The 62,675-nt window shown below is 38.9% G+C and overlaps 2 protein-coding genes across 5 annotated transcripts; one reads left to right on the top strand and one right to left on the bottom strand.

Moving 5' to 3' along the window:
- Nucleotides 1-4,057: 4,057 nt before the first annotated feature.
- Nucleotides 4,058-33,522, top strand: Pka-C1 (Protein kinase, cAMP-dependent, catalytic subunit 1). Of its 2 annotated transcripts, XM_066743695.1 has the most exons (3): nucleotides 4,058-7,663; nucleotides 7,782-8,440; nucleotides 31,119-33,522. In XM_066743695.1, exon 1 carries the CDS (start codon nucleotides 5,115-5,117, stop codon nucleotides 6,174-6,176), a length of 1,062 nt encoding a protein of 353 aa, XP_066599792.1. In that variant the 5' UTR covers nucleotides 4,058-5,114; the 3' UTR covers nucleotides 6,177-7,663; nucleotides 7,782-8,440; nucleotides 31,119-33,522. The 2 variants fall into 2 exon arrangements, with proteins under 2 accessions (XP_066599792.1, XP_066599783.1); XM_066743686.1 differs by having other exon boundaries at nucleotides 4,058-8,440.
- Nucleotides 33,523-33,560: 38 nt separating this feature from the next.
- Nucleotides 33,561-38,457, bottom strand: LOC136783492 (uncharacterized). 3 transcript variants are annotated; one of them, XR_010824274.1, is made up of 3 exons: nucleotides 34,019-38,457; nucleotides 33,824-33,912; nucleotides 33,561-33,691 (listed from the first exon to the last, which is right to left on the bottom strand). XR_010824274.1 is itself a non-coding variant. In XM_066743710.1 (2 exons), exons 1-2 carry the CDS (start codon nucleotides 34,314-34,316, stop codon nucleotides 33,890-33,892), a joined length of 321 nt encoding a protein of 106 aa, XP_066599807.1. In that variant the 5' UTR covers nucleotides 34,317-38,457; the 3' UTR covers nucleotides 33,725-33,889. The 3 variants fall into 3 exon arrangements, 1 of the variants encoding a protein (XP_066599807.1); XR_010824273.1 differs by having other exon boundaries at nucleotides 33,677-33,783; nucleotides 33,834-33,912; XM_066743710.1 differs by lacking the exon at nucleotides 33,561-33,691 and having other exon boundaries at nucleotides 33,725-33,912.
- Between the last annotated feature and the right edge of the window lie 24,218 nt (nucleotides 38,458-62,675).

Genomic DNA, 62,675 nt, shown 5'->3' with positions numbered 1-62,675 from the left:
TATTTCTCCACCGACAAGAGAATTCTCCAATTGGATTCTCTCTCCAGGAGGTATACGTGAAAGAAATTTGCGTTTCCGGCCGCTAAACGCATTTCTTTTGAACATTGAACTTTTATTGGATTCTTTATCAAAGCTTCTACGAATTTAATCGAATATTGAGATAAAGCTTCCAACCGGAGGACAAACTGGAGTAAAATTTGTTTGGGAGTCGAGGTAAGAATGCAACATGGGAAGAAGCGTGGCCCGGAAAGTTCTAGAAGTTTCGCGTACGACACCATTTCCGGCGTATATTAAAAGGTGCGCGAAGCCGTGCGGTCGACTCAACCTATGCCATGCCAAACATTGGGTTGAGTCGAGTGGCTTCCACTGCTTCCAGTCGCTTTTACGTCCATGTTACAGGTTGCTCTGCCCTCGTCTGCCTTTTTTATCTTTCTCTTACTCTTACTACACTTCTACTCTTCTACCTCCTTCCGACTCGCTCTGTTTTCCTCATTCTTACTCCGTCTTGTTCAGGCTTTCTCTTTACTTTTTCTGTTTTGCTGCAAACGAATCGTACCAAACGAGAAACTAAAGCTTCCCAACCCTACCTATATACATCAAACTCCTTTATTTTTAATAAAAACCTTTAGAGTTTCTGTATCAAATCTAATTTATGTTTGCACTAGTGTATATATATAAAAAAAAGAAAACAAAATTTTTTCGTCATTCTTACTATTAGAGTAAGGAATCAATAAGCTTTTGATAAATATTTATAGTCGAAATATAGTCAAGAACGACACTTTCAATGAGGTTTAAGGTATTTACAAAAAAAAAAAAAAGTGAGAATGTATTGAATAGCGAAATCGTTCTATATACTATTCTTTTGTCCTGCTGTATAAACATAATATTTTCGGTGTTCTAGAAATGATGGTAGGTAGGAAGATAAGCTGACAATGAGCAGCTGGTGATCAAGGTGCAGGTGAGAAGGGACAGATGTCTCTTTCCAAGTATCTTTGCCTCGGCAAAATGTACAGGATAAGACAAGACGGAACAGGACAGGACTGGATTTGAAAGAACTTTCTACACGGAAGAAAATATCCACCTGACGTTAAAGCTCTTATAATGCGTCTCTAGGTGGAAAGTGTACGAATAAACGAACACGTAGCAAATTTCCACGAGAAATAGTTGGCCCAATTTACGCAAGAACACGTGACCTTCCTTGGATATTTTTAGTTGTCTTTGCATTTTGACGGAGTTTTCCGCTGCATTCGTTGTTGCTACAGTCAATGCAATCTTTAATAACAAAACTTCTGGTAGACTTTTCACGTACCCGTAATATTATTTACCGATCGCTTTGATCATCGACGAATTTGAGGTTTTTGTTTCCCTTTTACTAGATCGATTAATGGTCAAAGTATATACAGTCGCACTCTATTTCGATGGCTACAACCTATATTTTCATTTAAGCTTTGCGGTGTGTCAATCCCAAAGATAGCGATGTGTCTAAATATAAATGATTTTCCACGAAACTCTGAGGATACAATTCCAAATATTGGGCTGGACATTGAGTCCTCTCCGCTGTTCTCAGATTCTTCGTGGATAAATAAAACTATGAAGGGCAGCGATGTAATCTCTGTTCTGTGCACGGAATACTCTTTGAGGCGGAAAGATGTCTAACAGTAGAAAGAGGGAGAAGAATGAGGTTAGAGACGAAAATCCTCCCGACAAGTGAGAAATGCTATCTCGCGAACTGGCTTTTCCGCGATGTAAACTCCGTGTAAGAAAGTATAGTCAATTCCGTTTCCCTTCGATAAATTGGCACACGGTTCACACCTTCAGGAATCAATAGAGTGCGCGTGGTCGCGCGCATCCCTCGAATGGAATCCATCTCGGCCCGACGCTAAGGTATACATTCCCACGTAACCTCGTGGCACAAATGTCGGCTTTTATTACCTTAACCTAATGTCACGCGCAACGTGTTTAGATTATGTAGAGAGTATAATTTGTATGTCCAAAAGACTTGCCCTAATACCTTTTTGACTCGCCGATATAACCGGTTCATCTCGATCCCCCGCACACACATACACCTAAGCACCATAACATAACCTCTCTCTCTCTACCCCTCTCTCCTTCTCTGGCTTTCTCGACCGTAGAGCCGCTCTAAAGCCATGTTACCCGTACTTCTATCTACTGTTAGAAACTAATCGGCAAAGGATTATCACAGGTCAGTGCGTATTCAACCTTCCATACACCTACCCTGGTTCGATACCACGGTTCTCTTCGATTAATTATTATTATAAATAGCGATCCGGCTGCCAGCATCGCACGTTCGAATGTCGTCTCTTACAACGTGGATAATTATAGCTCCGAAGGCCCCCCACTTGCTGCATCATCCGTCCCTCTCCCGCCTCTCTTCTTATTTTCCCTCCCCTCTTTCTTTCCCTTTCCATTTCTCGTTTCACCTCGAATTTTCTCAGCACTTCCATTGTCCAATACAATGAATGGAATTTTATCGACGGAAAGTAAGCGACTCATCCTTTCAAGAAAACCTTTTAAAAATATTTTGTAAGCGAGCCAATGATCACAACACTACAAAATATTGCTGCCGAATCAGCTAATTGCAATGGGATTTTATTTTAACACGGTGGATGCACACGAGTATATCCCGTGCTAGTCGCTTTTTAGTTTGGCGCTTTCGTGCCAGTTCTCCTCTAATAATAAGAATAAGAGAAATAATGGAACGTTTTGAAATGGCAAAAAGTACTGTTAGCGAGCTCACAGTACCACGAAAAAAGAAACTTTGCATGAGTCAGCGCGTACAATGCGTAAGTCGTGATAACGGAAAACTATTTTTGATTAGTGGTGGAAGTAGGATATGTTATATTCACGACCGTGATAAAGTTTTCGATGCACCTGAAAGAATCGCAAAGAAGCCGTTGCCTTAGATCGCGTTTCATCCTGGAGAGTTGCTGAAATGAAACACGTAGAAATAGAGAATCGAGTTTAGGAGGGAAAACCGAGTATATTTCCGAGGTAGGGGCTTTCGTTTAGAACTTTCACGTTGTCGCAAGAGACGCCGGCTTGTTGCGGAAGGGGAGATGGTGATGAAGGAGGAGAAGGAAGAGAGTAGGCGGAAGAGGAAAGGTAGTCTGAAGAGGGAAGGGAGGAGGTGAGAGAAAGGAAGATGGAAATGGATGGAAAACAGACAAAGAGGTAGCATCGTGGTGGTTTCGGTCGAGATTAACATTTTGTAGGATAGTCAGGGTAGAAAGTTGAATAAAAGAAAAATGTATTGAGATACGCCTGACTTTGTACAACTCTGAGATAATGGTTAAGATGGATGAAATGACAGAGTAAAAAAAAGACACGGTAGAGCGTTGAGTAAAATCAGTAAAATCGTCGTTACCATTCGAGGAGTTTGGTTGAGCGATAGAACATCGAAAGGGAAAAGATGAATGGGTTGGACTGTTGGAGAGGTTGAAAGAATATTCCAAATAGAAAGTTCAAGAGACGAGGAACGTGTATTTTTAAAGTACGAACGGATGTAAGACTATAAAAACTAAACGTGTGGTGAAGCAAAGGGTGAAATATCTACAATTTGCCTGAAGCCTTTACAAGGAGATAGAATTAAAAAATATATAGTATAGAAGTGACGGAGAATTTGAAGGGAAAGAATGGATGGTCGGTTTGTAGATCATGATTTAAGGGAGATTTACAAACTTATATGGATACAAATTAATGATAGAAAAAAAGGATTAAATAAGAAAAACTTGATATATTTCGAGTCTGAGAAAAGAGACAGAGCGGTTGGAAAAATGCGTTGATAATAATGAGGTATATGGTATATAGACCTGCTTCCGAAGGTGGGGAACTGGGGAGTGGAGTGGATCGTTCGTTTCGATCGAGTGAGGAATAGTTAGGTTAGGTCGAAGTAGAAGAAGGTTGATCGACGCTTCCGCTTGGGGGCAGCAGCTGCCGAGGCTAGGGGCCGCAGCTACATCGAGCTACATCTGTCGGCGATTTGTCGAAATGACACTTGACCCGTGTCGCACAGTAGTTCTCTCGCCTCCTCGCAGGGCACTTGATCATTTTCGCATTCGTGCGAAATCCCGAACGAACGAGCTCGTCGGGTCGCGTCGCCATCTTTGGGAACCGACCGCCCCCGCTGTCCCATTTTAAGGGCTCGTCAGCCAAAGATCTCCGACCAGCAGATCCCCGGCTATCCGAGAAAACCGTGCTGGGGACATTTTCCACTGGGCTTCTACGTAAAAAAAAAGTTTCTCTCGGTCTCTGACTGTTCCGTGTGTACGATAGGACTGGCGAAGTGCGCGTGTTGTCCAGCAGACGACGTTTCCTTCCGGGACTCCAATCAGCCTGGCTTCAGGAATCCGTGCTAGTCGGTGATATCGCGATTGCTAAATCAGCTTTCGACCAGCAACAAAGCCCGGCTACTGACTATCCAGGATATCGACGAGGGCTCAGCAAGCCTCGTCTCCTACAGTTGCTTCGCATTCCGAACATATTTTGACCGAGCCTAGCGCAACTGCCAATTGCTCTTTACACCTCGCTTTCGCTCAGAAGAGGGAGAGAGAGTAGTCAAGGCAAAGTAAGAGCGAGAGAGAGAGAAAGGGAGAGAGTGAGAGAGGGAGAGAGAAAGAGTACTGAACGAGCTGGTGCGATTGACAGGGAAGATGGCGCGAGTCGCGGACAAGGATCAGTGCTGACCCATTTTCCGAACGATTTCCCTGTCAGGTCCGTCCTCACCGATTCATTGAAGGACGCGAGAATCGTTGGGAGTCTCCGAGATTGGTAAAAAGGTCTGAGGGGGCGGCAGGTGAGAATCCTCGCCGGGCGAGGTGGTGCGCGCCGGGGGAGCTGCAGACGTGTACGCTCCCGTGTGTGTTTGTGTGTGTGTTACGTATATATCAGCGTGCGTGCGTGTTGGAGGTCGTGTGCGTGCCTTTCGAACGAACGTGGCTTTTCGTAAAAAGTCGCGGTGACGAAGAAGGACGCAAGGGACATAGATAAAGAGAGAGAAGGGAGAAACGCAAAGGGATTTATCAGACGCAAAAATTTTGAGGAAATTTGAGCTGCGGGGAGCCGTGGCAGGCTCGGGAACGAGCGCGGCTGCTAAGATGGGCAACAATGCCGCGACTGCGAACAAAAAGGTTGACGCCGCAGAGAGCGTCAAGGAGTTCCTGGACAAAGCGAAGAAGGAGTTTGAGGAGAAGTGGAAGAAGAATCCAACAAATACCGCCGCGCTAGATGATTTCGAGCGAATCAAAACTCTCGGCACGGGTTCGTTCGGCCGAGTCATGATAGTGCAGCACAAACCGACCAAGGAATATTACGCTATGAAGATCCTGGATAAGCAGAAGGTGGTGAAGTTGAAGCAGGTGGAGCACACGTTGAACGAGAAGAGGATACTGCAGGCCATCAGTTTCCCGTTCCTCGTATCGCTGCGGTTTCACTTCAAGGACAACTCGTACCTATACATGGTTTTAGAGTACGTACCTGGGGGCGAGATGTTCAGTCACCTACGGAAAGTAGGAAGATTCTCGGAGCCCCATTCCCGCTTCTATGCGGCCCAGATCGTCCTCGCTTTCGAGTACCTGCACTACCTCGACCTGATCTATAGGGACCTGAAGCCGGAGAATTTGCTGATCGACTCCCAGGGTTACCTGAAGGTGACGGATTTTGGTTTCGCCAAAAGGGTGCAGGGTAGAACGTGGACCCTGTGTGGCACGCCGGAGTACCTGGCGCCGGAGATAATCCTTAGCAAGGGTTATAACAAGGCGGTGGACTGGTGGGCGTTGGGGGTACTAGTGTACGAGATGGCGGCCGGTTACCCGCCATTTTTCGCGGACCAGCCGATTCAAATCTACGAGAAGATTGTTAGTGGCAAAACACGCTTTCCTTCCCATTTCGGATCGGACCTGAAGGATCTTCTGCGTAATCTCCTTCAGGTCGACCTTACCAAAAGGTACGGGAACCTGAAGGCCGGCGTTAACGACATCAAGGGTCACAAATGGTTCGCCAGCACCGACTGGATATCCGTCTTCCAGAAGAAAATCGAGGCACCTTTCATACCCAAATGTAAGGGTCCCGGTGATACCAGTAACTTCGACGACTACGAGGAGGAGACCCTGAGGATCTCGTTGACCGAAAAGTGCGCCAAGGAATTTGCCGAGTTTTGAAGTTGCCCTGCGCCTCCCGGCGGATCGCGCCGGAAGCTCCTGTTCCTGCGATTCGCCGTTCGTTTCGATCATCCGGGCAAATTATCGTTCCAGGTGGCGTTGTCCGTCGTCTCGATCGGGGCCGCCCTCGATCGACCAATAAGACTGGACATAATGACGTTGAGGGGATATCAGTGATGAGAGTGGTGCGATGAAACGGTTAGAGAGGCTTCGGGATCCAATCCCGATCGGATTTTTCCCCCCTTTGCTATTATACATAAATATACATATATAAATATATATATAAATAAATATATATCGTTAGCACACGGACGGACTGTGAATTCCCTGGCTGTACGGTATGGAATGAGTCGTCGAAAGTAATCAAAGGGATTTGCAACATCCGAGCTTTTAGTAGCTTTTAATCGAGAGAATCATTGATAACAAACGGGACAGTGAGATAGAGCAAGAGAGAGAGAGAGAGAGAGAGAGAAAGCGAAAGTAACGAATACAGGAAATTGCATAGAAATGGAGCAAGAACAAAAGAGAGAGATATTTATTATATATGACATAAAACTACCTTTTGGTTGCTTCATGCAGACATCATTATACACACTACACACACGTTCCACTTTTTACATGGAAGAATCCTGTTTTTTTAACCGGCTAACAAATTATTACTGCATAGGAGCGATGATATGCACATACATCGTCGTTTCGTATATGTGCGTGTTGTGGTGTGTGTCCCTGAAATGGGCTTGCCCAGTTCACAGTGGGAGGCGTGTGTATAGTTTTTTTCTGAACGAGTAACTGTTATCAGCAATGTCACCAACACTACCACTATCACCTTGTATATATAGTGTCACGTTACCTTTGCGATCATCCCCTATCTCCCCTCCCTTATCCATTTCCCAACGATGCAACCCCCGCCCCTCCTCCCCAACCCCTCATACACAAAGATTCATCCGGCGAATCGACTGGCTTCAAGAGAAAAAAAAGCTTTGTGCATCGTTGTCCATTTGTCTACGGGGAATTCTCGTTCATCGTCCAAGGAACTTGCCACAAATTGATCCATATTTACAACTAGTCCGTCACACGTAAACGATTAATTGCACCCCGAGCTGACGGAGCGTGTATGTATACCTCCCAACGTTTATGTACAAGGGATACTTGTTTTTTCATCGATCGACCCATGGGCAACGCTGGTGGCAGTGAGAGAGGGAGAGAAATATATATATATACATATATATATATAAACGTATATATATATTGACAGAAAAAAAGAGTACCTTCCTCTGTTGGCCAAAGCAAATTCCACATTATACTTATTAGTACAATTATCATGGAAATACTCGTTAACGCCGTGGATACGCTTATTGTTGAAGCGTTATTATAACCTAACCTAAAAGGCAGGAAGCGTGAAGAGAGAGTGAAAAAGAGAGATTGAAGTATCAAGAGATGAAAGAGATTTTCAGTGTTGTTATTATTATGGATTCTTTGGAACATTTGTAAGTAGAGGACCACTCGTGCTCGCATGTAGATACATAAAAATATATTAATATTCGTATGTCCTAAGTTGCTTTTGTGAAAGAGGAAAAAATCTAACGTTATCTTTTATATATATAGTGATCCATGTTAGAGCGGAACGTAAAAGCATACGGACAATCCTGATCCTGCTGATGGGAATCATTTCACGAACGCCATATTGAAGTTGTTGACAAGGGTGCATTGACAGAAACTGGGAAGAACGCAAGAAGAGAGGAAGACTCGAAGATATACGCTTGAGATCATTCGATTTGATCGGGAGGATCCAATGAGAAAGGGGATTGAGCAGTCAAGAATTTTGAATTCTTTTTCAACCGTTTTGCGCATGCGCGCTTCACTTTTCAAGTCAAGACAAATCCGAATTTTTCATCCAACACTCGTTATTGTCGACAGCGAGATTACAAGGAATTATTTCATTTCGTGATACGAGAACAGGGAAAATAATCGAATTGAATATGCGTGTGTGCATGTACAACACAGCGAAGCATATACACGCTTAGCCAGTGTGTCGGTGCGTGTCACGTTCATGGAAGAAATTTGTCGAGTGACTGGCTGGCGCAGTGCAGTGGGGGTGCTTGTTGTGATCACCATACGAGATGAAATTTCGACCGAGAAGATGAAGTTTCTCAAAGGATACATACGGAAACGTCCTGATGGATCTTCCAGACCGACCAGCTAATCAGGAATCATCGTTGAGCAAGCCAAAAACCTCTGGCGATGACTCCACTGGCGAACAAAACGTAATGATCGGAAAAATTGCGATTTATCAAGCCCAAATTGCGACAATCTTTTTTCTAATTCTCTCCAACTATAAAGGAAACTATATTTTCTATTTAAAAATTTTATTTAACACTTCATTGTTATTTCTTACTCCTTAACAGTTACTGGGGATTGAAAAAAGATTGACAAAAAGCATTAACCACACGCACTAACATAGTATATGAAATAGATTGAAATTCGCGTGCCCTGGCGATGTTCCTGAAAAATCACACACTCATTCGGTATTATCTATGTCCTGTACTAGTTTTCGAATTTTTAGTGTATTCTTCGCCATTTTTTTTTTATTAAATATCGGTATTGTGGGTAGGAGCCTAGTGTAAATTCAATAGAGATCTCCGTTAATTTGAAGAAGTTTGCATTAGGAGCTCAATAGATTATCTCGAACGGCAGTTCCTTCTGTGAGACATTAATCGATTCATCATTGCTTTTACATTTCTTATTTATTTTATGTTCTACCAAAGTTTTGTTTCGTGAAAGTTTTTAATCGTTGGAACTATATTTTTTAATAAACAATTATGCAAGTCGGCCAACTGCAAATGTGGATAATTATAAGCAATGTTAGAATGAAGTGTTATCGATAAACATTGTTAGTTTAATGTAAAGAATCAACGAGTCCATTGCTCGTGAGTAACTAGCACTGTACACTTCAGTATTGTTTATAATTACAGCGACCATTCGATGATTCCTCCGCGTTTTCCATGATTGCATTTCTTATCGTACCCATCAAGACGTTTATTGGAACATCTTGAAAAGCAATTCTGGGACTGCGTTTTCATTAAAGACTTTACTCCTCTTTTAAAACACGTTTGCCCAACGCTTACTGTAGGTACGACTGGTTTGTTTTTCGCTTCGCAAGAAAATAAACAACACGCGCGATCAGTGATACTTTGAGATGATCTCCCACTCGCTAACGCCAATCCAAGCACGGTAAAACCAACGTCACGAACGACCAACGTCTAATTTATTACTTTCTCACTTAAAATCCACGATAAATAATCGTAAAAGCGTTGCTCTCTCGTATACGGATGGTCCTCATTGGATTGGGATTCCCCGATGGTATAGATCTAAAAATAGGGATTTAAAATCTGGCGTTTTTTCCTTAAGTCGAATCTCAAGGGCATGCAACGCGTTTTCTTCCTGAACGAATTTCCAGTTTTGTGATTGCATTATCGAACGATCGTTATCACTCGCGGCATATTCTTATCTACCTCATTCATGTATGCTTGAGACGGATAAGCGAAGCTCGCTCGACGGTGCAAACTTCCCCAAGACGCGAATGAGAACGAAAAAAACCACAAAGTGTAATCTGCTGTTTCACGCATCATTCTATGAGACGGAGCTCTTGCTACAGCGTGCAATAAAAATGCAATTCACCCTAGTCGCACGCGGGAGATCCGTGAAAAGCAGAATTAACAGCGGGATGATTTTTCCAAGGGAAAAATTGCATGGAGAGCGGCGGCCATGTAGGAGCTAAGAAAAACCAATTTGTTGTTCTTTTGTTTGTAAATATTAAATGTAGATAATTTACTTTGTATTGTTATTAATTACAAAACTGCTTTCCGGTAATTCTATCCGTATCTCGTTTTTCATTTATGACCGTAGTTTTATATGTACATCCAGTAATGAAAAATCCTTTCCACCTTCTGCCGTATTTATGATTCAGTGCTAAGGTCTGAGCTCTATTTATATACATGAAATATTCTTTGGTCCAATGATCGATAGTTATACAATTGTGCGCATATACGTTTCTGCACAAATGGACGTTACCACACTTCCACGTATATACACGATGAATGTGTAATTACACTGAGAAGATGTATGTTTGTAGCGCGCAACTCACCCCGTCTTAATTGGGGTTTGCACGTGAACGTTAACTCACACCTGCAATCAGGTACATTACGCTCCGTGCATAATAATAAACACAATTACCCTGGACGTCCCTGAGTCTTTTCTACATGTTCCTCTACCGTCGAATTTGCCATTGTTCGCTGAGAAAAATCACAAATTACGATAGCGTCGTTCATGATGAATGACGACTCCGTATAAGGGAAAGTAGAAAATTCTCAGACGCTGACTGATCTCGCTACCAAAGAAGCTCGATGATTCTCAGAAACGCAAATTGGTCGAATTAGCGTGAGACTCGGTTCAGACATAAAAGCACTGCAAAGTTCTGTCGATAAAACAGCAGGCAGGGAGAAAAAAGACTGAAATAAATATTACAATTTATTTAACGATTATCAGTGTTTAATTGACGAAGAATCCATCAGACCCAGTGTTTTTCTTCATTGCAGCCTTCACACATCCGGTGTCTATTAGCATTTCCTTCATTCCACAGTGCTTTCGCACATCGTTTATTGAAGCAATTTAGCAGACGCATCATGGGGTTCGGCTGGTAATTTTTTTTAATCTTCCAATTAAGTAGGGGGTCTTGTGACTCGATCGAATTGAATACTTTTCTTGTCCGCTGGGTCGGCGAGTGCTCACTATTAACGTCTGGTTTATACTACTCTGTCACACTTTGTTAAACGTAGGTCCAGATTCCAGATTTAATCATTTTAGTCTACTCTCGATTGGATCATCGATCTGTCCCCATCTACCGGTCGCTACGCAAGGTTCAACACTTTCTAACCTACGAGCGGATTCTAACCTCCCTTACAGTGCTACTTTTATCGTTGTTCTCATTCACGGAGTGACGCTTTGTTCGAGGGGATCGAACAGATTGAATATTTTTGTCGTTCGTTGCACCTCCAGACACCTTCGCCAGTCGTCCATTAACGTCTGGTTTCGACTGGTTTGCACCGTGCGTTGCTGTTTCATAACACTGCCATCTCATTTCATCCAACGTAACTCGATGTACTTTTAATCGAATGCCAATCACGGCGCACCGATAACCTAAAGCAGATCTTTTGAATTCAAGTGTGGTGTCTGCATTGGAGTAAATATTCGGCTAATAAGCTGTTATTTCTTGGCTCCACCATGCTGTATCTCGTACAATCCATTACTTAAACGTCCAAGAGGCAAGAATAAAAAAACATTTTGCTGAATCAATATTTTTGCTTATTAGTCATTCCACAACTCGTCATTTCATTATTAAATTTCCACTCGCACGTTACTTCGCCTTGTAAATGATCTGGAAACTCGAGAAGGATGGAGAAAAAGTTTCCATCGCGTAATCTTATTATAAGTGTCGCACGATTTGCTTTTGACAAAAAAATTATTAACTATTGCATGGTAAGAATGTTTGAGGAACTTTGCGTGTTAATAGGTTCTTGGTAGGTTATGAAAAACTGTCAAGTGGTGGGTATTAAAGGAGATTTAGTTCTTAAATGAAATCTCGACGTGCTACAAAAAAATTATTAACAATTGCATGGCAAAAATGTTTAAAAAAATTTGAGTTTCAACGTGATTTCATTGGGTTATTGAAAATTGTTGAGTGGTGGGAATTAAAGTGAATTGGCCCTAACTGAAATCTCGACGTTTTAACTGAGTGGAGATGGTTTATGGAGGTTACGTCCTTACGTAAAATCCGAAGGTTTTGTCAAAATCGTGGAAGGTCTGTAAATCGAGCGTGGCCTCGTGAAAAGTTTACGTTGCGTGGCGAAGAAATAGCGAAGCATAAGTCATGGAGCATCGCGTGGTCTGGAAAAAGAAAATTTACGTTGCATGGTAGAAAAATGGGCCAAGCTGAAAATATCGCGCAGTCTAGAAAAGGAAACCAAGGGAATTCGTGGTTCGACCTTGACGTTTCACTATCAAAGTTGGCCTTCTTACCAGTGGGCGGAAAAAAATGTAAACAGCCGCGTATACAACTGCATTCCTAGCATTCTTCGAGCTATTCGTGCACTTTTCTGCACTTTTCCATCGAGCAACCACGCGAAAAACGTCCCTATAAGAATTTGGACCGAATGTATCCCCATCTAGCGTCCGCTTTGCCAGTTATTCCACAATTACATCACCACTTACGTAAACCGAAAATAAACTTAATAAAACGAAGAAATTTTTAGCTATGTAATTATAACCTCGTGATTTTAAAAAATCAGTGCGAATTGACTAGATACAGGGTGTTTTTCTAAAGGCGGCATATAGGAGATTCGTGTTAGTTCGCTCAGGATGATGGTATCTGCGAGCGCTGATTGGTCAATATCATGTAGTGCCAACATGAAATGGTACTACGTTACCACTAGATGAATACGAAAAATGAGACCTATTCGCCATTTTGGAGTGGAGAAGTGTTTACATGCTAGTTGTAGCAGAAAGAGGTGCAAAATGGAAAAATGTCAAATAGTGAGGTTACTAAAGTAAAAATGGAAAATAATGAATGGAAAGTTCGAATATTCTTATTTTCCACTCATTATTTTCCATTTTTACTTTAGTAACCTCACTATTTGACATTATTCCATTTTGCACCTCTTTCTGCTACAACTGGCATGTAAACACTTCTCCACTCCAAAATGGCGGATGGGTCTCATTTTTTTTATTCATCTATTGGTAACGGACCATTTCATGTTGACACTACATGGTATTGACCAATCAGCGCTCTCAGAAACCATCATCCTGAGCGCTATAGTCAACTAACACGAATCTCCTATATGCCACCGTTAGAAAAACACCTATAGGACGATGCAAAATTCAATAGCAAATTCAATAAAGTTTTCAATATATTCGATAAAGGAGTGTAAGAAAGTGTCATCTTTGCTAGGTTATATTGATGACAAAATGGAAGGATTACGGTTGAAGCTTGGAGATATGGGGAATTGAGACGAGTTTGAGGAGTGGCATTTGGAGAAATTGTAGGAAATGTATATCGGTCTGGCGGATACGTTCGATGAACTTATTGGATAGATGGATACACACTGGAAGGTTCTTGGGTATAAAACATAACGTAATGGATTGTGTTGAATATTTATTCGATGAAAAGTGTAAGAAATGGTATACTATATATATATACATATATATGTTGATATAGACCAATCGATGGGAAGACAGGAGGATTACAATTGAAGTTTGAATTTACAAATAAATAGGATGAATTTGAGTAACGAGATGAAAAAGAGCATTTCCACACATATACACAAAAACTACAGGAAATGTATATAATCTTCCTCAGGAGAATATTTTCGACGAATTTTTTAAAATACAACGTAAGTAAAAGATAGCCTTGAAAGTGTGCTGAATTAAAAATGTAAGAAATTTAGTTCATATCATTGTTGAAACAGGATTAAAAATTCAAGTTTAAAGTTACGAATAAATGGGATAAATTTGAGAAACGAGACGAAGGACAGCTTTTGCACAGACACACAGAAATTGCAGGAAAATAGGAAATATGCATGATGGTCTTTAGGAGTATTTTCAACGAACTTTCTCAGGTTCTTGGGTATGAAATTTAACGTAATTGATAGCCTTAAAAATGTAAGAAATTTGGTTTACATCGATGAGAGACCTGGAGGATTACAATGGAAGTTTAAAGTTACGAATAAATGGGATAAATTTGAGGAACGATGATGAAGAAGGGCGTTTGTAGAAATTGCAGGATCGTCATCGTTCCGCCAACCATTGAATGTCACACCAATCCGAATTACCTTTGTCCCTCCTTGTGACGAAGGCTCTTATTGAAAATCAATGAGCGGGTTGCTTTGAGCCTGTCAAATCCCCCGGAAGATCCATGCAAGAGTAAAGAGCAACCCGGAGAGCAATATCTATATCGTTGGCCAGGCAGAGGCTTACCCATTCTATCTATAGCTACACGCCTTGTGAAAAAGTTGATGCGATCGATACTCAGGAATTTCCTTTTATCCGATTTTCATCTCTCGTGGAAATTGTCGCTCCGATGCTCACCTACCGACTAAATTACTAAAGAAAGATTATTAATACTGTCGATTTCTAGCAATTTTAAATAACCCAACAAAATTTATATATTTTGCAAAAATTTCACAACGCGCGAGTCCTTGAATCAAATGAAAAGTTATTGCGATTACACTTACTAAAATTTATAAATCAGATCTCCTCTATATATATACAAGCGCGTATCTAACAAAAAAAAAATAACTATCTGTACCGAGGAATTTATAGCAATTAGAAACTCTTGTCTTTGCACGAAAGAAACTTTATCGACTGGGCAAAAGTGGAGAATGGAGAAACGAAATAACAATGATTAGAGGATTCGATTAATCAACGTTACTCGAAGCATCGTATTAAATCGACAAAAATAACGAACAAAAATTGCAACGAGACGTTCGTGGGACGTGAATAATTGTGGAGGATAATATAGAGGTACGATTTGAAAGTCCATTCATTAAAATGATTCTTGCAAAGATCGAAGAACTTTTGGAAACCTGACGGAACTATCAACGAGAGGCCAACATTTGGAAAATTCTCCCTATGCTGGAAAGACTCTCAAGGTGATTTGTTGATTTTATTAGAGATTTGGCGCAAATCGTGTCACGTGAGAGCGTTGCGTAACGTGGAATGGTCTAAGAATTCAGGGGATAATGCATGCTAATTAAAAGCGAGAAACCAGATCGGAAGTTATGCGCGAGGTATGACTATATGGCTATCGGGCTAACTGCATCCACTGAACGAATAATTATCTTAAGTGACTGGGCATCCGAGCTCTAACCGCGTTCGTAAAAGTTACGAGTATCCTATTAAGCATCCATTGGACGCTCTCCTCTTCAGAGAAAATTTACATCGTTCCAATTGACTCGAATCTCCGGTGAAACCCGATTCCAACGCGAAATACTTTCTTCTGTGATTTGCGTCCGCTGAAAAAACTCTTTTTTCTTTTTCTTATTAAAAAATCGTTCAATTTTTTCTCTCACGTTCCTGCACGATTATTAGAATCTCGTAAAAAAAGGACAAAAAAGCACGAGACTTCAAAATTTTATCCGACAGACGTTTAGCTATTTGGTTTTTTTTATTATACGAATAATTCTCGAACGAGCGATACGATTTTAACGTTCCTGTATCGCTCGAGCCAGTGATTGGTTCTTTTAAAAATAGACACGTGGAAAAAAAGCAGTTCGGTGCTAACCGCTCGTAAAAGTTGCGAATGTTTAATTAAGGATTAATTTGCAGGCTGATAATAAATGGTTGGAGGGATTCCTACGGAGAAACTGAGAAAATTGTTGCTCGAGAATCGAGCGAGGCAAATGATCTCCGCGCGGGTCTATGTTTGTTTGAGTACTTATATATATATATATATATACTATACACGTACGTAGTATATTTACCGTGATTCCGTTAATAATAAGTATTACGACCTCGTTAATTAACTTTCGAAAGGCGTAGGTGGCTCAAAGCTGTCACCAGAACGTTGGCCAATTATTATTTTCCAGTTAATAATCAAAAAGCTCGATAAAAACCTCTTTGTGACCCAATCAATATGCCCATTTTAACGAACCGTACAGCCAATGTACAATATCCCATTTAAATGTTAATGATTTTCAACGGTTTTGCTCCATTTACCTTCTTATTCGGTTTGCTGGATTTGGAAGATTAATGAAATTAAGGGATGAAATTGTACAATTTTCCATCGCTGGATTGTGAAAGGCTTTTTCATTTTGACGAGAAATTCGTGTACGCTGAATTGTTTGATTAAAAGGAACGAATATTTGAACTATTCAGAGGATTTTGGTTCGTAGGATGGTTTTAGGCTCGTGGCTGAAGCGATTTGTCATTCGAATGCTCGTGCATTATCGACGTTCTTCTGGGCGAGATGAGGAAGAAAGAGAGGTGATGGGGGAGGGAGGCAGGGGGGGGGGATGAACTTGTTGCACAAGGAAAGCAGACGAAATGTAGATTTCGCTCTTACGACTCTGGCTCATCTTCTCACTTTTGCCACGATTCCACCTCTTTAACCCTGTTAGAGGCTCCATTTTTTTAACATCAACCAGATTGGCCTGGCCTACATTCGAGTCGCTTCAGGAATTACCCTCCTAATTCGCTAAATGTATCGAATTCATTCCCCAAGTCCGTTGCTATTGTCGTTTTAATCAAGTTTTCGCATCAATTTCTCGTCCAGCGGAGATTTTCAATAAAATCGACCTTCGTAGTAATTCGACGCCTCGCTTTTTATAAACAAGCCTTCACTGCTGAATTCAAAGCAGGAGGGCTTTATTTTGTTTCACTCGAATTTAATATCCGTTGAATCGACCACTAATTGAATGTCAAAAACGACAGGATTGTTATTTTGTTTCATCAATCGGGTTGAACAGCTGATTGAGTTTTTTCCTTTTAATGGATTACGAATGTTAATTTAAAAAATAGGATTGTCCTTTTTCTCGCATTACGCCTTGGCACTATTGTGTTTAACTGAAACGAGGTGAACATCCAAGGACACCTGCTGTCATTAGGGACTACAAGCTGCTGAACGTGTACCACCCCTGGGAGGCCTCCAACTTTATTAATTTTCCCTTGTCCTCTAATCTCATCTCGGATTTTTTGTCCAACGTCTAAATCAACCCTTTGTTTATCTGCACCGTCAAGTTTTGTCAAGAGTATGTGTGTGTGGCGAACAAAGGGTCACCACTGCCTCCCAACAAAAACCCAAACAACTCAAACAATTCTCTCCTCTTTCCCCCTCCCCCCTATTTGCCCATTTAAAACTTTTTCATGCAGCCCTCTGCAAACCAAAGTTTTTCTCTTCTTACTTCTGTCCAATCCACTGCAATTCTGTACTCCAACGTTTCCTGATTATTCTGCTAAATAAATACCATTGATTATACAAATTATAATCAAAGTTTTTTAGAAACTCTAGTGACTCTAACAGTATATAAATCCTCCTTAGAGATTTCGCAAGTTTTCTCGAGTGTCTCCAGTTTGACATCTCTATCGTAAATTTCTCGAGAGAATCGATATTAGCCAATAGGAAATTTTTACGTGTCCCACCTACGACGTGTCGTCTCAATTTTTTAACTTTGAGATGGCAGATTTAACATGGCAGGTGTGACAGTGTTGATATTCGAATGGCAAAGCTTCCTTAAGCTGTTGATCGTTCTAGTAAAAAAAAATCAATTTTATTCCTGAAAATATATCAAACGAAGAATCATAAAATTATTATAAACCAAGGAAATGGATTGATTCGGTATGAATAATAACCAAGTAATGCACGTAATACAGATGACCACTGGGAAAGAAATTATAGTTGTTGGAAAGTTTGTGTTGGAAGATACAAATTGTGAATGGAAATAAGTGAGACTTTAGAGGCAGTCTGGTTGATTTATTGGAATCAATAAAATTTGTCTCAGGACGGATAATATTCCAGGGATGAAGCAGTTCGTTCTCTTAAAAGTTTCTTGGCGCGTACGCGATATTATCTGGATAAATCGGTGCGTGGGACGATTTTTCCTAGGTTCGTTTATTAAAAGTAGACGAGGAAAGGGAGAAGAGGGGGTTGGTGGAACGAGAGAACTCTCGATATAAATATTTGACGCGCAATCCCAGTTTCGATTGCCATCTGTCGAACACTCGCTGACGTATTGCCGCATAATTTTAGTGTCGTGACGTTTTTGCCTTAAAGAAGCCAGACAGATGCCCCGTTGACTTTGCTTCCGAGGCTTCTAACAATATTCAACCATCTAATCCAGCGATGCCCACCTAGAGCTTGGAAATATCTAAATTTGTACAAACCTCGCAATCGAGTAAAATAACGACTGTCCGATCGATTCTTGATTTGGTCCACTTGATTATTGGCCGATTTAATCGGAATCTCGCTACTTGGGAATTTAAATAAACCGAGGGGTGAATTGACAATTTTAATTGAAAACATTTTTGAACCACTGCAGTCAGGAATTATTCGGTAAATTATCTGGATATAATGATAATATTGTCTTTCGTGCAATGGCTTAATATCTCGATAAAGAGTGGCAGTGGTTCTCAATTGATCGTATAAACTGATCCAGTGCGTTAATTAAGACAGTGTTGACCCACCTAATGATCGGTGTTAATCGGGTTCACGAAGAATTCTGGGAAAGAAAATTCGCAACGTAATAATTGGCGCATGAAGTCATTAAAAAGGTGTTAAAAGTTACCACAGATCAAAAGCGTTTCTGCCTATCACGCCCCCATTGTCCGTGGTTCTCATGCTGATTTTCGCACGGTAGGAGGAAGATTGGCCACTGGAAAAGGCATTCGTGTTTGTGTTCGCTTTGAACCTGCTAGGCGTTCCTGGCCTTCGCCGAGTTCTCTCATAATTCATTAAACTCTCATTGATAGAAAAAAACGACGATAATCCTTACAATTTCTCTGTCGACGATTAACCAACAATACTTGGTTTTTTCGTGCGTAAAACTTGCAGCAGTGTAATGTAATCGTAATGCTACTGATTAATATTTCACTGAAACATGACGTAACAAGGTCAATAAATTTTCTATTCAATTAATGAATGAGAAATCATTTTTTAAATGCACGTATTAATTTTTACGTACAGTCAAGTTATTCATTTTTCTATTTATCATTAATTCAGACGCTTAATGAGCGAGGGTGTTACATTGTCAGCTTTGTGTTGAAAGAGGAGAGATATAACGTAGACTTGTAAAAGGAAAACTAATTGTTTGATGGAGAATGGCAAGGACTCTGATAGCACACGATGTCCACGAGACATTCTGAGCATGCCTACTGGACGTGTGGATTTCCTTGGGGCGTTCTGAGGATGTTCTTAGGATATTTGTGCTATTGGAGGAGTGTTTGGGAGCTTTGACTGTACATATTTGAAAGTAGCATTCGGTGTTGGCTCCTCAAATACTGAATTGTAATAAATTCGTACCGCTACTAACACAAATACTTTTCCAAAATTAAACGTTTAATAATGTACTTTGTTTAATCAGTAATTTTCCAAGAGCTCGTGTCATTTTCCATGACACGTGGTCGAATAATTTGTTGCATTTTTCGTTTATCGATAATTCGGAGGAATTTTTAGGGCAGGAGTTGTTACATCGTGATTCGTGTATTGAAAGATGAGAGATAAAACATGGACTTGTAAAAGAAAAACTAATTCTTCGACGGAGAATGGAAAGGAGAGATTTGTAAGCTTTGTCTGTATACATATTTCAAAGGAGCATTCAGTGACGACTCCCAGAATACTGAGTTGTAATAAATTCGTAACGTTACTAACACAAAAATACTTTCCTAAAAATGCAATAATTTTTCAAGAGCTCGTATTATTTTTCATGACACGTGGCCGAATGATTTGTTCCATTTTTCCTTTATCGATAATCCGAGGGAGTTTAGGGAGCACGGGTTGTTACATCGTGATTCGTGTATTGAAAGAGGAGAGATAGAACGTGGACTTGTAAAAGGAAAACTGATTGTTCGACGGAGAATAGCAATAAGGAGAGATTTGGAAGTTTTGGTCGTACTTATATTTCAGAGGAGAATTTAGTGGCGGTTCCTCTTGCGGAGGATTCGAGGAGGTTTTGTGGAAGTTGACTAGCTGCGCGTGTCTGGCCTGGAAGCGAGGTGCGCATGCGCAAAGAATTGACGTAAAAGCACCAGCTGGTACCCAGCAGCAGCTTCTTCAACCACGCGTTCCACCCACGCAAGAGCCCCCTCGGACCGTAAACCCTTGCTTACCTTTCAATTTCTTACCTCACCTTGCCGAAAACCCTTTCAAAACGGATACAGAATCACAGCGCTGAACGGAAGCATTTCTCTCAAATACCATCTCACGAGCTAAAAACTCCCTCGAATATTTATCTCTCGATAGATCCTAAGCTCATTCCACCCTTAGCCTTTTTATCGCGTAAACTTCATCACTGCGAATCTTCCACCAGGATAATCCCACAAATTTCTTTTTGAAGACTTTCATTAATTGATACAAAACGCTAATTCAATACATAATTACAGGATTAAAAATTCTTTTTGAGATTTTGTTTTTTTCTATAGATCCTAGATGATTAGAATATTGGATCTAGCATAAAATATTTTACAACGTAATCCATATGTACCTTCGATCACCAGTGACTCTTATGACAATCAAAGTGTTAATGGCTTACCAGCGTTTTTTGGTTGACCATGTATGATACAAGAAGACGGTTTACTGTACAGCAACCATATTACTGCTGATAAAAATACGAATGAATCGGAATACTATTGATACCCTAAATGAGATTGACTGCAATGAGTTGTTGAGCCAATATATAGCATCAGTCGATACATCTTTGTCAGCCACAAGCTTTTACAGTATGATAAAGCGATATTCTCGTTGGAGGTTTGAGGTTTCGGAAGGCCAGCCGGATTGCACGGTACCCCAGAGGATTCCACGGGTGGCCCTAGGGCTGAGAGTATAGCTCTATCTGAAATCTTCCGGATACTCCCCCCCCCCCCTCCCCCGACCTTTCCCACACCACCAGCCGTTTCATTGTTCGGGAAAAGCACAGCGAAGTAATAAATCCCTCAATCTTTCATGCTTTACTTGAATTCTAAGTAAAAATTTCTTCTTCCATAGAATCATCGAGTGCACCCATCGACTGTTGCAATTTTTCTTCGCTCTCCTGACAAAAAAATATTGTCAATTTTTAGTTTTAAAATTGCATGCAATAAAAGAGGTTACTGGAAAAATTTTATGAAGAGTCTACTTGTGCGTGGTTTTGGACAGATGTGGAAAGAAAATTGTGCGGGCACCCACGTGCCTGCCCGCTGCAGATTGTGACCTTGGGGGGTCATCCATTGGCCATGTAAAGTAACGAACTCCAGCAAGGCTATCGACGTTGTACGTGCATACATGGATTCGGATAATATCACTCGTGGGTTGTCTTTGGACGTTCTTAGGAAATTCTCACGTTCGAACTAAAATTGAAAATAAGTTTTGTTGAATTTTTCAATTATGGTTTGTATTATTTGTACAGTATACTATATGTAATGTAGTGTAATATATTTTAGTCAGCTGACGTCACGCGTCATATAGACGAACGCACCGAGAGCTTACGTAAGCGCGGTTTATTATATTAAACAATACCAAGGCCGGAAATTGTTTTGGCAAACAAATTAACGGACGCGTATACGCAGGTGTTTTCATTCATTCGATAAATTTAGCTCTCTCGCAACAGCGACACTCAACTATCGAACTGTTTTGACAGGTGATCCAATTTTTCTCACTGCTAACCAAGGAAAATGCTCTCTTTCCACGCCATTCATACAGAGTTACTTTCCAATTAATTAAATCCCGTCTTTCACCGATCGATTTATCTCTCCTTCCAAATCTGGATTAAACAAATTCCTCAGCTTCGAATCTCTCGACCCAGTTCCTTCATCCTTCTACCATCTCGCTTTGTCTTCCTCGAGTCCGTCTCTCTTGTTCGTTCCTCTTCAATGTGGACGGCAAAAATTCTTTGGTCACCCAACTATTAATTTAATAGGATTTTTGTGCTTTTTTATCTCAACTCGAATGCGTCCTTCGTCAAACGTCGAGACGGATAATTAAGGGACTCGTTGGGTAGTTTGGGTATTATCAACGTTTCTCAGGGCATTCCCTCAATTATCGATTTGAACGTTTCGATAACGACCGTTTCCATGCTTACTGGGTGCCTGTATGCATACTTACTGAATTGTATTTGGCGTACGCGAAATGCGGGTTATTCTGTACTAAGTTCTTGTAAGGATTGGTGTAATAGTCAAGGTGGGAAAGCTCTGTGTATATAACATATCGAGTGAAAATTGGAAAAACTGCCAATCGAAACTTTTGCTCCCAGATTTTTCACGTTTATGTTGCACATGTGGTTTGATTACTTTAAAGAAAGTTCTTATATCTACTAGAAAAATTTATCTGCTTGGTAAGAATTGCACTTTGTAGTAAATTCTATTCATTATCAAGCTTTAAATTTAACGAGAAATAACTTTAATTCCAATGATCCATCGTAATCGAAACTTACAGCATTTTAATATCACTCATTATTTGTCTTCTTTGAAACTGATCAGTGGAACATTCGTACATTATACACTATATTGTTAAAATAATGCAAAGTATACAGGTATAATGGATCTCTCTAAATACGATATTGCGAGATATCGACTCGACTTTAATTAACTTCGATAAATCACTGAAAGATCCTCGAACGAGAATTGTCAGTATTTCTTGCAACGAAGTGGAATTGATTTTCTGATTAGAAACGAATGAGAGGCTAACGTCGACCTATCCTGGGACTGTAACAGATTTCCACAGAGGTGGACTTAAAATCGTTCACAGTTATTTTTTTAAGTAACTTAAGACACTATTAGGTTTATAGGTTAGTCGTGGAGAAGTATCGATACGCGTGATTTTTTTGGAACGGAGCGTGAAAAGCGCGAAGAAAATAGGTTAGGAAACAAGAAAAAAAATTGAGGAGAAGCTGTGATGACAGAGTTCGTGCGGAGTCTCTCAAGGACTGATTTTCAAGAGTCCGCGATAGTCTCGTGCCTCGCATCCGCTCGTACGTGAAATTAATTCAAACAACTCGTTGGAGAACAATGCTGACGTAATTCTCACGTGCTTCGGTATCGAAGTTCATGATCGCTCTCGCTCTCGGCGCCAGTCGCCAATTTATCCCACTTTTCAGAAATTCGAGAGCAAACTTTCCACGTTAGTCAACGGTCGACTAGGGAACACATTGTGCATCGGTAAAATGGCGCATGCGCATAACCATCGTGGCTGTTTTCGCGTGGAACGAAGAGATTCGGAAGCTACTGGTTTGACCGAGAGTGAACGGAAATTATTTGGGCGTCGGATGTTTTGAACAGGCGTGCGTTTGGTGCTTTGATTGGTTGGATATATGAAAGAGAATGGAAATGAGAGACCTTGGTGGTTGGTTGGTGAAAATAACGTAAATAGGAAAGGTTTTCAGACAATTATGAAGTTGTCGATGCAAGAAAGAACGGTTTGTGTTGGAACGATTGATGATAGCTACTGACAAAGATGGGAACGACAGGCATAAAGATCGATGACTGTGCCGGTGCTGGAATGATGCACGTACCCAAACGGCTTGCGAGGACAATTGTCGAGTTTAAACTATTGACGTCTGTCCCGTTCTTGTGATCTCACACGAGCTTCGACAACGTTCACTCGCAATCCTTCTTAAGTTTAACTGATTAAACTCGCAAAAGATTACACTGAATCAATTTTTTATTCTCTCGTGTTTACATGAAGAAAACGTTCATCTCGATAGACTAGCTTTGATATTAAAAACGCAATTCAGAGTTGCACCGATTTGTCATTGTTGTTACTATCAAAACTACGCTTGTACTTGAACGATTTTCAAGGACAATCTTCGAGTATAAAGTGCGTAAACTAAAAGCGTTTTACTGACGTCCGTTCCATTCTTGTGATTAAAGTTGTTACGTTACGTATACAGCACTGATCCGCGATCGTTTCCAACGCGATGAGTGTAATATCAATGACTTTTTGAAAACAAGTAGCTGTAGTAAATATTACGATCGAACTGATCAATTATTATGATTAAATTAATTTACATCAAGAGAAGTTAAGGTGTGTGAAATAAATCTGCAAGAATTCTTATCGCTAAATTGAGATACACAGTGAAAGGATATGCTTTCGTGGAATTTCGTTGCGTTTGAGCTTGCTTCGTGTTGTGCTTTGATGTCGTCGTTGGACCAATAAAGGCAGGGCGATCCCGTGTTCGGTGCTTTCCGTTTCTAACAATAAGTATCCGTAGCGTTGGAAGGCTACTCTAGAGAGCCTCGTAAACATTATAGGTTTCAAAGGTGACTAGTTAGAAAGTGCAAACCTCGCTACTTTATCACTATTATAAACGATGTCACCCGCTGGACTAATAGCTTTATCTCTTTCTCCGTTTTATTCTTTTTCGACAAATTTCAACCACAAACGTTCTCCATTTATCGTTTATGCTCTTACCAGTAGTACAAAATAAGTAACTATAACTACTCTCATTTACTGAGGCTCTATCTTTAGTCCCAAACATCATTGCATTTTAAATACAATTCAAAAGCGACCAACTAGAAAGTATTAAATTCCGTTTTATTTTGCTGCTATTATAAACGATATCACCTACTACTGTACTAACCACTTTATTTTTTTCTCTCGGTTTTATTCTCCTTTTCCACAAATTTCAACTACAAACGCTCTGCATTTCTTGTTGATGTTTTTTACCAGTACTAAAAAAAAAATAAAATAAAGTATTATCCTCCCCTTAGACTCTATCTTTAGTCTCAGCCAGATAACATTACGTTGTAAACATTACAGGATTCAAAGGTGACCAGTTAAAAAGCATAAACCAGGCTACTTTGTCACTATTATAAACGATGTTCCCTACTGTACCAACAGCTTTATTTCTTTCTCACAGTTTTATTCTCTTTTTCGACAAGTTTCAACCATAAACATTCACCATTTCTGGTTGATGTTCTTACAAGCAACCTAAAACAAATATATATACATAACTACTATTCTCTCTTACATTCTATATTTAGTCTCAGTCAGATAACACTGTGTTTACTCTTGAGACCACCTACCGTAGATTTTCAAGCTTATCTTAATCGGTCTTGATCTTCAATCCGCAAATCTGGATTTGCCCGGTGTTAACCACTTACCGGATGTAGTTTTTAATCAGATTCTTTTTTGATGATGATAACAATAATAATACAGAATTGTTTATCGATATACCACAACTTCCTCTCTTTATTTCCTATCGAATTGAATAACCTTATCCGGCAGCTTTCCGGCAAACTAAATTTTTATCTTGTTTATCCTTTTTTACATGATCACATTGTTTTCACTTTTACTCTTACCTCAGATATCACAGTTATCCCTGTGTTTCGAGAGTAGTTTTTTCTCTTTACTCTATAAAATAAATTAAAGAGGCTACCTCTTGAAAATTAATTTTCTTAACGCATCCTCAAAATTATTCTTAAAAGTTTTTTATACTTTATACACGCCCGAAAATGTAAAAATATGTTCTTAGACTTCTTCAATCTTTTTCTCAAATTTTTATATAATATTTTTAAAATAATAAAGATAAGATATTTGTATAAAAAAAGTATATTTTAGCAGTTGCCAAAGAGTAATAAACCCTTAAAACACTATTGGAATCTATATGTGGAAGAGAGAGGACTGGCTTATCGTCTTTGAATTTGTGACGATCGTAAGGGTAAAGGGATTGTTTAATTATCTCTTTTCAGACTTGGAGAACTTGGAATTACCATATTTTACTTTTCATCGATACTATCTATAATAGTATTCGAATTATAACCGCAATATTGGCACTCCACTCTTCTCCAATGTCAGATCCCAATATATACGGCCGAAATATTGCTCCGAAGAGACAAATGAAGGAAAGAGAGAGAGAGAGAGCAATTGTAGAAAATTAATCTTTTCCTACGAATCATCAAGTTCATTATCGTATCACTTCATGTATAATTAAATATTTGCTATTTCTACTGCATTGAGTACTATCGCACTGCTGAATTTGTTGAATAACGTCCGGTTCCGTTATCACAATATAGCTTTTTCCATTTCTATTTCCACGAGTCCTGTAAAACTCTTTAACGTTGAAAAATCAAGATCACTGAACCAGATTCTCATGCAGACACTAAATTTTTCGTAAAATCATTGTTCAAGAGCAACAAAACTTTGCGGAACTGCTCGTACTGCAATTTGCAATGTACACTGTATTGCGTTGTGGAATATAACTAGACGGAATGATCAAAGTGCGATAATGCTACGGTTCCCGGAAAATACTCGCTGGAAAATAATAATTTCCCGCTTGGAAAAATTCTCGCTAATTATTAATGCTAATCGTACATTAATGTATGCAAAAACGCTGAAGAGCTTAAGTCCCTTTTCTCGTGTTTCCAATTCGTTTAAACGCGGGCACAAAATTGTTAACCCGGCAATGGGCGCGCGGGGTGTTCAGAACACCCCAAGAATAGAAATCTATTGGTAACGTAGCGAAAAATTTGTGCAGTCACTTAAAAATATTAGCGTTTAATTAATACAAATAATGTAAAGAAATGCAATTGCTATTGTATACCAAAGGGAACTTCGCATAGATGATATTTATTGAAAAATAAATCTGTATTTGTAAATGTTTTACGTCTAATAACGAAAAACAAATGGGGTGTCCGTGGCACCCCACGCGCCTATCTACGTAAAAAAAAAGCACGCGCCTATTGGCGGGTTAAAAACATTTGTACCGTTTCATCCGACATCCTGCAGTATTCTTGAAACTATAACCTAGAAACTCGTAAGCGTAAGTAGTTGTACGTAACGACACCTGGTGTTAAAATTTTGAGGTTAAGTCTTCTGCGATCCGTGTGATAATGCTAATCCGTTGTAAATAGCGTCGAAAATGAATAATTCGACAAGAAAAATTGTTTTATTCTTAGTGAAGAAAGAAAATAAAAAAAGGACGGTTATAAAAGGTTGAAACTCGTTAATATTACTTGTAGAAGAATGCAGCGTAAAGTGGTACGAGAAGTTTTATTGTTGTTTTGAGCAGAATAGTGGAGTTGTTTCGTGTGTTGCTCTGAATTCCGCATCGTTTCCCTCCATTCCATGCACAATTTTTCGATATGCAGTATCGTTTCTTTTAGTCTTCCGCGTAACTAAACCCAAATTGGTGAACCTCAACGATTTCCCCCCTTTCTCGAATATCAGAAAACACTTTACTGTTGATACTTTGCAAATTTTTAATGTAGCGTTTAGTTTTTAGCCTCAAATAATTTATCCTGTTGCTTTTTGTCGTTAATAAGTGGATTTTCCTATAACAGCGAGGAGAGTAAAAATGGTCTAGCTTAGCAATGGCGTAGGAGCCGGAAATCCGATGAAGAAAGCTACAGGGTGGAAAATTATGGAAGGGGAATTACAGCGACTACCACCCACTGCTCGGGGTCGCATTTCAAAGGACGTGGGGATGTGGAATAAGAGACTAGTTCATGTTTGTGAACGATGATAAGCGGATGGATTTATAACTATTAGGTGTAGCTCGTTATCAGCGAACCGAAAAAACAATGGCACGTTGCGTCGACGTCGATCCAAGAGCTCTGAGAGACTAAAATGTTTTCTAAATGGGTCGTATAATCTCTCATCCGAATACTTATTGCTCGTTCCTCCTTCCAGTATATCGACGTTTGTTCACTGCCGGATCGTTCATGAAACTCGCGTGCATGGGCCCATTGGCGTAGCCACCTGTAAAATTTATCGAGACATAACCTCAAAGTTTTAGCATGAAAAAATTACTCGACTTTTATTCTTTTTTCAACAATTAGTTTCAAATATTGTTACATTAATTGTTAATTGCAAATCCTAACAGTAGAAATATCCTGAAAAAATCCTTAAAACATTCTAAACGCGTATTCACATGTGCAGTGGACATGTTGAAGGTGTACCCTGAAAACTGATGTGTTCTATCAGGAAAAAATAATTTTATCAATTGAATTTATTTTCTTGCATATTTAATGTTTTCTCGTATATCTTCTCCAATTTTTCTATCAGAGTGTGCAACTAGCGGTTTTAAACTCTGGTTTCGTAATCGTTGTTTCGATGATAGTAGTGTGAAATTCTGTTTTTTACGAGTACAGATAAGGGAGCTTTACTGGTAACGCCCGTGTCTTACAAGCACACTCCTGTCTACGAATTTGTGTCGTGGCAGATGTACTCTCGAGTTCAAAACCCACTCGAGAAACTCAAACTTTACTCGACTGGGACACGCCAGGAAATATTGGTTGCTAGCTGACAACTTAAACTTCGAACATTCGTGCCTTTTAAATGCAAGGAAATTAGATTTAATGTCAAAACTCACTTTGAAACATAAGAAGTAAATCGAAAAACTGTTTAAAAATTTATTCCGTAAAGTATATTTCTTGCGTATACATGCTATTATCCAAAACTATTTTACGGAGTGCCTAGTTCTGAATGGATAAAGAAAATGTTTGAGAGTAATAATTTGCAAGTACATAAAAGGAGCATTTTCAGTAGCAATAAATAGCAAGTATGTTAAGTAGCACAAGGAAAGATCGAATGTTGCGAAAGAGGCCAAAGACAAGCCGAGGATCGAAAAGCTGGTTGGTTTTTGGTATTCGGTCAGCGAGTTGGAAAATATCAGAGAAATATATCTCCAAATTGGATGTTACGGGTACAAGGACAATTTGAGTGAAGTTTCAGATGTTTTTCCTGTGTTTGAGGAAAGTTTCTGCTTGCTGGTAGAAAGTTTGTTGTATTGGTGGTAAAGAAGAAATTCAAGAGAAGAGCGAAGAAAATAATAAAAGACGAGTATAAGAACGGAGCAAATGAAAGGGTAAAGGGAAAAATTTACAAAAGTAGTATTGATAAGAAAAAGAAAGTGAACAAAAATATTGAAGCACCAAGGAGAAAAAGGCGGAAGCAGAGGCGAGGAGGTGGACAAAAAAGTTTCTATCGGTTACCCTTGACAACGTTCTAATCAATGATTATGGTCACGTTGGTTATTTATATATGATACGTGTAAATGTTTGAAATACAGAGTGAAACACAATGATTCTGTCTATTACATTGGTGGTAAAGAAAACAATTTAAAGGATAAAGGTACAAAATAATAAAAGTTCTTATAAGAAAAAGAAAATGTAAGACAAGCGGAGTATATACAAAATATGGAGGTGCCAAAAGGGAAAAGATGAATGAAACCAGGAGGAGGGCGCAAGAAATTCTATCGGTTGCCCTTGACTACGTTGCAATTAACGATTGCAGTACTCTTCGGTTATTTACGTATGTTAAAGTATAGACATGTGCACTAATGTAAAACGTGATGATTCTGTCCATTAGCACTAGTGGAGTAAGTGCAATTTGCCGAGTACTCTGCCTCCGTAGAATATTAGTATGATCATGCTACGTGCATGAATGATGGAATTGCACTACCAGCCAGTAATTATTCCTAGGTTTAATTACCCACAACAATCGACTTCGCGTCTGTCGTTGCTCAGAAGAAATTTCTACAATATCCATCTCACTTGCACCAGTAAATTTCTTTGGCCCACGCTGAAAAAAATCCATACTACAATACTTCAATTTTTACAAAGATACAAAATAAACACTCTTAATCCCACTTACCTCGCACTGAACGAATCATTGATCGTGAGATCATCAAAGCTACTCATACGTGAAATTATACATCGAACAGCTTCATCCGACACGTCAAGGTTCAAATCTTGCAATAATCTTGCTGTAAACGATAAAACTCCTTTCTTTACCAGTAAAAGGCCAAACAATAAATTATGTTTCACACGTATGACCATATTTCTATTCGTACTCCTGAATTTTTATTTGTATATTCGATTTTCACTCACTGCCAATATTTACGTTTCATTCTTTCCCCAAACCTTGATACATTGTTTTTGAAGTTCAAAGCGTGATGCAGTATATAAAGAGCGAAGGAGAGGGGGTGGGGGGTAATAACGAAAGAATTAATAGCTCCGGGGATTTGGAATGAACGCTATGAATGAGGAAATGGAAAAATGTGTGTGAGTCAGAGCGCAAGCAATAATTGGGCGAGGATACCACGAACTGCTGGATGAATCGAGCGACGAAGGGGTGAGATAAGGGTAGGCGAGGAGAGGGGGGGGGGTCGATCAGGGGTTGGTTTATTGGGCCGACGCGGACTACTGCACGTGGCGCATCGCATCGAACAGCGACGGAACGCTGGCCAGCCGCGATTTTATTGATTTTCTTGGCACGTATACCGTCGTATACACGACGAAAGTCGAGCACGAGTGTCGTCAACCCGGCGAGAACGTACGGTTCACAGAAATAATCCCTAGCCATAATACCATACACAATGGGCAGCATTCTCACAGGGAAACGTTTAAAAGCGAACGTCCAACGAAAATAGTTTCTCACTGGTAAAATAAAAGACTTTTCAACTGGACGATAACATACAATAAAACTAATCTTCGATTCAACGAGAACTCACACACCGTGAAAATAAATTCTTGGCACATACAGAACTGGATAGGCTTGTATTTGCTTTAAGTTATTCCTCCCCCCCCCCCCCCTTTTACCCTTCTTTTTACGTCGCCAATCAACCTTGCATACGTAATTACCTTAAGGACTACGCGCGTACCATGAAAATTTCATGACCGATCCTGAGCCTTTGGCCCTTTCCAGAATAATCGAGTAACAGCGATATTACGGTTAAACAGAGAAACGTGAAACAATGATTTCTGAGAAGAGCCTTGAACTAGGGAAAGGAATTTGATGGACAAATTATTCGAATGGATAATATAAAACTGCAAAGTACGCGTTAAAATTTAGAAATCTGTCTTATTGAAAAATTCGGTTTCACTACGAGCTACGTTATTTCCAGGAAATAAAACTTGAAGCGCGTGTTACATCATGAAGCAATCCTCTTAATTAGCGATCATAATCACAACGATGCACACGCGAAGAATTATAACCCTAATAAAAATTACATCTCCACAATTGAAACTTTAACCACTACTGATCGGCTCTTATCTCTTGGATATAAACAATAAAAATACACTAGTCTCAGACTATATTAATTCACAATTTTCCAATCGTAAATTTTCTGATGTAAATAAATGCAGATTAGAGGATACACTGGAGTTTATTGAATGATAGAAAAACCGAGAGATAAGAACCAATGGCAAATTGGGCTTAATGGATGTTTATAAACAAATGTGTGGAATGACTTTCTTTGTTTTTAGCTTTGTCTTTTCGCTGGTGGGTTGCATCATGCGTCGTCGTAGTATAATAATCCAGCAGCACGTGGCGACGTTGTCAGATCGTGGAAATTTGGCAGGACTCTCGATAATGGTTACATCAGGAGGAAGATGAGCGAGGAAGAGGAGGAGTCTGCAGGGATTGAACGAGACGCTTTGATTTTTCCACGTGCCATATATTACGCTTATTGTTAGGAGGAGATTCTCGAGAAAGATCGTGGCAGGCAGGATTGTCCGCGCTTGTATGTGTGTTTGCGTACGCGTGTGTGTATGTGTGTGTGTATGAGAGAGAGTATTAGAGAGAGAGAATTGGCAACAGTGTGGAGGAAGGAAACGTGCGTCACGGACGACGCTGACTGCTGACACGAGTGCGCGCCCACGAGCTGGGACAGACACGAGGAAAGGATAATTGCAGAGTGAATTCTTTGCTCTAATGCGGTTCTTGTACCTGTACTTATATTCGTTTTTCTTACTCCACTCGACCCCTCTCCTCTCCCGTCCACTCAAACATAACCTCAACGCACCACAGCGTTTCGTTCGTAAACACTAAACACCCCCCCCCCCCTACACTGTTGACGAGAAGCATCCGTTCGTTTGACTCGAGAGTTCAAAAAAGCGTCCAACTGCTTTGTAAATATCTGCGAGCTTCCACCGGAAGATAACCTGTAAATGAATAATTTTGATCGGATAAGTTTTCAATGTTGGCCACGAGTCGAACTTATTACGTTAATGCAATCTCGTTGAATTATCGATCACACCGGTATAACAATTTTATTAAAGAATACGCGCGCAATCGCGTGAACACACACATAAACACACACATACAAATATTTGAATGTTGTTCATAAATGGGAATTATACTTAACTTATAGTTGTGTTTGTGTCATGAATAAAAGAAAGAAGAGAAAGATTGTTGTGAAAAGGCTTGGTTGAGCCACGATTGAAGAGACGAGAGGCAGGCATCGGCAAAAATTTCACAGAATCTTATATCTAGTATATGTTATGTAGGAGCAAAACAGAGGAAGAAAATTGGAAGGAACATAATGATAAAAATCCGATAACGAAGCGATAACGGATAAGAGTTCGAATCTATACGTGAAATGATTTTATTCGAGTTTAGCAATGAGGGAGAATGATTCTACATAAAAATGATGGAATTGAATCTCAAGCTTAATACAAAAAGAGTATATTACGCGGTAAGATTGAACTGATTTATAATATTACTGTAGTGTATATGAGAAATAACAGGGAGGAAATATAAGATGTGTAAATTTAGCTGAAAGAAAAAAGATCTAAAAACGGGGATGCGACACAATTTAACCGAGTTCTGTTGAGGTTAAAGAACCATTTAGTTAAAAGTGTATAATATATAAATAGGTTGTACCGCTCTAAATCCCAGAGTATAAATGCGAAAGAACCATCTATGTAATTATAAGTTCTATCAAGTTTTTGCACAAGACCCTTATGAACCTCCTTTCTATTTTCATTCAGAAAAGTCTGGTGAAAAAAATGTGTATGCTTATAATTACAAAGATAAATAAATTCTTACGTCTTGGGGAGATTTAAGTGATACACCCTGTATATATAGTATTATTTAAATAAAGATATAAATATATACATATATTTAGATAAAGATAATATATTAAATGATTTAGTTGAGTTGTACAGAAAACTTTAGTTAAATGACAATTTTAAAGACGGCTGATTATTATTAGCGGCAAATCCATGGCTCGTACGATAAGGATTTTTTTAACGATAAATAAACAGGGGAAAGGAGAGGAGGGGGAAAAAGGTCGGAAAATTGCGTTGCCCCGATTTGAGTATACATGCTAATAAAATGAAATTAGAAAATCACAACAGCAAGAAGTCGTGCACACACGAATCCATAAACACGTAAATACACACATGCAGAGATGTCCCTACCCAGAAATGTAACAAAAAGGTGGGAATGATGATGATAATGATAATGATGATGATGATGATGACGATTATAATTATAGTTATCTGTTAAAAAAAAAATATTGCGCCAAAGTTCGTACAAGCGACGTATTTATCTGTACGTGTAATAGGGACACGATAGGGATTTTTGTGAGTAAAAGAAATTTAACAAAGAAAAAAAAAGATGGAATATACATATAATTATCGCTATTTTGCATCAAGAGTATTGTAAAGTGAGATTTGTCTCGCCTTGTGATGATTATGTTACGTTTGTAAATCGTAGCCGATTATAACTGCTATGAATACATGTAGACCATTTCTCAATTGGACTTGTATTATTTGAACTAGAGAGAACACGATATGATTTACTATTAATGGATATGCCAATCTCATTTTTGTAAATATTAATTTAAATAAATCCTATTGCAAAGATTGTATAATTTAAATACTGCCCTTTTTTCATTGCCGCTTCATTTCTCTCACACTTTTCTCCATTTTCATTGTCCATTTTACTTGATTTATGTATGTATAATGGTATATATTATAACACATAATTGTTTACTCCATATGTATACATAGCTATACATAACAAAATTCATCCAGCTGACTTTTGCATGGAGCTGTCTTGCATTATTTGGAAAAGGATTAACAACTTATGCATATGGTATAACCATTGTTCATTTGGAGAATGCATTAGCATAACTGTAAGCAACTGCGATTTATTTAATTATTTATTTATACGTTCTACTTACTCGGCCTTACCTCTCTTTCTCTCTTTCTCAGTCATGAATATTGATATGCAAACACGGAACATCGTTCTAAGCTAGTCTCTCAGCAATTTCTGGAAAATAAATCAAAAGTAAGAGTACGAACAGGTAAGTATTCAGGATTAAAGAAAAGCAAGATTGAAAGGGTAATGGAAAATTAACGATTAAATCAGAATTTACCGTTGAGTTTCGGGCCCTTATAGATACGCTGCATTTGAATATTGAGAGTAAAAAAGTAGAAGAAAATCGATAGAATGAAACTAATACAACAGCTGAGTTTGCCATTACTTTTTGAATTTATCTTTGATATATCTTTTGTTTGGTTGCTTTTGATTTTGTTTTTAGAGTCAATGTCATCCCTCGTGCTATCGATAGTGTGTTCTCCGCACAGCCTTATCTCACGCATGTCGCATGATAAACCAACCCTTCTGTCCACAAATGGCACCATCGCAACACCGCAAAGCCAAAGCCATATCATTCGGGCCACCTTATCAAGCCAATACTTGACTTCCCAGGCTCTGCACAAGGGCTACGAAAAGACCTCGCTTCTTCTCCATTCATCCAATCATGGCCAAGGACCAATTAATCCGTAGTTCGTAATATACCAACGATATCTCTCTCATCAATTATTATTCCTGATTTTTCTTGTCCAATTACCATGTTAGGTTACAATCTCACGCATATCTTAGTATAAGTCGATGGTCCATCCTAGGTGAGAGGCAGCGTTCTTTGATCATATCGGTCCATTGTATTTGATAAAGAAATAAATAGATGCGTCAAAGCTTATTCTCGAAGCACGCAACTTTGCTTTATTACATATATATATATATATATACTATAGCAAAGAAAAGCGCTAAGCAGGAAAGGTCAATCGTTCAGACGCTACCTATTGGAATTGTGAGTAGTAGCATGACTGCAACCTGAAAAGAAAACGAAAAAAATGAGAATCTTTTGAGGTTATAATCGATAGGAGTGAAAACGAGAGAGCAGAATATTTCTTAACAAATAAACGAACGAACCAAGATGGAAGCGTTTGATTAAGCAATTTTCATACGGGTACATACTATATTAAATATACATGTATATGCATATTGTGTATACTTACTTGTGCGCGCAGATTTGTCAATAGTTGTGTGTTCAAGTGTGCGCATATACAAATAACACAACAAGCGTTTGCGAGTCACGCGTCATTTTCAGGAAAGAGAATCGAGTCTTCTGAGGAGGTTAAGTAATAAACTATTTTTCGTTCTGGTCCGCGGCTCGTGTAAATTCGAGAATGGTCTTGCGGGAATGCAGGCTCGACGAATGATTTTCATTGACAATAAGAGTTTTCGGTAGGCGACTCACGTAACGACAGGAAATTCGAACGCCTCCGGCATTTAGACTTCGGCCAGAAGCTAGAAGCGTACGTGACCCGCCGATCGGAATACCCGAAACTTTTGTTTTCTTCCTCACTCTTTTTCTCTCACCCCCTCCCCTCCTCCTTTTTATCTTTAATCGTTATTCATTCTCTTTCTCTCGTTATAATATAATACTCTTCCAATTTTTTACCTATTCTCTACCTTTGCTCGATTTCTTCTTCTCTATTTACTCTCTCTTCTATATCTCTCTTTCTTTCTTTTACTCCGCTGATCAACGCTTGGTGACAACAAAGAAAAAAATCTACTTTTAAAAATATTCCAATATTACTGCTGACCTCTCCGCGATCACAGCGCCCCACTACGATTCTTAGTCGAACTACGGTAGAAAAATAAATTATACACGGCTGAGTTTATAATTGTGAACAAAAATTGCAAAAAAATTTCAATATTGTAAACGTTTTTACTATTATATCTAACTATTGATTAAGTTAGACGCGTTGAGCGCCGTAAAAAAGCTTTTTGATTTATTATAGAAGATGGTTGATACATTCTGCGAGTCTTATTTTACGGTGTTCGACGCGTTGGAGAGTTCTAGTGGACTTGTCGAATGAGATTGTATATCATTTAAAGAAAGCGACTAGAAAAAGCAGGGAAAAGTAGCGAGAAGGATATGTAGTAACTGAAAGAGGAAGAAAATTGGGATAAGCAAAAGGGAAATGAGGAGAGGGAGAGAGAGATGAAAGCTGATTATTATAAGCTCGTATTAAGATTTTCCAATGAGTGCGTATGAGTGAGTTTTGAGGTATTTTTCTGGCTGGGATACTGTGATTTGGAATAGGTGAGTGAGAGAGAGAGAGAGAGAGAGAGAGAGAGGAGTGAATGAATGCACAATCGTTAATATTAAGCGGATCAGTGTAAAATTTGTTCATTTTATCGAGTCTGGCCAGGTCGAAGCGTACGATTCGTTCCGTGTCCAGGAGCCTCGCCATGGGATTATATCAATTTCCTTTCAATCTTTATCACTCTCGGCATGGAGATTTTATCACTGGGGACTGGATTAATTTTTTACTCGTTCGTTTAAATTGGTTTGTTTTTTAACAATTTTCAGAAAGTGTAGCGAGGCTCTTGTAATTGACTGGCAAAGGGAGAGCAACAGGGAGAAAGAGGAAGGAAGAAGGAGAAGAGTTGCTACAATCTCTGCGACCGTATTGTGATTTATCATTTAAGTGTTACTATGTAAAGGTACCTTTTTTCTCCGGACTTGACTGTTGTCGCTGCTGCTGTTGTTGTTGTCAAATACCCAAGGGAGAGCGTATTCGTCTTTTGTACGGGCATCTCGCGTATCAAATCACGTTTGTTTGTTTCTCGTGTTCTTTCTTAAGCCAAAGTGACCTTGGCCAATCTTGAAAAACTTGCGACAAATAGCCCGCTTATGCTTCATATTCATAGACGACATGGACCACGTAGCTAATAGTCAAACTAGGTATAATCGAATCGTTAGCGCCGCGAGATCGACTTTCTCCCCTCCCTTCCGCTCCCATAGTCCCTACAGCCTACAGGACTAATCATGTGACGAACCTCGAACCAAGCGAGCCTTTAGAGACGCAACGCAGCAAACCACGCGCGACCATCAGCAATTGCCATGTTATTATGGATTTTACTTTGTGTACGGTCCATTAAAGACGAACCACGTACAGTGGAATATCATTGGTCAGCGGTGTACAACGGAAACTTCTCCAACAACGGATCGAATTGGATGAAAAATTCAACACACTATTGCTATTCGAGAATAACTAGAAGATACAGGTATAAATAGTGCATACGTATATAAGTTAGACTTGTGTGAAAAAGCCAATTGGGCCTCTTTCGCTAAGGTAAAGTTTTAATCGTTTTAATTGACTCACGGTTGAATAGTTCGAGGGTCGACCGGGTTCATTCGAGTATTTAGAGAGAAGGATCGATTAATGATACACGTCTGTTTGGTATAAAACGTGAGACGGCCAATTTCGGAGTTTTTGGTTTTCAAGTACTCGATAAAGTTTGTGGCTGGGTGCTTGGGTTAGGTGAGGAGAGGGGAGGTGGGTAGGGGCAACAACAGCATAGCGTTCGTTCAGGTCGCTGAACCAATCTCCGTGTATACGCTACGCGCAAGCTTTCAAGCAATAATCAACGGCACCGAAAATCCTGCAGAACGTTTCGCTGTTTGTTTCTCGCGGTAGTTTCATCGTAAAAAGGTATCTCACTTCATCGAGTTTCGCTATTCGCTATTAAAATATTGATCTTTTACTCAATCTGATCTTGCAAAAACATATGAATTATTTAAGTGTAGGAGGGGGGGGGGGGGAGATCACTTTATCGCCCCAATAGCACAAATATCCTCAGAACATCCTTCGAACGCTACAACGATATCCACACGTCCAGTGGCCATGCCGAGGATGTCCCTTGAATATCGTGTGCTATCAGAGCGACGAACCGTATAAATCGAAAAGCTTATACATGACTTTTTGTTCAGATGCAAAAAATTATCCATTTGTGGTAAATTATGCATGGATGGAAAATTGGTCAGTTTTGTTGGAATGAGTCTGAACCGTTTGTTAACGAAATGACCGAGAAGGTCCATCTTTGCGGATTCCAAGAAAATTGCTGCATCTCTGTTTAACGAAAACCACAAATGGGACTTTTTTGCTGCCATTTGTACTCGAGCCGAGAGGATTTTACGACAGTCGATTCGATTTATGGTAGGATCCCGTGGAACAGAGCCAGAAAGAGAGAACAAGAGTTCGGTGGGAACTGAGATTTAATTTTTGGATATTCTGCGTTTTAGCTGCTACATACGAGTTGCGTTTTAATAGCGAAAAGGCGAATTGTGTATTGTCGGAGGAAAGATGATAGAATTGGGTCGAGTCACTCTGGGAAAAACCGAAGGAATTCTCGGCGTATTTTCGTTCGGAGTGATTCGGAACAGACGACGAGCAAGATTTTTATGCATAAGAGAGAAAACAATGAAAAAGAAGGTGAAAGAAAGTATTAACTAAATGCGGGTTCAAATTGTATATGTATAAATCATAGAGATATTCGACTATGTGATCGAGCCGTGGCTAAGTTTGTCTGTGAACGTAATCTTAGTCGTATGAAACCAAAAATAAACAAACATGTGTTTTAGGTTATTTGTATTTAAAGAAACATCATTTGAGCTAATTGTTTACTACGTATCCCTCGTATCTGCGAATGATTATAAGATCAAGTTAAATAAACTAATTAAATAGTTAAAAACAATTTTGTTATTCCCCCCTCTCCCCATTCCCCTTTACCAGAGACCTATATACGGTAAGTATTAGTTTGATACAATTGCAAAATGAGTGCTGAATATTTGCGAGCACGAAGAAAAATCAATTAAAAGACTTCTGGTCTGCCTTCGTTTATTTAAGCATTTGATGGTTTCATCGTTTAATGAACGGAGTGTTTTAAATTGGCCAGAGCTTAAAAACTGACGCAATATTTTTCTTCGTGCGATTTTTTCAATCAAGGCACCATATGCGAGCGAGTACCCTGGGTATTTTGCTGCTAATCCCTTTATCGGTTAATGCAGACTTACTTTGGTTCAATATTCCGATCAATACCATACGGAAAATGTAAAAATTAATTTACCCAGTATTTCGACCAAATTCAACAACAACAATTAACGATTACTCAAACTTCAGAATCCTTCACATCTTTTGCAGGTAAGTGATCGAACGTCCACTACTAAATTAAATTTTGTATAGCCCATCAAACAATATTTCACAGCCAAATGTTTAGAATTAATTTTCTACAAAGAAGCATATTAGTATGCTCGAGTCCTTCGCGGAATTTTCAGGGTTTTTCTGATGACGGGGTGCGTAAGTTGATTCTGATTTTTCCTGGCAGCTCTTTTCAACCGGCAATTAGTCTGGCAATTGCGAGTATTTTCTCGCAACGAAACTGGGGATTTTTAAAAAGCTTGTCGGGAAAAGGAGTAATTAGACGGGCGCGAGTGTTTTACATATAAATAGCGAAATAAAAAATGGTCTATAAATGATGAACGAGATTTTCTCAGTTTCTAAAGATGCGATTAATGCCGCTCTGTAGATTTCTGGAAGATTCCGATCTTTATTCAGAAGAAACGAACGAATTACTCGCTAGAAAACTACGCCTCTTACTATGCCCTTGAGCTTTCACCAACTTGTGCGGTGAAATCGTTTCTCTCATTCGAAAGCTTGCTTTTAATTTACCTTAATTAATTGCTCTCCTCGAATTTAATCTTCCCACTAATTATCCCGTCAGCTGTCTCATCTATCTCTGATGAGACGTTATTAAATAATTTTACATTTCTCCCCTTTTTCGGTCTAATAAAACATTCTAACCCTTCAATATTTGTTTACCCATCCGGACACCTATCTTCTATTTTAACGACCATCCGTAATCCCATTGAAAACTAAGAGATATTATATCAACGTGTGATACAATTGAAACTGTTTTAAGACCATCGCTGAAAAATATTTATTAATCTTTTTTTACGTCGAGTTTAATCACATCACCTTAATTGACTAAATAAAATAGCTTCTCCAAGTGCACACAAAGTGCTATTTTCTTTATTAAAGCGTTAAACGTGGAAAATTTTTCCGACTATAAAAGTATATCCTTTCATCAGCACGAACTTCCCTCTGGTTGGAAATACGGAAAAAGTTACTTTTAGCTGCTTTTAATTATACATAAATTCACTAAGCTGAATTAACATATCGATTTCATTGGTAAAATAATACACTTTTGTTTCCAAATAAGCAAGTGTTGCTTTGTAAAACATTTCTCCTCCGTATAAAATTAATTATTGTAATATCGATTATTATTTATCTCGCATATTGACGAATTATTAAGATACCAGAAGACTGCAGTCACTGTTTTTTTGCATTAATGTGGAGTCGAGTTGCCGAAAGTGTTGTAGAATTTTTTTAATAATACTCTTGGTTAATGTTTTTAATTCAACATGATGATTTGTAAGTGGTAAACTGGTTCTCAAAGGTCTAAGTAAAGAGAGAGAGTTAAAAAAAATAATTTTACTGATAAAAAAGCATCATACGTTGGATGTTGGGGCGCAGAAAGATACTTGAGATATAAGCTTGGAAAAAGTAACGGTAAGATCGGCAGAAGTAAACAAAGTAATGGAAAAGAAGGTGAAAAATAAAATCGAAGCAGTTGATAGAACGATGTCCAAATAAGAATCTCATATTTGCTAGTACAATTTTATTTGCCAATGTGACGAAGAACAGATTTTTCTATCCAAGTTTCGCAGTTTAATGCATGGAGAACAATTCAATTCGCTTCTGATCCATTCGAAGTTTACCACGCCTGGGGTAAATTAGATTTTTTACTTATATATTTATAACTGCATCCACAAAGCTCGAAAACCAACTGGATCGAAACTTTTTATATTAAAATCTGCGCGAATCTCTGGGAAGTGTTTGATTGAATCGGATAAAACGCGGTGACCTGACGAAAACCGTGAACTAATTAATTTTAAGGGTATATTTTATATATATATATATTTTATTATATTAATTATAATGTGCACTTTTTGTGTGTGTGTGAAATTAAATATAACATATATCACTTTTCGCGCGAAGAAACGGAAGAAGAGAATTAATGATGTTAAATGGAGAACAATTCAATTCGGCTTCTGGTCCGTTCGAAGTTTGCCACGTATGGGGTCAATTAGATTTTCTACTTATGTGTAATTGCAGCGTCAAAGCTCCAGAGAAAACCAACAAGATCGAAACTCGCTTTATTAAGATCTGCTACAGAGTCCTTGTAAGGTAGAAATGCATCGAACGTGATGAAATGCAGAATAGAGCGAATGAATGGTACCTGAAGAAACGTATCGTTTTTGCGAACAAAAAGGAAAGAAGATGAGTATATATAGGATAGTCTAGGTTCCAATGGATATTCTTTAAAGTAGAAAAGCTCTTGAAGTGTCGAGTCTTATTTACAATCAAGTATCCCAGCTGTTTCACAGAGATGAGTGTATATTTTCGTGACTTTTGAGTACAGGAATTTAAATTTTCAATATAGCTAAAAAGGCTTCTCGAGGTTTGCGAATAAAGCGTAAAGGGAGGTTAAAAAAATTTAGTGGGGGGGGGGGGGGTGGATTTACCGAATTCCGTGGTTACTCGGATTTCGAGCAATTTACGTTTGAACGCTGTTGAAACCGAATTTCTATGAAGAATGGCAGTGAGGGTGGAATAGGGTGGGGAGTAAGCTGATGAACGAGCATCTTGCACGGGTCGATGCAGTAATTATTGGTCTTGGTGGTCACGTCGAGGAAGCGAATTAATTGAAAAATTAGTTTAGACAGTGTCACCTCTCGTTCTTCCTATCTACTAATTATAGAGAGGACTGGGGTGGTTATCGTTAAGAAGGACGCGTATAGCAGCGACCCACTTGCACGTATTAACCTCGAACTGATTCGCATCGAATTCAATTAACGATAATCTGCCGTCACGAAAAGCTCATTTTCCAAATCGAACTGCACGATCGACCCAGTGAGCTTTAAACCATTTCACCAATGGACCATCCAATCATTAGGCTTCTTTGTTTAAGCTATAATTCAGCAGTTCGATTGAAACTACCAAATTCGATAATTGTAACGCATAACGATCGTTTATCGCTCTTTACGTCTGTTGCATTATTTTCACTGAACGGATGAATAAACTGGTAAATAGCGAGCTTTTGGCGAACAAAAATACGCGAGAAGTTTGCAACGTGGAGGAACGAGAGAGTGTGGAGTTCAGCTTTTTAAAGTCTCTAGTGCAAATTGCTAAAGCGTAATGGACGTTGAAAGATTGGAAGGGGGAGAAGTAATTTATCATTTTTTTTTCTTTTGTTTTTTTCCATTTTTGCTTGTCTTTATTTGTTGGATTTCTCTGCTTATTACGTATTCGCGGACACGCGCGATTGGCGAAATAATTTTAGAGCTTCCTACAGCTCGTCAATTCTTTGCCAGACAGACACAACGGCGATGGTGGCCAGAGCGAGCGTCGCTTGCGTAACTATGTAACGTTATGTTCTGCACAAGTACGTAATTATATAATAGCACGACACATTCCAAAGGCCGTAGTTGGATCGATGTCTGCTCGTCGCAGGAGTAGTCTGCACTTTAACTGATAAGGACACCGCGAAACACCAACGTGTGCAATATACTTAAAACTACCTTAAGACGATCTCCAAGTCCAATTCGGTTGATAAAAGAGATTCTTCAATATTGTAACTTTTGCAAACGAGCAATGAGTAAACAATTCTATGTTCTTATAGAGATTACGAACCATATACGACAAGATTAAACCCAGATTTTGTTATGTTAAGACGATCTTGAAGTAAGGACTCGGTCGGTAAAAGCGATTCTTTTCTTAATTTACTAATTTTTGAACGATTTCTTTGCTACAAAAATTATATTGTTTGATTCAATCGTGTTATTATACTTTGTTGTTATTATTATCATTATTAGAAAGGAAGGAGAGTAAGGTTTCTCATTATAGACGGTTTGCAATTCGATTAGACGGGCCTGGGATCATAGAAATGGTGTACACTGGTTGATAAGGAGCTCACGGATACACGTGCACTTGCACAATGCACGTGGCAGTTACACACACAATTAACTTTAAGGTAGTTATATACACGTACACGAAGAAAACGCGCATGCTGTTTGTCTTTCATTAAGTTCACTTACAACCAATCTACAGGCCTTAAATCGATCTTCCTGCAGGATAGAATTCTCTTCCTCTTCTTGCAAATATTTCTACTTTCTCTTCTCACCATATTAAAATACAGTTTTTCTTCAGCACCATTCAGTAAACTCACCAAGTCTCTTTAATAACATTTAATTCCTCCAACGTTACACATACTTCCATAATAACGAAACACACCGCGATCCTCTCATCTTTATTTACACACACTCGTGCCATAATCTCTTTATATTTAACCGTTGATTTATTTTCTCCCATTTAGTTTAACCGACGCAAACTCGACGCTCGCTATTTATAAACATTTTCCTCGCTCGCCGTACTTTCCGCATTATCTTTTTTTTTTCCCCGATAAAAAACGAAAATATCGCGATAAAAGCATCGAGTAGGGAAGAAAAATCAATATTAAAATCTCAATTAGGGTGTACCGGTTAAAAGAAATATTGAACTTTAATAAAGCGAACCTCGAGCTCGGTGTAATGTTTACGAGTTCAATTACTCCCTTATTTGTTTACTCGTATGGACATAAATATTTGCTTTATGCATTTTTTTCTCACACTCGTCGTAAAACGACGAGGATACCAGCGAAAGATCGTGCGTGGCAAATGTTTGTCTTTCGCGCACCATAGAAGCTGCATCTTTTTGAGGTTATGTACTACATCCACCACGCTTTATCGTATTTATTTTTCCCGCTGCTCTTTCTCTCACTGTTATCGTATTTTTCGATGGAAAAAGGCTTTTTCGAAGCCACTTGCTCCCACGAACAAAGAGAAAATGGCAAGTATACAGATTGCGATACAAATCTTCGATAAAATCCAAATATTAGCGCCCTCTGAGTCTGTAAACATTGATGCTATCTATTATCGGGGGCTCGATTGAATTTGATTGTACATAGTCCGAGCTCTGTCTTTTGTTTCACTGGAGAGATAAAGAATTCTCGAGTTCCTTAAACGAGAATCAAATTACCCTACTGGTCCTAAAGTAAATAATCAGTATTTAATCAAGTAGCAACACCGAAAATAGTAAACAGTTGCTGTAACTTGGGAGCTTTGTAGCGTTTATAATCATTTTTCCTCTGATATACTTTCATATATTTTTTTTATCAAATAAGACTGAGCAACGTATGAGAAAATGAAGTTGGAATTTAATTTAAGCATCCGAACCGTAGCCAGGCTTTTGAAAGTTATCGGGTTTTATTGTGGGGAATTGGTTCAAGTGCGAAAAAGGGAAGGTAATGAGAACGAACCTTGCCGAAACAGTTAAACCGCGTAGGAAATTAAAAGGTGAAAGGTTAAGATAAAAGTGTACAACTATACTCGTGATTGCTGAATTATTCGAATTTTTGCAGAGTTAGTCAAACGAGTTAATCCCCTTTGGCGAAATGTAATTAACAATTAGCGATGGTTTAAACAAACGGATAGCAGCTGAGTCGGTTCAGCGGGTTCATCCTTGATCCGTATTGTCACTCTTGCGTAACAAACGAATCCAGGCTTATCTGGACGCGACTAGCCAGTCCCCAAGGTCGTAATAAGGTTTCGGCAATGTGCTTTCTTTGATCGCTTTTGTTCCTTATTCATGTTTCATAATAATAAAATTTACATATATATATATATATAATACACGATTGAAAATATTTGGTAATTATGACAGCAAAACTACGAGTAATAATTTCTTACTTAAATCACTTCCGTTGTAAGCAATAAAATACAATACGAGTGTCTGTAAGATGAGAAGCAAAAAAACTGTAATTGGTTCATCGTATATAGTACATATTGCATCAGTAGCTGCTTTCTCAGATCAAACGAGATAAAGATCAATGAAGCACGATCACAAGTTGTCATGTGCACGCATTAACGTAGTTTAACTTTGATCAAACAGCTCGTAGGTACATCTGTGCTTTTGTTACGTAGGATTCAATGAGATTCAAAAGTGGCTTATTCGCTGCACTAATTCTATTAATGCAAGGTTTCCCCTTTGAATGATGCAACTTGTTGGTAAGAGAGTCGGAAGAGGAGTCTTCAAATTTGATGACTGATACGCGATCAATAATAATTCATACGTGTCCCTTTCTTGTCTCATTCAAGCTTACCTGACATCAGTTTACTTACACCAACCTCTTCCAACTAATTTCTACATTGACGCTTTACTTTTCGCTCCTTTGAATTCTTAAAATTTAATTTTTCCACTTCCAATTTCAAAGCTCCATTCACTTTATTTACCCTGACTTCTCTATTCTGACCTAATTTAACGAGTCTATACAGACCTACATTTCTGTACTCCTCACTTTCTATACTCTCCTTTTTTTTTCTTGTAAATTCTGTGAAATTTATTGTTTTTTATTTGTAGGATAATGTGCACGATCAATTACAAAACTAATGTAATTATATATTCCTTTATTTTAATTTTTTTCAATTTTTGTACAAATCGATCTACCTTGTTTCCTCGACATTCCAGGGTATCGAATTTCTTAAAACGATCCAGTATTCATTTTTCGTAGTTCTTCTATAATTTTATTTTACGAAAAAACTTTTTTGCTTGGATTGCTCATTGATAGAATTTTTGAAGGTTTTTAGCTTTTCGTTGTTTTTTTCGTTGATAATAATTGCATGATCAGGGCGAATGCAATTTTTCATGCAGCATTAAATGAGATAAAAAGAGTGTTTGACCCAGTTTATGTTACAAGAGTCCGTTATTTATAACCAGATTGTTACTCGTGCGGGTTTTCAGCGAATAAAAAAAGTGAAATGACCGGGTGCTTAACTTTGCAACATGTTCCATAAGAATTAGAGGTCCGCGGGAGTCGTGTTTACAAGAGGTAACTGTGTCCCTTTATCAGAGGATGAGGCTGACTATGAAACATTGGACGTGTGTATGTATCTCCCAGGGACCCTCCCGATGCACCACGAATCTATTATAAGCAAAAAAATAATTCAATATCGAATTATTGATAAATTGCAAAAATCCTCGTAATTATTATTAAACCAGACTTGAAACGAGTGGAAGGTGGCTAGAATCTACCTCGAATTAACAAAATTTAATAATAATAAACTTTTAACCATCGCTACAGCTTGGGTTTACGATAATTATTATTTTTGGAATAATTATTTGAAAAATTTAAAACTCTTTCAGATGCTAATCTGGTAATTATATACGTATCATATATCAGGCGATTAATAAATTGGCATTATTAATCAAATGTCGATCTACGTGTCTATCAAATTATTATCTCGATATTCATTTAATATTAAAAAAATAAATTAAACTTTCTCTGATAAAATAAATTGAGAGCATTTCCAAAATTAAACACTAAACTTTTTTAATTTCGTTACTTCATACGTATTCAAGCTTTTTCGAGCAGAAAGAGAGAAGGAGAGTCTGCGTTTAGTACATCATTTAATAATTTAGCTAAGATACGCTAAACTTTGGGCTGGCCTCGTGAATCATTTTAATATCAGTTTTCAATTAGCGAAAAGAAGGAAGTTTTCTCTAATGAAATAGTTGGTATTTTATACAGTGAATTTTGCTGGATGGAAAAGACATCTGTTGGTACGTAGAAACCAGTCTTTCGAGAAAAGAAAAAAAAATTCGTTGTTGGTGAATGGTGATGGAGGAATAGTGAACAGCTTAAAGGAAAGTGGCGCGTTTGATGTTGGGAAGAGAAAGGTAGCTTGGGTTTTGTATCTTTAAAAAAGGGGTTGACGTAAAATGGAGGGTTAGGGGTTGTAAAGGGTAAAAACGATAGAGAGAGAGAGAGGGAGAGAAAGAGGGGGGAGGGCGTTGAGGGTTTGAAAAGTTAAGAAAAAGAGAGGAGGAAGAAAGTAAGGAACAGTCGGGGGTAAAAGATAAAAAAAAAGTCAAAGAGAGCGAGAGAGACAGAGAGGCGTTGAAAATTCAAAGAAGAGCAAAGAGGACAAAAATGAGGGAATAAACAAGCGAAAAATAAACAGAAAGAGAAGCAAAGGAGGGATTCAAATGTTAAGAAAGTGAGAGACGTACGGGTGAATAATAAAGAGAGACAGAGATACTGGGGGTGTAATGCGACGAGGAGTAATAATGAGGCAAATATTAAGCGCAAGAATGCTTCGGGCTTGCGCCAAAGGCCTCTTCTTAACACACTTAATAAATACGTTTATCACTTCGGTGAGTCCCGTCTATCGGCTGAGTGGATCCAGTGACGTCACTGGCGCTCCTCTAACGTCACGTCGCGATAAAACAAAACGGCTTCCGCCGACGCGAAACTATTGACCCGCCAACTCCTGCCAACCCCAACGACAACGTCCGCGCAAACTCGGCCAAATTTTTCCAGCTCGTTGCCCTCCCATCCTCCCTCCTCCCCATTTTTACCCCCCTCCGACCAACCAGCTATTTTCCTCCTACCCCGGCAAAAAGACCGCAAAGGGGTAAGAAAAACCACCGAAGGAATTCTCGCGGAAAAACTCGCAGAGTCTCTCACAGCCAGCCAGACGCGCTCGATTTAAATACAAACTGAGAAAAACGCTTTGCGCAAATTTTCCCTCGGCAATTTTCACACCGTCCCTTGTTCAACTCTCCATTTCGCATTATTAATTCAGCTATCCGTTATCAGATTCAAGCGTTGGAATAACAACAACAATGGAACAATTACTCGATTCAATTCGAAAATATTTTCTTCTTAATTCAAATTGCTCGAACAGAGCGACGAGCTCCAAGGAACTTATCCAGAAACTTTTCCCTTTTCTCTCCCCCCTGTACTCGATTACCCGGTTCACCCGTATATCCCACCATCTTCATCTATATTTTTAGAATCCAGCCACTTGTTATTTTACTTTTAAGCTTCGACATTTCAGAACGAATTTATGAACGAATTTGCATTTTTCCAGCATTCGCAAACTTTGCCCGTTTTGCATAATGCGCTCGGCGATTCGCGGACGATGCAACCGTGGCGTCACCAATTACGCAAGATCATCCGAAGAGTGCCGAAACACAGTGGCAAATGGAAGCCGAGTCGTGGCTCGACACGCACAGTCGGATGCTTGTAAGTTTTACGAGTTTGAGATACGAGGAAGCGCATGCTGTACCGGAAATGAAGTGTTTAAATTTTAAAGCTGACCTTTTGCTCGAAAACCGTGAGTCCCTTGGTTGGTTCTTCTCGCGGTACGCTCACCCAGCCAGTGAAATTCTCTTATCAGTATTCTCACCTCGTTATCGTTTCGGGTCGACCTTGACACGAAACCCAAATTTCATCTGGAATATATTAAGCGATGCATTCAAATGTATGGTAATTTGCGATGCGATACTCGCGAGTCTCGACATGCTTTTAGTCGCAACGAGCGAGCCAGGTGCGAGGAGAAAGTTGAAGTGAAAATTTTCGAATTGATTAGAGGGATTAATTATACTCATCCCTCTTGTCCCTGCTTTAATCAACATTCGCGCGGCTATCGAGGAATACCCAGTGCTGCTTGGGGAACGCCACGCTTGCGAACTTCCGGTGATTAACATCCGCTTCCGGTTCGTTGAAGATTCTATTCAATTCCTCGGTGGCGTTTTCTTTTGATTTATAATTTTATCCGAGCTAGAATAAAACCACGTATTGGAAGAATCTGTTTATGGGATATTAATAATTTATTTATGGCTGTTGTCTCGATAGCAGAGTTATAGCGAAACTGGTTCAAGTCCAATTTATATTATTTGCGTGGATTCTGTATAAACTTGAGTCGTTTTAGCTTCGTTGGAGGAATGGTTATACGGAAGGAAAATAGAACGGGACGTATGAGAATAGATATTTCTCAATCCTAAGTACGTCCGTATTTAATTATTCTTCGTGCGGTCCGTCAGGGCCGTGCCGGAGGGGTTCATTGGGGGCTCTAGATGCAGAGTATTTCCGGTGGTGTTATATGATGTTCGGAAGAGAAAGTTAGGTTAGGATTTGCAGATTTGTAAAAAAAAGGTTTACGCATAATATACATATGAGGTTGAAGGACAGCACAGTTACGGGAAGTAGTTCAAGTTCAACTTGCTCGAAGATTTTATATGTTTGGATTCCACATAAGCTTGAATCTCTTCAGCTTCGTCGGAGGATTATCACTGGACGGAAAATCAAAGCAAATATATGAGAAGTTATATTGTCTAATTTTAAGTATATACGTTAAAGTTATATAATTATCCTTCAAACGGTTACTCAGGGACGCATCGGAAGGTCTCGTCGAGGGCCTAAGACGTAGCAAGCATTTCCGGTGGCGCTGCTGGTGTTCCGAAGATAAAGCTTGGTTAGGTATCGTATAAAGAGAAAAAAAGTCGACGCAGAATGTAAAAGGTTGAAGGATAGCACAGTTAGAGAGAGGAAAAGTAGTTCAAGTTCAATTTGTTCGAAGATATTATTTGTGTTTACGATATATATAAAAACACGAATACTTTCGGTTTCGCTGGAGGAGTTTCCAGTGGAAGAAAAATCGAAGCAAATGTATGGGAACGCATATTCTTTAATCTTAAATACACACATCCTTATTTAATTATCCTTCATGCGGTTAGACAGGGCAGTATGCAGGTTCTCATCAGAGCCAAAGACGAGGTCGGAAATCCGCGATAGCCGCGAATTTCCGGTAGCCACGGATAAACTTCCGGTTCACCAATTCTCGTATAGCTTTGAATATATTCCATTCAACCAATTCCATCCTACGTTTAACAAGTTGAACCACAAATTCCTATTCCCTACTCGGTTATTATTTAAACTCTCTCGTTTAGGAAAATTCTTTCAAAAACATTCGACAATCTTTCTAAACCGAACGGAAAAAATTGCAAAATGGATCAAATAAGGCAATTGCATTGTAACGACGATGGTTATAAAATCAGCTGAGACGAATTTATTGCTATGCTGGGAGATTAAACGTATATATAAAAATTGTTTGTTAATTGGAACGAAAAGTTTATCGTTCCACTGGTCATTGGTGATAGTAATTAATAATTGATGATCGTGATTGTAAATAAGGATAAATGGAGCGGTTTTTGAATGATAAGAGGATATATGGAGGGTCGAGGTGAGAGGTGGAGAATTACGCGGGACATTACGCAAATTGGCGATAAAAATCAGTCGGAGTGTGTATTCGGTACAAGGTGGTTATGAGTTGGAAAAATAAAGCTTGTTGTTGGTGCAAGTCGAAAGTATTGTTTTGCGTGGTGGAATTTGGTGGGTGGTTGGGGGGATGGGCGGGGCTGAGACGAGTTACCGGTGCCCTAGAGTCCTAGACCCGTGTGAGCAGTCGAGTCGAGACCCAGTTCGAGAACTCGCAGAGGCCTCGTGTTCTAGGACAGCGAAACGAATTCGCTGCTCAGGGGGGAACTCGACTGTAAATATAGCGCTCAGCATCGCACGGTGCTCAACCTCAAAACTTGGCGGACTTACAATGCGTACACACTATTCCATTAACCAATTATAATGCAATAATTATTTTTTAAAATTCATCAAGTTTATTATTAAGAACATTTTACATAATAATAATAAAAATCTATAAACATTATTGCCAATGGCATATAATTATCTAATAACTATATTTATTATAAACACAATAAAACAATTATCGTGCAAATAAATTTTGCACCGATTTTCGTCCTTTTTGGCAATTTTTCAAGAAAATGCTTGAAAATTAATTGATACTTGCAAAATGAATGGAATCCCATTGTTGAGATGCTTAGGCGGTAGATAAAGTGGAGCTTATTGTATAATATAATTAGAAGCGACAGTTTTTTACCAGGAGTACTCACACGTCCCTGGCGTTTCGCAGAGACGGATTAAACACTTGATACAATGAATTAGTGTACTTAATTTTTTGTGCTACGCTCATGAGAAAGAGCTAAGCTCCTTTCTATTTCAAGCGACGCCCTTTTCTTCTCGCTATTTATCTGCTGTGTAAAGTTGGCGTTGAAATTTCTTCGGTTTAATCCTCCCGTCGATTTTTGTAGGAGCAACAGAGAGCGAGAGAAGGAATCCGCTTATTTCGAAGCAGACGGTACCTTTCATTTATCGCCAAGCATGTATTCGCATAAACGTTATTCTACCAGAGAGATAAATCGCTCGCTTTTCTCAGCGTTATGCTGCCCAACTGTCATTACGTAATTGACGTTTCGTTCCTATACAAAAATAATGTAATTTTTTCCTATACTAAATACTTACGCAGCTTTAAAACCATCAGTACCACCTGTATGTACGTGATTGCGACTCGTCGATAATAATCATAATCAGCCGTTGCTGCAGCTGCGAATCAATAAAAACACAGGATTAATGCTGAACCAAAAGTAGCAATATTTGCAATGATCAATAGTTTGATAATAATTGAGGAACGATAATGAATTTTTCAGGAAATTATCAATTGCACGATTATGATTTTTGCTTCTGTTTTTCTGATTCTGGAAGTAAAGCCTGATTGAAAATCTCATCGAGGATAAATGGTATATGCAGAGGGAAAATTAGGTGTGTGTTGAAGCAACGGGAGATTTTGTTTGAAATTTCACTACAAGGACGCGTCAAGAGTATACAAAATATAAGAGACACACCGATTCATAAAGCGATACAAAGTTATACATTTTTATAAATTTTGAATCCGTGCCATAATGTAATCTGCAGTGTAAAAATGATGGCAATAAAAATCCAAAAAAAGAGACGGCCTTCTATATTTAATCCTCCGCATTGAGATCAATGCTCAAAGGAACGGTATATAAAAAGACACGATCTCTCTCTCTTTCTCTCTCTCCCTCATTTTTTTGCTTTAAGAAGCTTTCGATTATAAGCTCAGCTGCAATTTTTCCATTGATTTTTTTCAGCTCGGACCTTTTTCTCTTGCCACTAGAATCCCCTTTGTTACACCGCAGATTTTTAAATATAGAGCATTCTTAAAATATCATTTTATCGCAAGCTTTTATTTATAAGAAGCTGAATAATAATAACGTGGCATTGGTAGGTCTCCGAGCAAAGTTAACGTAATAAAATATTCTCTGCTTCGAAATTAAAACTTTTTCGGTGAAGCGAATGCAGCTGCACCGTCGGTTGCGTTTGTGGTAGTGGGAAAGGGCCAGTCGTGGGATTTGAGACAAAAACTTGAGAAACTGAATCGGATGAAATAATCATATCGCTGTGGATCGAGTGGTGGTGTCGTACTCGATCCTTCGGAGATCCCGCAATGCGGAATTTGTAGTTGCATCTACTTCATGAATTTTCGGGTCACGCTCTGTCTTTTTCGCCACGCCGCCAGCCAAATCACCTCGGGCAAAAATAAACTCGCGGTTTTAAAAATAGATCGGCTATTCTCGACGTATTTCCATATCTCAGCAGGCATGCATCATTCCTCTTTATAACTCTAGCTGCTATTTCACCCACTAACCTTTGGATGGAGCCTGACAGAGACTTGATTCACCTGAAGATGCTCGCGTGGTAAAATCGATTCTGCTCGGTCGGTAAAACTTTATTTTCCGAAATACAGCTCGTCTCGAGTAGTTTTTCGGGAATCACGCCTTTCAGAGGCATAGATTGATCGTTAAGGAATCAGACGAGTCCACGAAGAACCGAATTTCACTTATAACAGTGCCAAAATTCGCGAATTCATATTAATTTTTTGCCGAACTTGCAGTGTCGGCTCTACGAGCCGCTTAACGATTATTGAACGGGTAAATTTAGTCAGGTGCATCATACCTAAGCGAATGTTTAACTTATTGGTCGGATCAGGTAGGAAACGCGTCCCTTGCGAGCCCGCAGCATCCATATTTCAGTGAACGGTACAGCTTGCACTTAAACGTAATAACGAGCACTTCGAAGCATCGGAACGCGAGCTGAAAAATAATTGCGTACCTGCACCGAATGCACTGAAAATTAAAACTAAACAACAATTCATTCTTCCACCCTTCAGCAATTCAACGAGAAACTCTCTTGGAAAAATTAATCTGAACATTTATAAATATTTAATTAACAAAAGTTTCGCGCGATATAAATATAATTTCAAAGACTAAAACGTTTGCGGAAATATTCTTATTTCCCCCATCGCCTTTCGACCCTTTGACTTTGCTACAGAAATTCGTGCAAAATTTCATTCGACGTTTCAAGAGCTGCTATTGAATGAAAAATAAAGTGTGTTTGCGCGCTTTTCCATAATTTATTCTCCATGCCAGAAGAATGAAACGATTTTCGTAAAATAGGAATGTTTTCACCCGTTGGTTTGCATTGAATTAAACGGTGAGTAGAATGAGAGTAAGGGGTGGGGGTTGCGGAAGAAGAAGAATTTTCGTCATCGGATGGCAGTCGTATAAAGCACGAGTTAGAAATCCCCTTAATCCAAATACGCACGAAGCATCGCGCATGAAACGTCAGAAATTTCCGGTTGGAATGATTTTTCGTTTCTTTCCGCGCGAGAGATTGTGATTTCCACAAGAGCATCCTCTCCCCCACCACCCCAATGGTAACATCGCCAACTTGGCGTTTCCCGCAGCTCCGGCATTTTTACGACCGTCCACACGGCTCTTTTCTATTTTAACAAAAGTCAGCCGGGGAGCGTTCTGACATCGGCTGAATTACGAAAGCATTTTTCAAGAAAATCTATATCTCCCGATTGCTTCATTACGTAAGTCGAGTCTAAAATTTACGAGGACCGCGTGGGCGAAATTTGATCGGTGGAATGGCCGATTGGGAATAGAGCTAGGGTGCGGGTCGGCTCTGGCTTGCCAATCCCCTTAATCGCGATCTTTCGATCTTCCAACTTACTTTTCCGCCTCGACTGGAATCCTCGCAAATTAATTTATATCCTGGATGCATCATCCCCTTCTCAACAACGACCCGAGTGACGTTGGCCACGAAACGGATTGGCGTTCAGTCTCGCGTGTCGCGTTGCAAATAGTATAATAATAATCTCGTCTCTCGTGAGCGCGATAAATAAGCGGTCGGTTATTTATAAACGGCACCTGTAATCCAGTGGATGAGTGTCTTGCGCACTCGTTCGTTTCTACCCGGGCTGTGCGACATTGTCGCGGAGAGAACGCTCTGTAAAGGGGTGAAAATCTCTGTGAAGAGGTTCGAGAGGGGGGGGGGGGGGGTAGGTGGAAGAGAGAGGGGGAATGACTAAAAAAATAAAAAGAAGAGAAAAAGAGGGAAGAATAATGGAGAAAGTGGAACAAGGTAAATTACGAGGAGAGAGCCGAGGGGGTTGGGTAAGAATTAACGAGGGGGATGAGGAGTAGTAAGAGATAGAGATAAACTGCAAATTTCTCTGCACTGTGATCCCACGATCCGCGGAAATTCTCTATTACTCATTTTTTTTAATCCAACACTCTCGTATCTTTTACTTGTCAAATTTTTAAAAGCGCAATCTTATATTCGTGCTTTCTCTCTCGCACTCGTGTATATAATTGCGAAGGAAAAAAAAGATAACAGAAGGTTATCCTGCGGAACGCCTGCTGCTCTTAAAGTTAAATTGCCTCTAAAAAGGATTTGAGGAGATAGTCGTAATAATTTACACGATTAATTTGACGTTTTTATTTGGTTCTCGTGTAAAAGTTTCTAGTGGGGTGAAAGGGATGAAAATTGAGACGACAGAGGACATACAAGTGGATAAATTGGAAAAGAAAGAATGGGGGAAGATTGGGGGGAGATATACTGGTTTGATAAGGTAAGAGAAGTAGAAGAGGTTAGAGAGGGAGGGGGGGGGGGGATACCATTGAATTTTTGGGATAGACAAAGATAGAGGGGTAAATTCGAAAGGGGATGATGAATAATTGTTGGGTGGAAATAAAGCGAGAGAGAGAGAGAGAGAGAGAGAGAGAGAGAGAGAGAGAGAGAGAGAGAGAGAGCTACGTGCTGAAGAAAAAGGAAAAATTGAGAAGAAGAGAGGGGGAGGGGGAAGCAGGGTTTGAAATGATGGAAATAGGAGGAAACGGGGGACGAAGAATGATAAATGGATAAAGACAGTGAAGGGCAGACTTGACTAGGAGGGACGCCGTGTCTCTCCGGAATCGTAGCGTGCCGATCGAACGTCTATTGATTACGTACGGAAATAAAACCTAAAGGTAGGCAGGTTTCTTTAACGAACGTCGTTCCAAACTTCAAACGTTCATACGCGTTCAAACGTTGCTCCCATCTCCAAAAATTTTCTCACTCGTCTCGCAACTCACTCTGCTAACTCCGATTACTCTCGAATCAATAAATTATACCCTTTTTCATCAATATCCGCAATTATCCAGCACAACAACAATTTTCACTGATTTCATCAGAAATTTAAAATTAACTCCAGATTGTGCTAATTTTCTATTTTATTAGGATACCTGAAAACAAATTTATTCTATATTCAACTTGTTTACTACTTTTTATTAATTCTTTTTAAAATAATAATTATTATAGCTTTGCTACTGGCTAAGGCTTTACGTTTCAAGTTCAAGTACGAGGTATTTGGGTATTTGCGCTACTTAGTGTCTATTTGTAGTTAAAGAGAACGCGTCCGCTTCACTCGGGCGGAATTAATTCGTTTCAACGTTTGGGAGTTTCGCTTTCGCATGATTCCGGCCATGCCTGGCACGAGAATACCGAGTGTCACGTATCACTTGAAAACTAATCGCCATTATGTCATACCGATGCCGCATTCGCCATACGAAAATTTAGTTGATATTGAGATTCTTTTGTATTCTTATAAAATAAAAAATAGTATAGTATAATTAAGTGCATTGATTGGAGCCATGGATAATCGAACGTTTCTCTATCTTCGATTCAAAAGTATCTCATTATTTCAGAGAATAATAAATGTCGAATTTTAGTCGTTTAGGACTTTCATTTGAGTGGCGACTGAAAGAGATAAAGGACACAAAAGATATGAAATATCCGAGTTTAAAAATAAAGTTCGATCGGTGAATTTGGTGCCACTTTAGCACAGCGTGTCTATCGAATGCTTATCGATTACGTATAAAAATAAAGTAAAAGGTAGGGCAGCATCCTGAATGATGCGATCGTATGTAAGCCACTCGAAAATGATCGTAATTCGCACCATCGTCAGAAATACTCTTTCTTTCGCGAGATTTTCCTACTGCCTCTTTTTAATATCACTCACAATTTCAATAAAATTCGATCACGAGCGTTTTATCAACAATTTAATACGATCGATGCTAATTATTCTACTATATACTGACTGAGTTACTAATGAAGTAAATTTAATTGGTTTACTAATATAATAACAGAAATATCGAAACACATTTGCTGTAATGGAATGAACTAACATATTAGTAAATATCGCTCGTGTAATATTAATATTAATTGCATTACCATCAATTAGTACTGCTAATTTATTCGTAATTTATTTATCAATTACAACTTAATAATAATAATAATCCCTCACTATTTATAAATCATATATCACTCGTGGATTTTGTTTTTCATCATCGATCCAGTTTCTACTCATTTTCTATACCATCTTCAGCCCTTCGTTAAAAATAATCATTTCAACAGCCTCTGATTATTTACAGCACGACAATTAAATCTTGCATTTCTCGTTTAACAATTCTTTTCTTATTTTGCTGGATCGTTAATGGTGGAGCTGATAGGAGTATCTTCCGGGATTTAGTGGAGTTCACGAAGGATGCTGTCGATAATAATCGGAGGGTCGAAGGTGGGTGATTTTTAATGTCGTAATGAGGGTAATCAGGATCGGAGCTCGTGGAAGGTGCGGGTAGGACACGTATAAGCTTAAAGAGAAACGTTTGAGTTGCAGATGGTGCGAGGTCCCGGGCTTGAGAAATCAATACCGTCAAAACCACCCTTGGTCCTGTGTCATTGCTATCCTTGTTCCTCGTTCAACCTATGAAGTCTTCGAGCATATTTAGATCCGACCCACCCCCTCTGTTTTTCTCTCACGAATAATTCAATTGCTCCGATAGCCGAGGATTTCAGCCACCTCGAGATCCAGCCATCTTTTTCCAACTCACCCACACATCCCATTACGCAAGCCAGCTCGATAAAATTCAATTTATTCTGATTTTCAAGCCACCCCTTATTACAATTCCCTATTTACCAATTTGGCTAAAAGAATTTCGACAGTATATGTGTTGCATTATTTGCAACGATCTTGAAATTGGCAAAAGTGGCAATCCCGAAAAATCGATCGATAATAAACGCGACTCCCACTGATATAGGCCTGTACCAAGGTCATCGACTCGCTGACCGACCGTCTCTGATATATTTAAAAACGTCGTAGGACTCTTGAGATTCTTCCATTGATAATTATCACACAGGTACTGCTCCCCATTTTCCAACTTTTTCACCAGAAAATTAATTAATCGTCTCCCATAACAGCGATCCTACAAGAGCCACCTGAAAAATGGCAAAAGTCGTTAGGAAAATAATTAACAAATTAGCATATTTAGATTGAACGATAAAAATGATAGAATTAAGGAATCGGTTCAAGTGCTTCCAACGGTAAATCACTGCAAATACGTAGTTGAGATCTTGGAGTGTGGAGAAAAATTGAATTTTCTCGATCGCACTCGTTATTAATTTTCGTGCAAAGGTAAAAGGGCTTCTAGAGTCTTTTTCCTGGAGAAGTTTCTTTGCAAGGGTTAGTGGGTAAATGAGCATGTGTGGGAGATTAAAAAGGAAGCATCGCGACGTGTGGGAATTTTCGGTGGAAATGGAATCGAGTTGTGGAAGGGTCAAGAGGTGGAGATTTAACCCTTTGAGTAATAAATGATGAAACGTGTTATTCCTTGAGGCCAATCGAGTAGCTCGCGAGAGTTCCAACTGTTGGGATCGTACCGAGTGGAGTTTTCGATTTAACGAAGCTTTACTTACCGTGGTATTAGTATACATTCTTGTAAATGTGTGGGTGTACGTGTATATACATACCGCACAGTTCACCAAAGCCCCTTAAATTTCCTAAATTCTTTTGTTTCCCTCCATAACGGGAAATTGTTAATTCCCTCGCGAGATTTTTAATCCCTTCATAGATTAACTTATCCCTCGAATTAATCCAGTCCAGCGACATCTACAACTTTTTAATTGCTCTTAGAAAAACAAACGTTAAACTCTCTCCCCCACCCTCGCCCCACTTCTTACACTCTGCTTATCGCGAAAATACCAGAGACCCAATTATAATTGCACCCCCCCCCTCCCCACCCCCGCTGTGGTGTTCCTCGTGACGTCAACAATTTTCATCAATCTCCACTTTCCATAACAAATTTATTTAGGGATAAGACAGAATCTTTGCCTCCAAACTTTTCACTTTGAGCCAATAAACTGTTAATTTTATACATTTTCTCGTATAAATCACTCGAGTTCTTGCGAAGGATTTTTAGGATTTTTCTTTAAAACTTTTTCGTCAACTTTCTTCTGCAAATCCTATTTTTTGTGGAGTGTGCATGAAACTGAGAGTGGCAAATGACTGAAGGTTTCTTTTTTCTACGAGAGATTACGTCTACCTAGATGTTTATTAACATTTTTCTCAGTGGTTGAGATCCGTCTACTGAAAGTAATACCGCGAGAGGGCTTTGTTCGTTTTAATTAGGAAAAGTCCAGTTTTCCGGTGTCCGAAACGAGAATAAAAATAACTAAGCAAAAATACAAACTTTGCGGTGTTTGCTTTGACCCGAGAGTTATGAAATTTCGTCCAATTTTGAGGAAATTTTGTTTTGTTTTATTCCTAAATGGAAGTCAATTTGCTGATTGGAATTGAGAATTAGCAAAGAACAGTTGAATAATCAATTTGATGGAGTAAAAATTGCAGTGGGCAATTAATAAGTTAAAATGATTGTTGAAGCGAGAAAGAGACTTTTTTTAATGTACCGAAAGTTTTGCGTTTGCTAAAAAAAGAAAACGTAGCAGCGAGAAAAGGGATTTGCGTAAAGTGGTTGCAGAAAATGTAAGCGAGCAGGTCGCTTGGTCTATATTTACCTGAGATATTCAATTACTCGACCCTTTCTTAGGAAAACCTCTCCAAATGTCAAATACGTCCGTTCGCATATGGTCTCTTTCTACTTAATACCCGATGCATCGGCTTTCTCTCCTACGTATGTGTATTTAAGGCAAATTGCAACTCGCGCTATTTATACCCCAATCGACCGTCTCTCACCAACTATCATAACGATAATATAACACCAATAATTCTCCCTTGACGAACTCGCCCACAACTTGTTTAAAACTAAATCAAACAATTATTGTACACGTATATATATATATATATGAAACAGCTGCTCCAAATGAGAATCACACTGAAAACTTTTATTTGAGAATTATATTCGATGCCATTCATTTTATTATTAATTACTCAAACATGTTTACATCGTATTATGTCCTCAACATAATTATAATTTTAGTACATATATCACTTACCTTTACTTCTTGAGGTGAGAATACCGAGTCTCTTGAATACGTGTAATTTTCACAGGTGATACTTACGTTGGAAAATTCCAGTAATTCTCCACGACAACTTTTGAACAATTTATAGTATACTACGTTTTAATAATGATTATTTTTGACACTTTTTTTGGCCAAAATAATTGACTGAAAACTTGTATTTGATATATATATATAATTACATTCGATACTATTAATTTTATGATTAATTACTCAAACATGTTTACATGGTACTATGCTTTCAAGATAATTATACTTTTACTACACATACAATTAACTTTTACTACTTGTCACGAGACTACCAAGCCTTCTGATTATGTGTAATTTTAAGAGGTGATACTTTAGAAAAATTCAATAATTCTCCACGACAACTTTTGAGCAATTTGCGCTACTCCACTTCGTTAAAATGATTATTTATGAGACTCTTGTTAATCGAAACACTTTAATAGCATCATTGGACGTATATTTATATATATATATATATATATATATATACCCATGAAATGGCTGCTCCAAATGAGAATCAGACTGAAAATATTTATTTCAACGTTATATTCGACGCTGTTAATTTTATTATCAGTTATTTAAACATGTTTACATGGTATAAAGCTCGTAATATATATAATTATAATTTGAGTACACAGACAACTTACTTTTACTACTTGACGCGACACTACTGAATCTCCTGATTACGTATAACGTCCACGGGTGATATTTACGTTGGAAAAATCCAGCAAATTTTCCACGGCAACTTTCAAACAATTTACACTATTCCACTTCGTTAAAATGATTATTTGCGAGACTTTCGTTGGTCGAAATGACTTAGCAGCATTGGAAAAGTGGTTGCGCTTGGCTGTAAGTAGTAACGTTGAACAAAGTTTCCTCCGGAGCCCCTTCAAGTTCCACGGCTGGTATCGACTGGAGACTTTGCATAGAATTTGCATCGAAAGATAAAATTGTTTCGAATTTTTCGTCTCGTCGATATGCAACTGCGCTAGAATCACATTTAGATGGGGAATTTGTCGCTTAAAGCTGCAAAAGTCGATTCCTCGCTGCACATTCACCTGCCATAAACTTGAAAAATCTTTAATAATACTCATTCCTCTCTCTCTCTCTCTCTCTCGCTATTATTCCTTCGCAAAGCCTCAAACTTTAAATTTATTCATGAAATTCTGATTTTTTAAATACGACGAGTTATCCGATAAAAAGTAACTAATAATAGATATACGATCCGTTAAATACTACAATTTCTTTTAATTCTTCACGTACATTTTTTTCGATATAAAAATACTCGGTGTATTTTTAAAAAGAGTAATACGGTGCTTCATTTAGCTGTCAAGACAAAAGATAATTATCCCGCCTGGTGTGCCAAAGTCGACATTTTTTCAAGCGTCCTTTTAATTTGTCCGACTAAATAATTAATAAGAATGTTTTTTGCTGGCTTTGATACGCGACAAAATGGAAATTGCATTTCGAGGTAGATCCTTCCCTCTTCCTCTCTCTATACTATATCATTTTCGCCCCCACACACACACATACACAGTCCTTATGTAACTCAAAGTGACACTGCAGTAGAAAAATTCTGTAAAAGTAATCCGACCAGCGCCATAACGCTCCCGTGGAAATCCATGGGTGGATATCTTTCCCCCTGGTGCTGTGCTACATACACATTCAATACACCCACACACATCAATTCAAAACCCGGTACACCCGCAGAGAATACACGATTGGGCACGAATTCACACGTAAGAAAAAACGAGATTCGATAGAAAAAACGTTCACGTGTGAGACTGCAAAATTATAAGACGCGAGTCTGAAGAAATTCACATTTTTTTAGTTATTATACACACACGTATACACACACACACGCAAATGACTATTTTTATATAACACTGGTCGTTCGAGCCGATACAACAATAATCGCATGGGTGATCGTATATAAAAATACGTGTGCGGCTTTGAAGGATGGCGTATGTATGATCTTACGTAAGTGTGTGTGTGTGTGGTGACACACACGAGTCTCGCGCATCGATAGACTCGACACGCACACAACTATAGGCCAGTCGAGAAGAGACACAGATGTCTCGTAAGCTCACAGCCTCACTCACACACCCTTGCGCGCGCGCACACACGCGGCTGTAAAGGGAGTGAGAATACGTGAAACGAGGGATACTCGTGTGTAGGCGAGCGCAGAGCACACACACACATGGCCGACGCACCCTTTGTGCTAAAATTAGAAGTGACGAAGCGTATACTCACTTCGCTGGCTTCGAGCTTTTATTCGCTGGCGTTTAGACATAACGTTTTGCAGGGCTTTTAATAGGGGGAGGGGGAGGGGGGAGGAGGATGGATAAATAAGTTAAGAGAGATTATAGAGAGTGAGAATAAGTGTGCGAGAGAGAAGCGAGCGAAGAAGAAACGAAAAATAGTGGGGTAGTCTCGGAAGAAAAGATAAACACAGCATCCCATTAACTTCTTAATAGGAAGCGAGTAATAAATGCTGGGAAATTAACAGTAAACTGGCAGTGTTGATGGATTCCTTTTCACGAGATTCTTTGGAATTGTTATTGTTGACTTCTCGATGGACCGTTCGTATATCATTGATGAATCTTTCTGGCTGTGTTTACGTTGATTCGAAAGCTCGTTTCTTTGCTGGAATGCAATTATTATTATTGGTGGATTCCAGGTTGACATTAATAACACCAACAACGGTAAATTGTAATGGTACTGATGGAATTCTTTTACGAAATTCTCTTGGTACAAGCTGCGTTTTGTGTCTGTTGATATTAATAAACAATGAATTGATGTGATCAAGGTATAGATTTATTTACGTTGACATTAATCGATTGATAAATAACAAGTAGTCAACGTAAGTGTGTTAAAGCAAAATTTGCTTGAAGAAAGGTACGAATGTTAAACATTTCGTAGCGACAGTAATACGATAAGTTTTGTATATTGTTTGGAATAATAATATTTTGAAATTGCTTCATTCTACTGTTGATTCTTTGGTCGCTGAGGTGTCAGGGACGAAGATACAGGCGTCGAACGGGGAATCGTTAAAAGCTAGAGTTAAGATTGTATCTTTGACTGAAAATAAGTATCGAGGCTGACTCGGTGTAATAATTAATTGCGCGCCTATTCAATAATGGAGCTTCTCTTAATTGATTGGCTCAAGGTGCTACGAATATACATTGTATTAGCTATATAAAATTTACAGAATGGACGAGTGTTTTATTTGGGATTTTATCGAAAGGCCACGGAGTGTCGTCGTTTGCGCGCGCACTTTTCGTTTGTCGAATCTCGATAATGTTACACACGCGATCCCAGTTTAGTTATGCTCGCATTATATATCTTGCACAGCACTTCGTGTTACATTCTCGGAA

This window comes from Prorops nasuta, unplaced genomic scaffold (assembly GCF_024137725.1).
Source record: "Prorops nasuta isolate Cenicafe-Biocafe unplaced genomic scaffold, Cenicafe_Pnas_1.2 PNAS00002, whole genome shotgun sequence".
Lineage (NCBI taxonomy): Eukaryota > Metazoa > Arthropoda > Insecta > Hymenoptera > Bethylidae > Prorops > Prorops nasuta.
This window is presented reverse-complemented; position numbering and strand designations above follow the sequence as displayed.

Coding starts and splice junctions, on each gene's coding strand:
- Pka-C1 (XM_066743695.1), top strand. CDS start 5,115: ATGGGCAACAATGCCGCGACTGCGAACAAAAAGGTTGACGCCGCAGAG.
- LOC136783492 (XM_066743710.1), bottom strand. CDS start 34,316: ATGATATGGCTTTGGCTTTGCGGTGTTGCGATGGTGCCATTTGTGGAC. Junction 33,913..34,018: donor TAAGGGCCCGAAACTCAACG/GTAAATTCTGAT, acceptor TTTATTTTCCAG/AAATTGCTGAGAGACTAGCT.